Source organism: Salmo trutta, chromosome 38 (genome assembly GCF_901001165.1).
Source record: "Salmo trutta chromosome 38, fSalTru1.1, whole genome shotgun sequence".
NCBI classification, from domain to species: domain Eukaryota; kingdom Metazoa; phylum Chordata; class Actinopteri; order Salmoniformes; family Salmonidae; genus Salmo; species Salmo trutta.
This window is the reverse complement of record NC_042994.1, coordinates 1,083,021-1,155,109: the sequence shown is the minus strand read 5'-3', so window position 1 is coordinate 1,155,109 and position 72,089 is coordinate 1,083,021. Positions and strand designations below refer to the sequence as shown.

The 72,089-nt window shown below is 40.9% G+C and overlaps 2 protein-coding genes and 2 long non-coding RNA genes across 5 annotated transcripts in view; 3 read left to right on the top strand and 1 right to left on the bottom strand.

Annotated features, from left to right (window-relative positions):
- The window catches only part of arhgap19 (Rho GTPase activating protein 19), a 14,824-nt gene extending 10,919 nt beyond the window's left edge, over positions 1-3,905 (bottom strand). Inside the window, exons 1-3 of one of the 2 annotated variants that reach the window (XM_029739185.1) lie at positions 3,751-3,905; positions 1,421-1,707; positions 1,086-1,166 (exon numbers count right to left, since the gene is read on the bottom strand). In XM_029739185.1, the coding sequence (XP_029595045.1) occupies positions 1,086-1,166; positions 1,421-1,707; positions 3,751-3,752 (370 nt within the window). In that variant the 5' untranslated portion in view covers positions 3,753-3,905. Of the gene's footprint in view, positions 1-1,085; positions 1,167-1,420; positions 1,708-2,932; positions 3,195-3,750 lie in introns of those variants that run through there. The other variant, XM_029739184.1, reaches the window with a different exon arrangement.
- Positions 3,906-5,875: 1,970 nt separating this feature from the next.
- LOC115178297 (uncharacterized) lies at positions 5,876-6,522 on the top strand. The gene is made up of 2 exons (XR_003872596.1): positions 5,876-6,265; positions 6,399-6,522. It is a non-coding gene; the product is annotated as an uncharacterized LOC115178297 (long non-coding RNA).
- Positions 6,523-20,821: 14,299 nt separating this feature from the next.
- LOC115178711 (sialoadhesin) lies at positions 20,822-40,092 on the top strand. The gene is made up of 21 exons (XM_029739984.1): positions 20,822-21,104; positions 21,351-21,695; positions 21,824-22,039; positions 22,198-22,518; positions 23,113-23,328; positions 26,869-27,210; positions 27,572-27,823; positions 27,909-28,187; positions 28,341-28,616; positions 32,033-32,296; positions 32,579-32,851; positions 33,027-33,290; positions 33,820-34,092; positions 34,261-34,536; positions 35,179-35,448; positions 35,565-35,828; positions 37,330-37,593; positions 37,778-37,868; positions 37,956-38,019; positions 38,114-38,325; positions 39,995-40,092. The coding sequence occupies exons 1-20, from the start codon at positions 21,050-21,052 to the stop codon at positions 38,294-38,296; spliced, it is 4,788 nt and encodes a 1,595-aa protein (XP_029595844.1). The 5' UTR covers positions 20,822-21,049; the 3' UTR covers positions 38,297-38,325; positions 39,995-40,092.
- A 7,721-nt stretch (positions 40,093-47,813) lies between these two features.
- On the top strand, positions 47,814-48,739 carry LOC115178733 (uncharacterized). The gene is made up of 3 exons (XR_003872685.1): positions 47,814-47,931; positions 48,355-48,419; positions 48,599-48,739. It is a non-coding gene; the product is annotated as an uncharacterized LOC115178733 (long non-coding RNA).
- The last annotated feature ends 23,350 nt before the right edge of the window (positions 48,740-72,089 follow it).

Genomic DNA, 72,089 nt, shown 5'->3' with positions numbered 1-72,089 from the left:
TTATCATGCCGAGGCATGAGGTTGGAGACTGAGGCAGTTTATGGTAGAGAAATTAATATAAAATTCTCTGGCAACAGCACTGGTGGCCATTCCTGCAGTTGGCATGCCAATTGCACGCTCCCTCAAAACTTGAGACATCTGTGGCATTGTGTTGTGTGACAAACCCGCACATTTTAAAGTGGCCTTTTATCGTTCCAAGCACAATGTGCACCTGTGTAATGATCATGCAGATTAATCAGCTTCATGATACGCCACACCTGTCAGGTGGATGGATTATCTTGGCAAAGGATAAATGCTCACTAACGGGATGTAAACAAATTTGTGCACAAAATGAGAGAAATACACTTTTTGTGCATATGGAACATTTCTGGGATCTTTTATTTCAGCTCATGAAATATGGGACCAACACTTTACATGTTACATTTCTGTTCAGTGTAGAAAAGATAACGGAGCTGTATATTTTTAAATAAGATCACCTTTGAGAACTAACAATCAAAATAAAACAGACAGTCCAGGAGAATCTTATTTTTTTTTTTTTTTGGGGGGGGGGGGGGGGGGGGGACTACACCGAGTCCCAAGTCCCTAGTGTTTGAGTCAGAGTCCTTTACATTCGAGTTACGACTCCCTTGGTAGTTGTAAAAGCTAAATTGCTTCATGTAGAAAGCTGGTACTACAGACTTGAGTACTACAACACTGCATGTCAGTACAGCAAGTTTAGCCTACTTTCTGATAAGATTTGACATTACATTTGAGTCATTTAGCAGACACTTATCAATTGCGACATAGTTAGTGCATTTATCTTAAGATAACTAGGTGGGACAACCACATATCACAGGCATATTAAGTACATTTTTCCTCAATAAAGTAGCTATCAGCAAAGTTAGAGCTAGAAAGAGGGGGGGGGGGGGGTTCTGTGGGATTATTTAAGATACTCTTAGAAGAGATAGGGTTTTAGATGTTTCGGAAGATGGGCAGGGACTCTGCTGTCCTAGCTGGTTCTACCATTGGGTGCCAGGACAGAGAAGAGAGAATTACATTCAGGGATCATGCCTCAGATGGGAACTGTAACAACATGATCAACTCACTCTTGCTGAGGTATTCAATGAGCTGGTAAATCTGGGCGATGCCTCCTTCTGTCAAAGGAGTCCCGAACACCACTTCCTTATCTGTGACGATGACAACGGCCAAAGGACGAGAATCTGAGTGCTGTACATTTATATTATTATTCAACATTATTGCAACCCAGGGCCACGTTCAGTAGCCAAACACACTCAAACGTTGCAGATAAAAATTCCATGAGTAAAGCCATCGTGATTCCCTCTTCTACATGTCGGACAGGCATATTTGTTCTACATTGCACCCTGCTGAACACACCCCAGGTGAAGACACCCTTGGTTGATCCTCATGGCAGGTCTCTCACCTTTACGTTTGAGGAAGTTGAAGGAGCGGAAGAATCCCCCTCCGGCCCCTGTGAGTGTCTTGGGCCCCCCCTCGTCCCCTAACAGCAGAGAGAACTCAGCACCAGGAAGGTCGATGAGGCGGCTGATGTTGCTAAGCACCAGCTCTTGAAACACCTCAGGTCTCTCGTGACGTAGCTTCTCCACAAAGAAGTCTGGGTTGAAGATGACGGGCGGGCGGCCACCAGCCCCACCGCCGCCCCAAGATCCCCCTGCATCCTGGCTGATCACCACCTTACACACCGTACCCCTGATGGAAGACACACACACACACACACAGATGCTGAAGATCTAGGCAAATCTTTAAACAACCGCTTTATCTTTACACTGACCTTCTCGCACACACCAAATCTCTCTCCCTCTTACACACACGTATGATGGTGGTGTAGTGGTTGGCTAGCCCAATAATGGACTAAAGGAGCCTAACGTTACTATAGTCCAAGGACCTCATGTTTTGTTAGTTAGAGGCAAATTGGCTCTGGCAGCTGAAACAGCAAAATACTCCATCTAAATGTGAATCGGTTCTCAATTGCGGTACAGTTTTAGAAACATAAAGCCCTCCACTTTCATATCACTTCAACATAATTTCACAAATGCAAAAAATGCACTTACTGTAGAATGCTTTAACAGCCAACAGTATTTTTCAGTGACAACATGTTTGTAGTGTCTGTCTTCCGTGGCCTTGTGTGAACCGTAACGCTATAAAAAGCTGTGTAGTAATTTAACTTTTGCATTTTGAAAATGAAAGCTACGTTCCTTATATTTCTCCTCCGGCCAGAAGATACTGTCGTCCAGAGGCGCTAAAGGTAGTTAGCGTCGATGAATGGGTTAGTGGTTGGAGAAAGTCAACTTGAATGCATGCTAGGGTTTTACTTTGGGTCCATTGCGCTAAAGATCAGTGAACTCATAGCTCTGAAGATCAGTGAGCTGAAGACACCTCTTTCACACAAGTACACACTCACTGGCAACCCAGAGCAGCTTGACTTGGCATAATGGTGGGAAGTTTGTTTTACATGGCCTGGTGCCTCAAGTGAGTGGAGATTTCACTTCAGGACCAATGGAATGGTCTAAAATCAACACACCCCGCTCACCGGACCATTCAAAACGTAGTCGACCAATGACAGCTCACTGCTGTGTCTATATTTGCGACTACTAGCTAGCTAACTATGGAGTCTTGCTGTAATTCAGCGACAGCGCAGAAATAAATGCTATGCACCGTATTGTTGTTGACTCCGTTCAGAGTAGCTGTGTGATGCACTGAACTTGTATTTTGGCACAACACGTCACTTGATTGTCTGAGCTACAGTAGCTAACTAACGTTAGCTAGCTCAATTAGCTTTCACTGTCACTGAAAAACGACAAGCATGTCAGACAAGCTAGCAAGCCAAATTCGAATGCCAGTACCACAACTCCATAGTATATTTACGTGTGTGCATGGTTTATTCTGTCTACATATTGTTTAAATGTTATTTTACCTTCTGTTTTGTGTATTTTCATTTGTATCTTTATCTGCTGCCATCTTCCGTTTGAATCCTCCGCTGGTATCCCTAACTCCGCCCACTCCACCACTGATTGGTCGGTTATAAAATACGGGCGGGGTGAGCGGTAAAGATTTGCATGTCTGGTTCTCTGATTGGGTTGTTTGAATTCACTTTAGTTGTTTCAATCAAAGAAAAACAATAACATTAAGTGCGGTTACATGCACACACAATAATGCGATTATTGTGGATAATCTGATTCATATAATAGTTCGATTAAAAAAGTTTATATGCTTTGTACGAAGAACGATCTCTCAAATAATCCTGTTTACATAGACACATCTGAAATCAGGTTTCTATAGCACTCTGAGAAATACAGAAAATCGCTAATCAAAATAAAAGTTATACCACAGCGACCATGTTATTTTTGGTGAGCATATTTGATTCTGGGTTCGGACATGTAAAGTTTGTATTTGAAAACTATTTCTAAGACGCATACATTCAGTTGTACCGAACTCACTTCACTCGTGCTAAAGAGGGAGGAAGCTCGCTTGGCTCGTGCTAGCACATGCAGATCAAATACACAGCTGGAACGCTGATTATGGTGTTTCATGTCCTAATAATTCGAAAGGTTGCTCAGAAAACCAGTTTTTTAAATCTCATATCCGTATGCTTACTTCGATTTTGACCTTACACCGATTAATAGTCATGCAGGGTGTTTACATGACTATTGCATCTGCCTATTGCCATAATCAGTTTAATATCGAATTGTTACTGTGCATGTACAGGGACTTTACATAAACACGCTGTCTTACATGTTTTCCGGGGCCAGTCCCCGTTTTTGGTGGCCTGTCCCCGGCTGGAGCTGTCCCCGGAAATGTCCCCGTTTTTAACAGTGCATTAAAAACAGACTGCAGAGTGAAATAATATTTAACGTGGCAAGAAAGACCGGTCAGTAGAGCCTACCGGTTGACGTCTCAATCGCGTTGTGCTGTTTTGTCCAGCAGAGGGGGCTGCTCGCTATAGCAGCTTCATTCACTCTTCTTCTTCTACTAACTACTTGCTCGCGCTGGTTTTAGAGAAAACTGCTGTGGAAAACTCGGCCAGAAGCTAGCAAGTGTAAAGTGAATCCACAACATCACCACAAATGTCTTTTCAAGCCAGGTAAGTTACAATCGTTTGAGATACTAGCTAGTGATGTTATAATGTCACCATTTATTATATAGATAGATGACTCGCTCTATAAGATTTTAAATAGGTTATGCTAGCTAACATTAGCTATGTCGACTAAGTTATCTAGCTAGGTTAGCTAGCTACTGTCATGGTAGCTAGGTTAAAAAACATTCACATGTAAACATGCAGTGGACGGGCTGTTTTGAAAATATGATATTAAATGAATGCACAATTAATTATGTGGATATTTATTTGTAGATTACAATTTTAATGGTTTGACATTTATAAGTAGTGTGAAAATATATTTTGAAATTTTCATGGATAACATTAGCATAATGTTTTCTGTTAGAGTGGAGAGGAAGAGTGAGTGAAAGAAAGAGAGGAGGAAAGGTAAAGATATGATTACAGAGCCAGCCAATTTATTCCAAACAATGTTTTTGAGATGCAATAAAAAAATTAGGCAAGCAATGGAAATCTGTTATCCAAAGTATTTTATCTAATAGTGTACTAGTGTACTAGCCAATTCCTCCTTTAGCCGTCTCTCCTTCCAGTTCTCTGCTGCCAATGACTGGAACGAACTACAAAAATCTCTGAAACTGGAAACACTTATCTCCCTCACTAGCTTTGGCAGAGTGGGTGGGGTTATATCCTGCCTGTTTGGCCCTGTCCGGGGGTATCATCGGATGGGGCCACAGTGTCTTCTGATCCCTCCTGTCTCAGCCTCCAGTATTTATGCTGCAGTAGTTTATGTGTCGGGGGGCTAGGGTCAGTCTGTTACATCCGGAGTATTCTCTTGTCTTATCCGGTGTCCTGTGTGAATGTAAATATGCTTTCTCTAATTCTCTCTTTCTCTCTTTCTTTCTTTCTCTCGGAGGACCTGAGCCCTAGGACCATGCCTCAGGACTACCTGGCATGATGACTCCTTGCTGTCCCCAGTCCACCTGGCCGTGCTGCTGCCCCAGTTTCGGCTGTTCTGCCTGCGGCTGCGGAGCCCTGGCCTGTTCACCGGACGTGCTTGTTGCACCCTCGACAATTACTATGATTATTATTATTTGACCATGCTGGTCATTTACGAACATTTTAACATCTTGACCATGTTCTGTTATAATATCCACCCGGCACAGCCAGAAGAGGACTGGCCACCCCTCATAGCCTGGTTCCTCTCTAGGTTTCTTCCTAGGTTTTTGGCCTTTCTCAGGAGTTTTTCCTAGGGAGTTTTTCCCAGCCACCGTGCTTCTTTCACATGCATTGCTTGCTGTTTGGGGTTTTAGGCTGGGTTTCTGTACAGCACTTTGAGATTTCAGCTGATGTACGAAGGGCTATATAAATAAATTTGATTTGATTTGATTTAAGCACCAGCTGTCAGAGCAGCTCACAGATCACTGCACCTGTACATAGCCCATCTATAATTTAGCCCAAACAACTACCTCTTTCCCCTACTGCATTTATTTTGCTCCTTTGCACCCCATTATTTCTATTTCTACTTTGCACCCCATTATTTCTATTTCTACTTTGCACTTTCTTCTACTACAAATCTACCATTCCAGTGTTTTACTTGCTATATTGTATTTACTTTGCCACCATGGCCTTTTTGCCTCCCTTATCTCACCTCATTTGCTCACATTGTGTATAGACTTATTTTTCTACTGTATTATTGACTGTATGTTTGTTTTACTCCATGTGTAACTCAGTGCTGTTGTATGTTGTCGAACTGCTTTGCTTTATCTTGGCCAGGTCGCAATTATAAATGAGAACTTGTTCTATCTAGTTAAATAAAGGTGAAATAAAAATAAATAAAAAATGTAAGATTGGAGAGGAAGGAGAAGGAAAAATTAAGGGAGTAAAAAGAGTGAAGCATAGAGAGTGTAGAAGAGTGAGTGTAGAAGAGAAGGAAGACGAGTGAAGAAAAGAGGAGGAGAAAGATTGGAGCAGAAGAAAAAGTTAAGTGAGTAAGAAGAGAAGACAGAGGAGGTACAATGGCTCTTTCCAAGAAACGGAATGAATGATATATGGACAGCAGCAGGAAATAGGTTCACTGTTCCTATGCTTATTGTGAAGACAAACTTCAACCTCCCCTGCCAGGAGTTCATGGAGAAGCTGGCCAAAGACGGAGCAATCCTGAAGAAGATACATTCTTCTGAGAAATATACAGATTAGGTTGGTATAAGTATATTATGTAGTTACCAATCACATCATCGTCTTATTTCTTTATTATGTTGTTAAGTATTTCACGTATACTATTGCCTGTTTTTTAAATTTAGCTGTTCTCTTCTGCTCTTATTCTACCCAGACTACCAGGACCACTGAATGGCTGTTCAGATCGGACAGTTCTGTCTTGTCTGTAGTGTTTCTGTAATATAGTTGTTTTCTCTATCACAGTGTGCCTGTTAGACTAAATACATGAAACCGGAATTGTCCCCCTTTTTTATTTCATAGATAATAACATTGGATATTTTAATTATGTATTGACCGCCGAACTGGAAATGTCCCCGGTTTTAATTTCAGAAATCTGGTCACCTTAATATAAACGTATTCAATTGATGAAACGCTTTTGTGGGAAATGTGAAACCCTTGCCTGGTTCCCTGGCCAAAATGTTGGCTTCGCTGCTTCCTCTCTGCTCCTGGCTTTTTCTTCTCCTTGAGGTTTTCCAACAGACTAGACACATTGTTGCTATTGCTGCCTTTCACAGTTTGGAAAGTGCATTGCACATTTATTCACAAAAAAAGGGAAATGGGGACAAAAGGAAATTGCATCACCATCTAACCTTATATATCCCACTATCTCCAACACATCCCACCACAACTTTGGACCTAATAGATCCTACACCTAGGAGGCTGGAACCCCTTCTCTCAAAACCACCTGTAGTGCTTCTACACTAAAATCTCTGATACCCCCAACACATCTCTGCTGCTGCTACTTTGAATTCAATCTTCTGGGATTTCCTTTCCATCTTTGCGGTACAATTAATGACCACAGCAATACATGCCAAGAAGTCTACCTTACTAAAGCAAAAACTGTTTGGTCACTCTGTACCGGCCTAGTACTCACATGGATCCTCTCAGGCTCCCTCATCCTTAGCCCACCATCCTCTACCTTCCTCACTGTCTCAGTATATGACACTTTCTGCACTTCAATCTGTCTCACTCACAATGGACATTTCTGATCCCCACCATGATGCCACACCAAATGTGTTTGATGGATCGCGGGAAAAGAGCAGGAATAGGCTTTTCTTGGCTACTGTCCAAGCTATGTCTTCCAATGGTGCGACTACTGTCGGTGTAACGAGTGCGCTGAGAGTCTGGAAACAAGTTCAGGGAGTGAGCGTTTTAATAAATAAAAGAACCAATGCACACAAACAACGCACCGACATGAAAACAGAGTCAATAACACATGAGGAACGAGCCAAGGGGAGTGACAGATATAGGGAAGATAATCATGGAGGTGATGCAGTCCAGGTGAGTGACCTAGAGGCCGGAGAGGGAGTATACGTGACAGTCGGCATCCAAAGATTATCCAACTTGAATAAACGCTTGGAGGTAAGGATGACATCAGTGGTGTAGTCTACGGCGATACGGATATCACTTATTATTGATATCTACATAGCGATTTGATGTGAATCATACTGCTGCTCTTTCATTTAGCTATTTGTGCCTCACGGGTTGTGGATGGCTGTTCATAAATCTAAATGTGTATTTGAACCCAATAATGGTTGAATTCAAGAAGTTTTAGCTGCCTATCAATCATTGTTTTTGCAACCAGTGGACAGCCAGTGAAACATGTGCTCTTGCAACAGCTGCATAGTGCGGATCCCAAACTATGGAATAAAAGTGGGCATTTTATTGCTCAATCTAATTCATGCTGATATTTTTTTTATCCATAGGCCTAGTGGACACATGCTCAAATTCGCACACTTTTGCTAGACTTAAAGGGGCAATCTGTAGTTGCTACATAATTTTTTTTTACACACACACACACACATATATATATATATATTTAATATCCATTGATTCTTAAAGAATATAGTTATAAGCTGGCAGTCTGCACTTTAACCTCAGTCAAATGTATAGAGTCACAAGCTTAATGTAGTCATTGCATGCTATGAATATGGGACCAAATCCTCAACTTTTTACTACTTTAATGCACATAAGTGAATTTGTCGCAGTACTTTTGGTCCCCTAGAATGGGGCACTATGTACAGAAGTGCTGTAATTTCTTATGGGTTGACCCGATATGGATGTAAATACCCTTAAATGAAAGCTGACCGTCTGCACTTTAACCTCACAGTCTGGAGTACAGAGCCAAAATGACAACACTGTCCCAATACTTTTGGAGCCCACTGATGTTACCCGGACATTCTGCATTGACCCTTTTTGCAGTAACTCTTTTGACTCATCATATACGCTGCTGCTTTTGTCTTTTATCTGTCACTTTATTCCTAGATATGTACATATCTACCTCAATTACCTTGTAACCCTGCACATCGACTCGGTACTGGTATCCCGTGTATGTACCCAGGTTATTGTTACTCATTGTGTATTTATTAAGTGTTATTAGTTTTTGATTTCTCTCTCTGCATTGTTGGGAAGGCCCCTTAAGTAAGCATTTTACTGTTAGTCTACACCTGTTTACATTTAATTTGACGTGACGAAGAAAAAATGATTATTTCCCATAAAAGGACATAAATAGCATATATAGGAGGAGAATAATGATTTGTTTCTTTTTACTCCAGATGTTGTGTTGGAGATGGATCCTACATCTGTGTCAGAGAGGGAGAATGTCACACTGACATGTAGAACCAAATGTACACTGGACCCCATCACAGTCTACAGTTGGTATAAGAATGGACAGCCTATACCAAACAGCAACACCTACTCTCCTGTCTATATCCTATTCTCAGTCAGCAGTGAGGATACAGGCCGATACTCCTGTGCTGTAGAAGGCCATGAGGATCTCTGACTTGGCTCGGTTCTTAGGGTCTGTTGGAAGATGAACCTTCGTCCCAGTCTGAGGTCCTGAGCGCTCCGGATCAGGTTTTCACTAACTTTGCTCCGTTCATCTTTCCCTTGATCCTGACTAGTCTCCCAGTCCCTGCCGCTGAAATACATCCCCTCCAGGCGTGACACTTGGCATTCAGGCCAAAGAGTTAAATCTTGGTTTCATCAGACCAGAGAATCTTGTTTCTCATGGTCTGAGTGTCCTTTTGGTGCCTTTTGGCAAACTCCAGGCGGGCTGTCATGTGCCTTTTACTGAGGAGTGGCTTCCGTCTGGCCACTACCATAAAGTCCTGATTGGTGGAGTGCTGCATAAATGGTTGTCCTTCTGGAAGGTTCTCCCATCTCCACAGAGGAACTCTGGAGCTCTTTCAGTGTGACCATCGGGCTCTTGGTCACCGTCCTGACCAAGGCTCTTCTCCCCCGATTGCTCAGTTTGGCCGTGCAGCCAGCTCTATGAAGAGTCTTCATGTTTCCAAACGTCTTCCTATTACAAATGATGGAGGCCACTGTGTTTTTGAGGACCTTCAATGCTACAGACATGTTTTGGTAACCTTCCCCAGATCTGTGCCTCGACACAGTCCTGTCTTGGAGCTCTACGGACAATTCCTTTGACCTCATGGCTTGGTTTTTGCTCTGACATGTACTTTCAACTGTGGGACCTTATATAGACAGGTGTATGCCTTTCCAAATCATATCCAATAATTGCATTTACCACAGGTGGACTCCAATAAAGTTGTAGAAACATCTCAAGCATGATCAATGGGAACAGGATGCACCTGAGCTCAATTTCGAGTCCCATAGCAAAGGGTCCGAATTCTGTTTTTTATAATATTAGCAAAAATGTCTAAACCTATTTTATCTTTCATTATGGGGTACTGTATGGAGATTGTTTAGTAAAAAAAATCTAGAATTCGTTTTAGAATAAGGCTGTTACACAATGTGGAAAAAGTAATGGGGTCTGAATACTTCCCGAATTACACTTAGGCTGATATATATAAGTATTGCTGTGTATTCATTTGCGGTTAATAATAATATGTACTCGTATCATCCATATTTTACTATAGGGAAATAAACCTCAGTTATGACTGATCCAAATAACTTCACAGATCTTCATTGTAAAGGGTTTAAACACTGTTTCCCATGCTTGTTCAATGAACCATAAACAATTAATGAACATTCACCTGTGGAACGGTCGTTAAGAAACTAACAGCTAGTTACAGTTATGAAAACGTAAGACACTAAAGAGGCCTTTCTATTGACTCTGAAAAACACCAAAAGAAAGATGCCCAGGGTCCCTGCTCATCTGCGTGAATGTGCCTTAGTCATGCTGCAAGGAGGCATGAGGACTGCAGATGTGGCCAGGGAAATAAATTGCAATGTCCGTACTGTGAGACGCCTAAGACAGCGCTACAGGGAGACAGGACGGACAGCTGATCGTCCTCGCAGTGGCAGACCACGTGTAGCAACACCTGCACAGGATCGGTACATCCGAACATCACACCTGCGGGACAGGTACAGGACGGCAACAACAACTGCCTGTGTTACACCAGGAACGCACAATCCCTCCATCAGTGCTCAGACTGTCCGCAATAGGCTGAGAGAGGCTGGACTGAAGGCTTGTAGGCCTGTTGTAAGGCAGGTCCTCACCAGACATCACCGGCAACAACGTCGCCTGTGGGCACAAACCCACCGTCGCTGGACCAGACAGGACAGGCAAAAAGTGCTCTTCATTGACGAGTTACAGTTTTGTCTCACCGAGAGTGATGGTCGGATTCGCGTTTATCGTCGAAGGAATGAGCGTTACACCGAGACCTGTACTCTGGAGCGAGATTGATTTGGAGGTGGATGGTCCGTCATGATCTGGGGCGGTGTGTCACAGCATCATCGGACTGAGCTTGTTGTTATTGCAGTCAATCTCAACGCTGTGCGTTACAGGGAAGACATCCTCCTCCCTCATGTGGTACCCTTCCTGCAGGCTCATCCTGACATGACCCTCCAGCATGACAATGCCACCAGCCATACTGCTCGTTCTGTGCGTGATTTCCTGCAAGACAGGAATGTCAGTGTTCTGCCATGGCCAGCGAAGAGCCCGAATCTCAATCCCATTGAGCACGTCTGGGACCTGTTGGATCAGAGGGTGAGGGCTAGGGCCATTCCCCCAGAAATGTCTGGGAACTTGCAGGGCCTTCGTGGAAGAGTGGGGTAACATCTCACAGCAAGAACTGGCAAATCTGGTGCAGTTTATGCGGAGGAGATGCACTGCAGTACTAAACATGAGACACAGTGAAGGTGGGTTGTGTTTAGGAGTAGTATTAACATGAGACACAGTGAAGGTGGGTTGTGTTTAGGAGTAGTATTAACATGAGACACAGTGATGGTGGGTTGTGTTTAGGAGTAGTATTAACATGAGACACAGTGAAGGTGGGTTGTGTTTAGGAGTAGTATTAACATGAGACACAGTGATGGTGGGTTGTGTTTAGGAGTAGTATTAACATGAGACACAGTGATGGTGGGTTGTGTTTAGGAGTTGTATTAACATGAGACACAGTGATGGTGGGTTGTGTTTAGGAGTAGTATTAACATGAGACACAGTGATGGTGGGTTGCACATTGTATTAACAGGCTACATTAGACTATATATGGATAACAGGCTACATTAGACTATATATGGATAACAGGCTACATTATACTATACAGTGTATATGGACAGCAGCGGTCAATACAGCGGTGATAATGATACTGATTCCCATACTAGCTAATAGTTTTACCAGTCCAGTACTTAAGGGTCAACAGTGTAATATGACTTTGTTGTAGCCAGTGTTGTTTTTCACCATTCTATCTGATGTATTGTCAGTTTGTTATGTTGTTATTTGCCCAACGTTATTGAGGACATTATTGTTATTAGAATGGTGCAGTAATATTGAGATGCCAGTAGAGAGAGCTCTAGTCTAGAACACTGGAACCTTCAGTAAGTACCACTTTGATCCCATTTTCCTCTTTTAAAGAATGTAGGCCCACTCCTCAAATGAAGAAATGGCTATGCAGTCTGCTGCACATTTTCTATTGAAATAATGTACAGTACAGTACCCTTTTTGCAGTTCATGCATGTTAATATCTTAGGCTATAGTAAACACATATTTGCCACTCCTCAAATGAAGAAAGGCAACTATATATGTAGTTTGTTGTACATTTTCCATTGAAATGCATTAACCTCCCTTTTCTGATGTGCTGGTCTGGTCCTCATGCATGTTCATGTCTTAAAAGAGACAAGGGCCTTGGTCAGGGAGGTGACCAACATCCCGATGGTCACTCTGACAGAGCTCCCGAGTTCCTCTGAGGAGATGGGAGAACCTTCCAGAAGGACAACCATCTCTGCAGCATTCCACCAATCAGGCCTTTATGGTGGAGTCGCCAGATGGAAGTTACTCCTCAGTAAAAGGCACTTGACAGCCTGCTTGGAGTTTGCCTAAAGACATCTAATGACCCAGACCATAAGCAACAAGATTATCTGGTCTGATGAAACCAAGATTGAACTCTTTGGCCTGAATGCCAAGCATCACGTCTGGAGGAAACTTGCCACCATCCCTACGGTGAAGCATGGTGGTGGCAGCATTATGCTTTTGGGATGTTTTTCAGTGGCAGGGGCCACTGGATTTTTCTGGATTTTTTGTTGTTGTTATTCTGTCTCTCACTGTTCAAATAAACCTACCATTTAAAATTATAGACTGATCATTTCTTTGTCAGTGGGCAAACGTACAAAATCAGCAGGGGATCAAATACTTTTTTCCCCTCACTGTGTGCTCCTGATGTGTTTAATAATTAGCTTTGTATTGCTGTCAGACATTATTACTGGCCTATTATTAATGGCCTGTTACTAAGATTTTATATTACGTAATACTCTATGGTTCAGTGTCATGATATCACTTGTTTTATCATCAAATTATTCATTATTACCTATTTTAGATAAATTAATTACATGTTTACCTTTGCAGTTTTTACAGTGTGGTTTAGTGTCAATACATTATAAGCATCATGTTGTAAATAAGCTCAGAGTTTAAGACAATAAATACACATTTAATTGTGTTTGAAAATATTACAGCTCAGCCTGCCATTCTTCACTGTCTGTTAACTTGAAAAATGAAAAAAGCTTTAACCTTTGAAGTCTTAACATTCTGTATACTCCCCTTGTCCTATGGGTAAAAAATTATCCACCTTCACTAAACCCTTAAAATAAAGCAGCTTAATTGAATTTTAAACCCCAAATCTATTTTGCATGAAGAAACAACCTGTCATTCATCAAACTTTGTGAATATGTGGGTTTTCTCTTCACAATGCAGAAAGACTGCATTTAAACAGGTGACACCACTTGTTTTTATGACAACACCTGTAATAATTGTTTTCTTTACTAAAGTAGAGGTTTATTATTATTGCTAAAGATACTGCATAGGTGTAAACATTTTTTTGCCAGAGATAGCACTTGTATAGCCTAAGAAAGTAGCAGAAATATCCAGAAAGTAGTTTTGAATGCATTTTATTGTACAATGAGGAATTCAACTACAAAATGCTGGTCTTCTCCCTTTTTTTAACCATTGCCCCCACCCACAAGGTGTATAAACAACAACAATAAATAAGAATAAGATAATAGATACAAAACGTGAAGAACATAAATCAATCAACTCTAATTAGTACATGTAGGACAGTATACAAGTGTGTGTGCATGGACTTTGCAGATGTATTTCTCACATGTGCAGCACATAGTATTTGTTTTACAGTCCTTCTTTGGGGGGCAGAATTGGCATCTCCTCCTCTTGCCTGCTGCAGCCTTAGGTGGATCAGGACAAGATTCAGCCCCCTCAACAGCTTTCACTAGCGCTGCAGGGGCTGCTGTGTGGAGGAGGCGCTCCCTTGAATGTGTGGGGTTACAAGTGCCTTTCCCAGCTGCTCCAGGAACACCCTCCTATTGTTCTGCTTATCAGGCATTCAGGTAGGGTTGATCTTGTTCCATATCACAAAGGCATTGTATGAGGACACATCAATGATGTTATGGAAGATGACCAGGGGCCAGCGGGCAGTCATCCTCCTGCAGCTGTAAGTCCCAATCACCTTGTCCAGGTTGTCCATGACTCCTTTGTTGTGGTTGTAGTCCAGGATGATGGCTGGCTTCCTGTCCTCACGATCGCTGAGCTCAGCCGTTTTGTGCAGTGTGCTCAGGAAAACCACATTCTTGTTCAACTTTGGGAGGTAAGAAACTAGAGTGGGGGTGAAGGCAAACTTTGATGAGAAGGCCTCTCTCCCCCTTGTTGCGAGGAGTGCCGGGGGGAGCTCAGGCTTGTTCTTTCTAACTGTGCCAACCATGGTGATCTTCCTCTTCAGGAGCTGCTGGCTGAGTTCAATCAGTAGCACACATAATCTCATTGTGTGTGTGTGTGTATTTGTGGTGTGTAAATTATTTTATAACTGCCGGGTCAAAAAGGACCCTAAAACAATCTTTGTACCCTGGTGGTGTACAGCTTTCATGGAGATATGAACAAAGGCGATGTTTCACTTTGTCTAAAGTTGGGGTCACTCTTGGAAAAGTCATCAAATTTTAAGTTGAACAATATAATTTAGGGGGTTTTCTCTGCTGTTAAACATAGTGGCAGGTCATTTTTTACCCATAAAACCACACACGGGTTAAACATGTATTCCACGGTACAGTAGACAGATATTATAATATTGTATTACATTGTTGGTTGTCAAGCATGTAAATGTGTTGTTGAGGAAGAACGCAATCTGCGTCAGCTTCTTTGTCCCTGACATAGAGTTGGATAGAGGGCGCATCTTTGCCATGATTATGTTTTCAGGTTCATGTAATAAATATAATACCAGAATCAATGTTTTATGTGCCATTATGTACCCAGCATGAGACACATGGCTCTGCCTTCTTGAGTCTGAAGGAAGATCCAGTTTTTAACTGACAATTAACATTTGATCATTAGTTGATCAAAATGTATCTATTTTCATACATTCTGAATACGCCTGCAGTGACAGCAGTTCTGACAGTTTGATGAATGCACAGGCGGCAAAGAAAAGATTGCAACACAGGAAACCTCTCTTCCTGTGTTTGTTCTTGCTGACTTCTTCAAAACCAACACTGTTGAGTAACTCGTTGAGAGGTCAAACTGTCAAACACGTGTTGCATTTTCCTTATTCAGTTTTTCAGTCTGAAATGTCTAAAATAGGTATATTTTATGTATTAGTGGTGATTGACATGAATGATATGTCTAAATAGCATGCAGCAATCAAACATTCATAATAATGGTTCTCATCAATTGTTCTCATGGGGCAGCAGGTAGGCTAGTGGTTAGAGAGTTGGAATTGTGGTTGCAAGATCAAATCCCCGAGCTGACAAGGTGAAAATCTGTCCTGCTCCTGAACAAGCCAGTTAACCCACTGTTCCTCATTGAAAATAAGAATTTGTTCTTATTAACTGACTTGCCTAGTTAATTTAAGGTTAAACAAAATCAACAGGCCCTTGGTCAGCCTTGATGATAATGTGATAAAAACATGTTACCTCAGAACCACATTATATGAAGGGGGTATACATTACACCTTTATGAAACCAGTCATAACACCATCAGTGTTCCAGAATCATTCATTACAACTGTCATAACACATTTATTTGACATCATTTGTAAGGCATTTTCAAAATAAAAGTCCCTTTTGAATAGCTCTTTATTTATCAGCACAACGGAAATGCTAATTATTACTGTCATAGTACCCAACCCAGCTGACCCGCTATTTGTGCAACAGTCTGGGACCACTGGGTAATCCTCAGAGCATTACCCAGGTAGCATTAGCAATTAAGGCGTTTATTTGCCTTGTACAAGGCTACAATGGCAGTAGGGGTTGGAACCACACCTGTGTGTAAATAGTGTATTTCATATACTTTAATGAGCTGTACTTGATGATTGAGCTTGTTTGGTGCAATGGAACAAACAGAATATTTCAAAGGTGCAAAAAACATTCAGCTGGCACTCCAGGCGGGCTCAAGCAAACAATCAAAATATTTTAACGATTTAAAATACTATTTGAACCCAGATCTGGATAACACCAGTGTAATTGGTGTCATTTTAGCATCGTAACCTTGCCTGAAAACGGAATACTTGCATTAGCTCCACAAGCTAACACATTGGCTTGTGCTCAGCAGAGTCTAAACCAGTCAGTAACACCAGCCACCATCTGGCTCAATCCCACCATGTTCCTCTACTAAAGAAACGTGTAATACTGTAATGAAAACAGGACTTTTATTTAGAAGTTTACATAGGAATGATGTATAAATATGTTGTCAAGGTTATTATGAATGATACTGCAACATTCATGAAGGGGTTATGAATGATGTCCTAAAGGTGTAATGAATGCATTATGTATCCCCGCTTCTTATGAAGTGTCCCTTAAACACACAATGGTACAGTGCATACCCCTACATACAGTCTCAACATGTATTACAAACACACATAATGGTACAGTACATACCCCTACATACAGTCTCAACATGTATTACAAACACACACACATGCACACACCCACAGGCACACAGTCATGTGACAAAATAAAACACACATACTCCGGCAACATTTGTATTTTTTTTATATAAAAGTCTATTGTACATTGGGAAAGTGTATTTCTGCTGTCACAGTACCCAACCCTATGACACATCAAACACAGAACAGAATAGGAGCACAACAGAGTCAGTCTCGTCCTTGGAGTGTCTTCGTCATGGCCACCATGGCATTAGGGGATGGAACCTGAAAAGGGATGTAGGTGTTGAGAAAACTTGTCTGAGACCTGAAGACTTGTATAAGCTCCCTTAGCTAATGCCTATGCTTACTAAGTGTAGCAGGGTAACACAGTCTTGTGGCCTGCAGGAGACCTAGGTTAGAAACCAGTTTGTCACATTGGTGCCTGGATAGGTACAGTCAGGTCCCAAGTGAATGGCACCCTTGATAAAGATGAGCATAAAGACTGTCGGAACTAAATAATACAAATACTGAGTTATATTGTATGGTCATTTTGGTTTTTGAAAATATTTAATACTAACACAAAGCTCAAAGAAAGAGATTAATTCATCTTTCACAACAATGTAATCAAACTTTGAAAAAGCAGTCGCAAAAACCATCAAGTGCTGTGATGAAACTGTCTCTAATGAGGACGGCCACAGGAAAGGAAGACCCAGAGTTACCTCTGCTGCAGAGGATAAGTTCATTAGAGTTAACTGCACCTCAGATTGTAGCCCAAATAAATGCTTCACAGAGTTCAAGTAAGACACATCTCAACATCAACTGTTCAGAGGAGACTGCGTGAATCAGGCCTTCATGGTCGAATTGCTGTCAAGAAACCACTATTAAAGGACACCAATAAGAAGAAGAGACTTGCTTGGGCCAAGAAACACGAGCAATGGACATTAGACCGGTGGGAATCTGTCCTTTGTTCTTATGAGTCCAAATTTGAGATTTTTGGTTCCAACCGCTGTGCCTTTGTGAGATGCAGTGGAGGTGAACGGTTGATCTCTGCATGTGTGGTTCCCACTGGGAAGCATGGAGGAGGAGGTGTGATGGTGTGGGGGTGCTTTGCTGGTGACACTTTCAGTGATGTATTTAGAATTCAAGGCACACTTAACCAGCATGGCTACCACAGCATTCTGCAGCGATACGCCATCCCATCTGTTTTGCGTATTTTGTTTTTCAGTAGGACAATGACACAACACACCTCCGGTCTGTGTAAGGGCTATTTGACCAAGGAGAGTTATGGAGTGCTGCATCAGATGACCTGGCCTCCACAATCACCCGACCTCAGGCCAATTGAGACGGTTTGGGATAACTCCTTTAAGACTGTTGGAAAAGCATTCCTCATGAAGCTGGTTGAGAGAATGTCAAGAGTGTGCAAATCTGTCATAAAGGCAAAGGGTGGCTACTTTGAAAAATATAAAATATTTGTTTAACACTTTTTAGGTTACTACATGATTCCATATGTGTTGTTTCATAGTTTGATGTCTTCACTATTATTTTACAATGTAGAAAAAAAGAAAAAAATAAATAAATAAAGAGAAACCCTTGAATGATTAGGTGTGTCCAAACTTTTGACTGGTACTGTATATATACACTGTATAAAGCTGATGTGCTGTGCCCTGAAATCCACAAGCAAGGGAAAAAGTGGGAGGAGGAAAGTGTGTAGATAGATGTGAGAAGGAAGTATATACAGGATATATGCTGAACAAAAATATAAATGCAACATGCAATCATTTCTAAAATTTTACTGAGTTCACATAAGGAAATAAGGAAATTTCACATGACTGGGAATACAGATATGCATCTGTTGGTCACAGATACAGTACCTTTAAAAACAAAACGAGGGCCGTGGATCAGAAAACCTGTCGTTATCTGGTGTGACCACCATGTGCGACACATCTCCTTTGCATACAGTTGATCAGGTTGTTGATTGTGGTCTGTGGAATGCTGTCCCACTCCTCTTCAATGGCTATAAGAAGTTGCTGGATATTGGTGGGACCTGGAGAACAGTGTCATCACCTGTCGATCCAGAGCATCCCAAACATGCTCAATAGGTGACATGTCTGGTGAGTATGCAGGCCATGGAAAAACTGGGACATTTTCAGCTTCCAGGAATTGTGTAGAGATCCTTGTGACATGAGGCCGTGCATTATCATGCTGAAACAGGAGGTGATGGCAGCGGATGAATGGCACAACAATGGGCCTCATGATCTCATCACGGTATCTCTGTGCATTCAAATAGCCATTGATAAAATGCAATTGTGTTTGTTGTCCGTAGCTTATGCCTGCCCATACCATAACCCCACCACCACCATGGGGCACTCTGTTCACAACGTTGACATCAGCAAAACGCTCTCCCTCAAAACGCCATACACCTGGTCTGTGCTTGTGAGGCCAGTTGAATGTATTGCCTAATTCTCTAAAACAACGTTGGATGCAGTTTAAGTTAGAGAAATTAACATTAAATTCTCTGGCAACAGCTCTGGTGGACATTCGTGCAGTCAGCATGCCAATTGCATACTCCCTCAAAACTTGAGACGTGGCATTGTGTTGTGTGAGAAAACGGCACATTTTATAATGGCCTTTTATTGTCCCCAGCACAAGGTGCAACTGTGTAATGATCATGCTCTTTAATCAGCTTCTTGATATGCCTCACCCGTCAGATGGATGACTTATCTTGGCAAAGGAGAAATGCTCACTAATGGGGATGTAAACAAATTTGTGCACAACATTTGAGAAAAATAAGCTTATTCGTGCTTATGGAACATTTCTGGGATCTTTTATTTCAGCTCATGAGACATGGAACCAACACTTTACATGTTGCGTTTATATTTTTGTTCAGTTTCATCACACCGAATATCCCCTATAGTGTATGCCAAAATGTACATGCCGATTGACCCACACAACACTTGGGTTAGGAAACAGCATGTGAACAGTCCCTCAGCACAACAATTTCTTCTTCTTGCACTTTATTCTTCTTGCATCTTTGTATCTGTGCCATTATAGTATCTGTGACAGAATGGGCAGCGCTACTGAGGCTATCTCCATTTTGAAGGTGTCCATTTTTTTTTCACGATTGGCTGGTTGAACATGACTCCAACTGGGTCACCAGGAGGGATCAGCCAATAAAGTTGAAAGTCACATCCAGTTGACTACATTAAAATAACACTGCCCATGCTGACACTGCCCATGCTAACACGGCCTTTTGGCCACTTGAGGCCTCTATCCTTCTCTATGGACAGCATTTTAAACAAGCTCTAATTTGAGTTGTCGGGGGCGGATCCCTGGAATACGTCCAAAAGCCCTGATTGGTTGGCATGTGAGGGTGATTGACAGGCCTGAATGCCAAACAGATTGAAAGGGCCAGCCATTTGTACACATATGATAAGTGGTTTACAGAAAACTAAGATCTGAGGAGAGTACATGGGGAGCTATATCTCTGCAGATGATCTGTCAGTGATCAAAATCCCTGATACAGGTCCACTCAAATTAATATGGGCGGAATAGGTGTTTTTGCTCGGGGTCAAACTTTTCAAAATTCCATATTGATACAGAAACCCTAAACAATGATTAAGATGTATTAAGAACAAGTTAATGTGAAAATGTGAAGAATTGAATAAACGGGCTATGATAAAAAATATGCCTCTGGGGTCAAAATGACCCCAGTCGGTAGTATGAGGGTTCAGAAACCATGTACATTCCAGTCAACACGTTGTATTGGATCTGTATAAAGACCACATTGAAAATGGGCTGCATTTTGCCTCTTGACATTTTTTTTAGGCACAAATGAAGAAATGCAACTAGCTATGTGGTCACATTTTATATTTAGATACATAAAATACAGTACATCTTTTTTCTGACATGCTGTTGATGCATGTTGTCGTCTTAAATTCCTGACTAGGCTACTTTAAAAACGTGTCAATCAACCACAGAACTCACACTTCTTGTTTCTATGACCTGCTACGCCAGTAAGTTGTCCCACTGTACAAGACCTCTCCCCTTCACTCTGTAAGTACGCTACAGTATATTATATAGTTGAGTGTTTTATGTTATTATTATTATCATTGTTATTATTTTATGTTTAGCTATAAATCACGTGGTACGACATACTGAATCATTTAACTTTTTGTTTAGTTTTGAGCTGTGTTTAGGTTGTTACATCAGGGCCTGTATTCATGAAGTGTCTCAGAGTACGAGTGCTGATGTAGGATCAGGTCCTACCAGTCCATATAATAATGATCTAAAAGGCTAAACTGATCCTAGATCAGCTCTCCTAGTCTACTCTGAGACTGTGTGAATATGGACCCTGGACTGTTTTAATGTATCAGGTGTAGTTATTCACCAGCTATAGAGTGAGTTGTTGTTTATGTTTCTAAGACTGCAGGGTGGGAGATGCAACAATGGCCTTGAGAACAGCAGGAAGTGTGTTGGTGGTCTTTCTCTGGTCTGTAGCAGGTATGGTCTCATTCATAACTGTTTTAGTAATGTTATCTTAATGTTATTCTGTTGTGTTCAGTGACATCGTCTGTTAGGCATTTATCTTTCACACCTCACTGAGTGATGCTTATGTGTGGTTTCCATTCACACTCAACTCAGCAACTACAGTACGGCAACAAAGTGTGGACAAACCCTACTGTCAGTGTAAGCCAATAGACCTTTGCTTAATGTAATATCCTTGTGTTGTGTGACTGTGTGTTTCAGTTGTACTGGGTCAGGATGGCTGGAGTGTGACATACACCCCTCAGAGTATCTGTACCTTGAAGGGGTCAACAGTGGAGCTGACCTGCTCTTACACATATCCCAGAGGTACAGTCACATCAACCTTCTGGTTCACTAAAAATGATGCTGAGGGGAATCCTGTGAGTCTGAGTGATGACCCAGACTACAAAGCTCGTGTGACGTATCATAAAGATAACAAGAATGACTGCACTCTGAGAATCACAGACCTGAGAGAGAGTGACGCAGCTACGTACAAGTTCAGATTTATAACAGATCAGACTGGAGGGAGATTTACTGGCAACCCTGGAGTCACTCTGTCTGTCACAGGTACAGTGATATTCTTCTGTCAATTTAGTTCTGGAAATTGTAGTGTTTTGTCTTCAAAAAAGAAATGTCATGTGACTAGAATAGATGTCAGATGACTAATGGTTGTGATGTGTTGTGATCTCATCCAGATCTGCAGGTGCAGGTGACTCCGTATTCAGTTGTATCAGCGTGGAAGACACTGACTTGCGCCACCTGTGTTCTGACTGGTGACCCCACCTACATCTGGTACAAGAACGGACAGATAGTAACTGACAACACTTCTCCCTATTCAGTCTACCCTGATGCTGCAGACAGCTACTCCTGTGCTTTAAAAGCCAATGAGGATCTCCACTCTCCTGCAGTGTGTGAGTGTGGATTCAACTCAGTATTCTAGTATAACTTTTCAAGTATATCTATTCTGTCTGCTAAACAGTCCTCACAGTTATCTAACATAACTGTAACACAATTATTGCAGCTCATGATTGTATTGTATAAGTAATGCCCTCTTGTCATTATGTTTCAGGTGTTCAGGATCAGAGCTGCAATAGAGTGACTTACATCGACAAGAGTATCTGTGCATTGAAGGGGTCATCAGTGGACATATCCTGTACTTACTCCAGTTATCATCCGATCAAAACAACATTCTGGTTTAGAAGTGATAAGTCGGCCCCTGAGGACCTAACCAGAGACCCAGAGTATGCAGGTCGGGCCCTGGATAGCCTTCCCTCCACCCTGAGAATCACAGATCTGAGAGAGAGCGACTCAGCTGAGTATAAATTCAGATTCAACTCACAGATCTCAGGATGGGGGTACAGCTTCCCTGGAACAACTCTGTCTGTCACAGGTAAAACTACACTTACAGAACATTATGATATACTGGTAATACTACACTTACAGAACATTATGATATACTGGTAATACTACACTTACAGAACATGATGATATACTGGTAATACTACACTTACAGAACATGATGATATACTGGTAATACTACACTTACAGAACATTATGATATACTGGTAATACTACACTTACAGAACATTATGACATACTGGTAATACTACACTTACAGAATTTTATAATATACTGGTAGTATTACAGAACATTAAGATATACTGTTAGTACTATATTTACATAACATTATTCTATATTGTAACTACTTTATCTCTAGTAGTATTGGGGCGGCAGGTAGCCTAGTGGTTAGAGCATTAGGCCAGTAACTGAAATGTTGCTGGATCGAATCCCTGAGCTGACAAGGTAAAGAAATCTGTCCTGCTACCCTGAACAATGCAGTTAACCTCTGTTCCCTGGTAGGCTGTCATTGTAAATAAGAATTTGTTCTCAACTGACTTGCCTAGTAAAATAAGGTTGCATAAATACAAATTTGGTGGAAATATTGAGTATTGTTCTTTTATGTTGTTGTTCTCTCTTCATTCAGACCTGCAGGTGAAGGTGACTCCTGCTGCAGAGGGACAGAAGACACTGACCTGTAGCACCACCTGTACTCTGACTGACAACCCCACCTACATCTGGTACAAGAATGGACAACGTCTAGATGAGTCTACTTCCCAGCAGTACTCTGTCAATAATTCTTATTCAGACAGTTACTCCTGTGCTGTAAAAGGCCATGAGGATCTCCAAGCTCCTGCAGTGTGTGAGTGTGAATGCAATTAGTTCTCTACTTAACAACTATCAATCATTTAAGGCCAATGAGAAGGGACAAATTACATAGAAATGATAACGTCATACACTCTTAGAAAATAAGGATACAGTATTTTTCCCTAGGGTACAAAAATATAAAAATACACATAATGTACCTTCAAAGGTATACATAATGATCTCACATGATACTGTTAGGCACCTTTTAGGGTACATGTGAGGATAAAGAGTTTAATGATTAATTTTTGTACCCCATATTTTAAACATAAAGGTACAATAAATCGGTAATACTTTACTTTATCAAAAAATAAATATTGACCATATTAAATGATCATTGTAATTGCGCACATACTGATGTCAGACATGCACCTACCCCAATGCTCTGTTGCTGATGACTGGGATGAATGCAGGAAAAGATTTCAGGAGCAGGACAAGGCACCCTCTTTTTGACTGATGACTGATATAAGGGCATATATGTGGCAGGCCTATCTGGCTTATGTGATTATGATGGCCATAACGCTTCTTGACAGTGTCATAAAGTGTATTTTCTTCATCCAAGTAAAGTGACACAGGATGGTCATAATGCAAGTTATGGAAAATATGATGGAAAAAAACATGACTGTAAATAATTCATTACAACAACAAAGGATTTAAGAGACAAACTTGAAATTAAACTTGAAATGAAAGGAAACTTCTTGGCAGGGAATATTTTTAACTGAATAAATGTTACTGTAGGTGTCATATCCAGCCATAAAGTAACGCAATATATGTCATAAAAGGTGTCAATATATGCGTCATGACAGTGTTCTCCATATTATGACAGGTTATGACAAGTTATGTCAGCTGTTATGACATATTATGACATGGTTATCACTGTGTCATAAAGTGTTAGGACACTGGGTGTCAAGTAAAGTGTTACCCAATCATCACACTCTCACTCTCAAATAAAGGTCTACAATGTGAAGGTGCATTTCTGTTTCCCAGGGTACAAACATACTTTGTGTACCCTAAATACCCTTAAAGTACAATTATGAATCTTTGCCAACTAAAATGAGGTAGATGTTTGTTACTGGGGTGGCACTCTAAAAAGGCAAATTTGTACCATCATTATTATCATCATTATATTTCCCAGCATGCTCTACTGCAGGTTGATCAAAAAAAAGATATATATATACATGTATGTGTGTTTTTGCATGTACATTGATGGATTGATTAATTATATGCTACACAGATTAATCTTATGCTGTGCTAAAACAAATAACGTACATTTTTCTAAACTAATCCATTCAGCTTTGTTAGATTTTTTTCACTCGCCACTAAAATGGTTATTCCAGTTTAAATGGCTTAGGTAGTCTCCTCACCATGTTCCTAAACCTGACAGTCGTTATGAATGCAAATGGCGTGTGAATAATAATCAAACTGTTGGATATCCTAACTCTGGCTGGATTCCAATAGGAATGACAAATCACAATGCAAGCCAGCTTTTTCAGAAATCCCGGTTGGAAGATTTCTGAAACGAGAGTAAATTTGTTAAAATCTGGGAATTTGGGGAAAGTTACTTGATTTTTTCAAGCCTACTACTTGCATGCCTGATGTGGCCTGTAAACCACAAATTTCAAGCCACTGTATTAGAGTAAAACTAATCCTCAAAATAAGGCCCCATGAGATATGTAATGTATTGTCATAAAGAGTTTCATTTTAATAATATACGCCTAGGAACTCAGAACTGAAAATGTATGAATTCAACAACCATGTCTCCGTCACTAACAAGTAACTCTACAATTCACTCAAAAACTGGATAATTATATTGGAGGCGTGGCTTAGTGGGTGCGTGGTGTTCAGATAGTTATTTTTGGCCACCCATGAGTGGAAGTGTTGTACCAGTTTAATATTGAGTGATCTATGGTAGAGGTACAGTTTTGCCACAGACAAGGAACAAATGGCTTTGCAATGCTTTTGTACCTGTGGCGAAAGGTACTATCTGTGTTATGAACTGGGGTACAATCATGTACAGTACCAGTCAAAAAGTTGGACACACCTTCTCATTCAAGGATTTTTCTTTATCTGTACTATTTTCTACATTGTAGAATAATGTGTGCAAAGCTGTTATCAAGGCAAAGGGTGGCTGCTTTGAAGAATCTCAAATATAAAATATATTTTCATTTGTTTAACACTGTTTTCTTTACTACATGATTCCACGTGATATTTCATAGTTTTGATGTCTTCACTATTATCATACAATGTAGAAAATAGTAAAAATAAAGAAAAACCCTTGAATGAGTAAGTGTGTCCAAACGTTTGACTGGTACTGTACCTATAACCAGTGGTGGTTCGAGCTTGTATGGCTTCATGGGTGGACACCCGCCCCCCCCCAAAAAAAACACCACCCTGGGCTTACTGTAATTTGTATTCAGACATTTGGAATTACACAAATATACAATCATAACATTTAAAACTATATAAATATAAAAAATACATACAAAAATAAGTAACAAAGACAAATAGAAACAAATTGTAGTATTTAAATACAAATAAAAAAGAGAATCAAATTATTACACTATTACCCTATTGCTAACAAAAAAACACACAAATAAAACTAAATTGCACAAATCCTACATCACACAAATACACAAATAGAATAACACACTTTTATAAAGAAGATAACCTGATTATTACACTATTGTACTTCAAACAAGAAACACAAACTAAATTACACAACTAAGTGTGTTACTAATTGCATTAGTACTGTACAAAGTTAGAGGTGCGCAACTCAGACTAGGTTAATTGACCCACAGTCCCACACGGTGACATGATATCATTGACCTGACGTGCAAATGAGCGATAGAAAACCGATCGCGCAAATGTCACCATTCCAATTATTCTTTTTGTTTTTTTGTTTTGTGCGGGTTCCCCGTGCCGCCCCGGCAAGCTGCCGCCCCGTCGCCTATACCTAAATCCGCCCCTGAATATAACTAGTCTTGGGGAAACAAAGGTTCCTGAAGTATTGAGGTTTTTCAGCCAATTGTGTCGAAAATAGTTTCATAAATCAAGGCTTTGATTAACAGAGGGTACACTAGTGGCACCTGCTGGTCCAAATGATTTAAAGCAGCTAAATGATTGTTGTTGATGCCCCACACCCCATATAGCGTATGCAGTGCAGCCTTTATGTCTTCTACCAATCCAATACCAAACTAACCAGGTGGTTGTTCGACGAAACGAAGATTCGGACGTCATTGATCATGTGCTTCTGATAAAGTGATACAGGCATCGGCACACTGTTTCGAAATACACCGCTTAGCTATTTCTACACATGCCTTGGAGCTATGGTATCACCACCTATAACTAAAAGTACAAAGGAGAACCTTACAGGGTACCACCCCAGAGACAAGTGGTTGTACCCTTTTAGCAACAAATCTAAATCTTTATTTCTGAGTGGAGATATATGTCTATATTTAATTTTAATTTTAACTGAATCTGTCCAAAACATTTAGTCTCATTACCATTTCAGGAATTGATCAACTACATTTTGTTTCAGGTGTTCGGGGTGAGAGCTGTATGAATGTGACTTACACCCATCAGAGTATCTGTGCTTTGAAAGGGTCAACAGTGGACATATCCTGCTTTTACACACATCCCAGTTGGCATAACGTCACAGAAGTATCCTGGTTCAACAAATGGGAGTCTGGTGTAACTAAAGACCTGAGCCAGGACTCAGAGTATACAAGTCGTGTGAAGTACCATCGGCAAACAGACAAGGACTCCACTCTAAAAATCACAGACCTTAGGGAAAGAGACTCAACTGAGTACAAGTTCAGATTTAAAACAGTTAATGCAGAATGGGGATATACCTTCTCTGGAACAACTCTGTCTGTCACAGGTAGTACTGCACTTTGCGTGTACTGTATATTCTACACTCTTAGAAAAAAAGGTGCTATGTAGAACCTAAAAAGGTTATTTGGCTGTCCTCATAGCATAACCCTTTGAAGAACAGTTTTGGGATCCATGTGGAACCCTTTCCACAATAGGGTTCTACATGGAACTCAAAATGGTTTTACCTGAAACAGAAAGGGGTTCTATCTGGAACCAAAGTAGGGTTATCTTATGGGGACAGTCGAAGAACCCTGTTTTTCTAATACTGTATACATTAACTGATTTATGTTGTATTTATCTGGCCTAATAACAGGAGAAAATAGCCAGAGAAAATAAATATAATTTACTCTTTATTCACAATCTTTCAGGTCTGCAGGTGGAGGTGACTCCTGCCACAGTGACAGAGGGACAGAGAGTGACACTGGCCTGTAGGACCATCTGTACTCTGACTGATAACCCCAACCCCTCCTACATCTGGTACAAGAAAGGCCAGCGTCTCACCAACCAAAATAACAGCCTGATCATCAACCCAGTCAGCAGTGAGGATGCAGGCAGATACTCCTGTGCTGTAGAAGGCTTTGAGGATCTCCCCTCTCCTGAAGAGACTCTCACTGTCAAATGTGAGGATTTTTATTGTATTCTTTACTAAATAACATCATCACTTAGGTCCTTCCTGCATGTGCTTACACTCTTTCTGTCATTCAGATGGCGCAAAGAACACACTGGCATCAATCCATCTCTCTGGTGAAATAGTGGAGGGCAGTTCAGTGACTCTGACCTGCAGCAGTGATGCCAACCCACCTGTGGACAAATACACCTGGTACAAGAAGAATGGAGCCCACTATCAGTCTTTATCCTATGGGAACACAGAACTACAGCATGTCTTCAGTCACATCCAGTCATCTGATACTGGGGAGTACTACTGCGAGGCCCGGAATGAGATGGGGACAGACAGGTCTGAGTCTATCAACATCGATGTGAAATGTGAGTAAAGTACAGCTCAGTGTTGGAATCAGTTTAAATGTAAATTAATCCATAAACCATAGCATAGCCCAAATCGGTTCCTTTGAATGTTTTGTGTAAGTGAATAATCTTTTGTATAGTTATTTGACTGAACTCATGTTTCTTCTACACCAGATGGCCCAAAGAACACCTCAGTGTCAGTCAGTCCCTCTGGTGAAATAATGGAGGGCAGTTCAGTGACTCTGACCTGCAGCAGTGATGCCAACCCACCAGTGCAGAGTTATGCCTGGTACAAGAATGGAAGTGTCTATCAGAGTATCTTCTATGGGAAAACAGAATCACAGCAGGTTTTCAGCCAAATCAAGTCATCTGACACTAGACAGTACTACTGTTGGGTCTCGAATGGAATTAGTACAGACAGGTCTCCATCTTTAGACATCGATGTTAAATGTGAGTAAAACATGTGAGTAGCTCAGTGTTTGAATGTTAGCCTCGGATAAGAAAAGGGGGAGGGGTGGGTGTCTTTGTTAACAACAGCTGGTACGTGTTCTCTAATGTTAAGGAAGTCTTTCTCGCCTGAGTTAGAATACACCAAGCTGCAGACCATACTATTTACCAAGAGAGTTTTCATCTATATTTTTCGTAGCTGTCTATTTACCACCACAACCCGATGCTGGTTCTAAAACCCCACTCAACAAGCTGTATAGGGCCATAAGCAAACAAGAAAAAGAACATCCAGAGGTAATGGTTCTCATGGCTGGTGATGTCCAACTAGAGGCGACAAAACTATAGATTACCATTACTTCACACACAGAAATGCATACAAGGCTCTTCCTCACCCTCCTTTAGGCAAACCTGACCATAACTCTTATACCTCTGATTCCTGCTTATATAAATAAAAAACTCAAACAGGAAGTTCCAATGATGCGCTCAATATGAAAGTGGTCTGATGAAGCGGAAGCTAAGCTACAGGACTGTTTTGCTAGCACAGACTGGAATATGTTTCAGGATTCATCTGATAACATTGAGGAGTTTACCACATCAGTCACTGTTTTCATTAATAAGTGCACCAGCGACTTCATCCCCACAGTGACTGTACGTACATATCCCTACCAGAAGCCATTGATTGCAAGCAGCATCCATCCTGGGCTAAAGGCTAGAGCAACCACTTTCTAGGAGCGGGACACTAATCCAGATGCTTATAAGAAATCCTGCTACGACCTCCAACGAGCCATCAAACTGGCAAAGCGGCAGTCCAGGACGAAGATCGAATCGTACTATGTCGGCTCTGACACTCGTCGGATATGGCAGGGTTTGAAAACTATCACAGATTACAAAGGGAAACTCAGACGCGAGCTGCCTAGTGACGTGAACCTACCAGACGAGCTAAATACCTTCTAATCGCGCTTTGAGGAAAGCAATACTGAACCATACATGAGAGAACCAGCGGTTCTGGATGACTGTGTAATCTCGCTCACCGTAGCTGATGTGAGTAAGACTTTTAAACAGGTTAACATTCACAAGGCCACCGGGCCGGACGGCTGTGGGGCTCAGAGCATGCAAGGACCAGCTGGCAAGTGTCTTCACTGACATTTTCAACCTCCCTCTGACCCAGTTTGTAATACCTACTTGTTTCAAGCAGACCACTATAGTCCCTGTGCCCAAGAACCCCAAAATAACCAGTCTAAATTGTTGTTGCCCTGTAGCACTTACATCTGTAGCCATGAAATGCTTTGAAAGGCTCACATCACATCCCAGACACAATGGACGCACTCCAATTCGCATACCGCTGCAACAGATCCACAGCTGATGCAATCTCTATTGCACTCCACACAACCCTCTCCCACATGGACAAGAGGAACACCTATGTTAGAATGCTGTTCATTGACTACAGCTCAGCGTTCAACACCATAGTGCCCTCCAAGCTCATCACTAAACACAGGACCCTGTGACTGAACACCTCCCTCTGCAACTGGATTGTAGACTTCCTGACGGGCCGCCCCCAGGTGGTGAGGGTAGGTAGCAACACAGCCGCCATCCGCCTCAACACAGGGGCCCATCATGGGTGAGTGCTTAGTCCCCTACTGTACTCCCTGTTCACGCATGACTACATGGCCTCACACGACTCCAACGCCATCATTAAGTTTGCTGATGACACAACAGTGGTAGGCCTGATCACCAATGACGATGAGACAGCCTATAGTGAGTAGATTAGTGACTTGGCAGTGTGGTGCCAGGATAATATCCTCTCCCTCAATGTGAGCAAGACAAATAAGCTGAAGGTGGACTACAGGAAATGGATTGCTGAGCAAGCCCCTTCCACATCGACGGGGCTGTACTGTAGTTGAGCGGGTCAAGAGCTTCAAATTTCTAGGTGTCCACATCACTGTAAGTAATTAACATGGTCCACACACACCAACACAGTCTTGAAGAAGGCACGACAAATGAAAAGATTTGTCATGGACCCTCAGGTCTTCCAAAAGTTCTACAGCTTCAGCATTGAGAGCATCTTGACTGGCAGCATCACTGCTTGGTATGGTAAGTGTTTGGCATCTAACCGCAAGGTCCCTGCCATTCAGGACCTCTATACTGGGCATTGACAAAGAAAGGCCCTAAAAATTATCAAAGACTCTGGTCACCCAAGTGATAGAATGTTCTCATCGCAATCGCATGGCAAGCTGAACCGATGCACCAAGACTGAAACCAACAGGACCCTGATTAGTTTCTACCCACATGCCATGAGACTCCTAAATACTGTAGTTAACCAAATAGCTTCCCGGACTATCAGCATTGATCGTTTTTGCAGTCTTTTGACTCATCACATACGCTGCTGCTACTGTGTATTTTCTATCCCGTTTCTTATTCAATTTAACCCTACATACACTATATATGCTAAAGTATGTGGACACCCCTTCAAATTGCTGAATTTGGCTATTTCAGCCACATCCATTGCTGAAAGGTTTATAAAACAAACATTGGCATTAGAATGGCGTTACTGAAGAGCTCAGTGACTTTCAATGTGGCACCGTCATAGGATGCCACCTTTCCAACAAGTCAGTTTGTCAACTTTCTGACCTGCTAGAGCTGCCACGGCCAACTGTATGTGCTGTTATTGTAAAGAGGAAATGTCTAGGAGCAACAACAGCTCAGCCACTAAGTGGTAGGCCACACAAGCTCACAGAATGGGAAATTCTTACGCTACAGCATACAATGACATTCAAAACGATTCTGTGCTTCCAACTTTGTGGCAACAGTTTGGGAAGGCCCTTTCCTGTTTCAGCATGACAATGCCCATGTGCACAAAGTTAAGTCCATACAGAAATGGTTTGTCGAGATCGGTGTAGAAGAACTTGACCGGCCTGCACAGAGCCCTGACTTCAACCTCATCGAACACCTTTGGGATGAATTGAAACGCCGACTGTGAGCCAGGCCTAATCACCCAACATCAGTGCCCAACTTCACCTATGCTCTCGTGGCTGAATGGAAGCAAAACCCTGCAGCAATGTTCCAACATCTAGTGGAAAGCCTTCCCAGAAGAGTGGAGGCCTAGGGAATATAAAGTGGAGGTGGTTCAGTGAACTACGCTTGCTTAATGAGAAGCCTAACCCTTACCTGAAGCTTACAACCACTCGCTAATACCTAGCTTTTAGCGCAATGGGCTAACACAGTCTTGAGACGTGTAGACAACCAGTGTTTAGCATCTGGTTGGTCACGTAAAGCATCTTTCCAAATGTGTTTCTTTTAATGTTTTGACTAGTTAATGTTCTCTGACCTGTCAATGTCATGTTTCCTTTGATTCGTCTGTTAACTGATACAAGGTCTTGATTGTTACATGATAACCCCTTCCACACATTATTCTACACCAGATGCCCCCAAAAGCACCTCAGTGTCAGTCAGTCCCTCTGGTGAAATAGTGGAGGGCAGTTCAGTGACTCTGACCTGCAGCAGTGATGCCAACCCACCTGTGGACAAATACACCTGGTACAAGAAGAATGTAACCTCACCAAAAGCATCAGGACAGAGTTACAGCATCACTAACATCATCTCTGAGGACAGAGGAGAATATTACTGTGAGGCTGAAAATAAATATGGATGTCTCAACTCTTCCCCTGTATTTGTGGACGTTCAGTGTAAGTAAATCTTTAACATTTTCCTCATACTTCTAAACTGCTAAAATTATGATAAATCAAGAAACATTTTACTATACAACATCCACATCTCTCAATATGTATTTTCACATTGGGAATGTAATTATTTCTAACTGACCTGTAAAATCTACTAGTTTACCTTATTCACTAAATCTAATCTCTTCAGAAAGCCAAGATATTCGGTGCATGTGACAAATGAAGTTTGATTTGATTTGATAATGCTATAACCAAGATGTTAATGACTTTATATTGGTCCTTTATCAGATGACCCAAAGAACACCTCAGTGTTAGTCAGTCCCTCTGGTGAAATAGTGGAGGGCAGTTCAGTGACTCTGACCTGCAGCAGTGATGCCAACCCACCTGTGAATCGTTATACCTGGTACAAGAAGATTGGCTATCAGTCTATCTCCTATGGGAACACAGGACCACAGCACGTCTTCAATCATATCAAGTCCTCTGACACTGGAGAGTACTACTGTGAGGCCTGGAATGGGATTCAAATGGGGACGTCTGAGTCAATCAACATCGATGTGAAATGTGAGTAAAGTACAGCTCAGTGTTGGAATGCTGGAATCAGTTTAATGAAATCAATAAGTTTAACTGAATTATACTAAACGATATCATAGCCCAAATCTCTTTATTTTAATGTTTTTTGTAAGTGAATCATCTTTTGGATAGTTCTCTGACTTAACTAATGTTTATTTTCCACCAGATGGCCCAAAGAACATCTCAGTGTCAACCAGTCTCTCTGGTGAAATAGTGGAGGGCAACTCTGTGACTCTGACCTGCAGCAGTGATGCCAACCCACCTGTGGACAAATACACCTGGTACAAGAAGAACGTAGCCTCACCAAAAGCATCAGGACAGAGTTACAGCATCACTAACATCAGCTCTGAGGACAGAGGAGAATATTACTGTGAGGCTGAGAATAAATATGGATGTCTCAACTCTTCCCCTGTATTTGTGGACGTTCAGTGTAAGTACATCTTTAACGTTTTGGTCATACTTAAACTGCTTAAATTATGATGAATCAAGAAACATTTTAATATACACATCTCTGAATATGTATTTTCACAATGTGAATGTAATTATTTCAAACTGACCTGTAAAATCTACAGGTTTACTTTATTTGCTAAATCTAATGTTTTCAGAAAGGCAAGATAATATACAGTACAAGTCAATCGTTTGGACACACCTACTCATTGCAGGGTTTTTCTTTATTTTTACTATTTTCTACATTGTAGAATAACAGTGAAGACATCAAAACTGTGAAATAACACATATGGAATATTTTAGTAACCTAAATAAAATTTAAAAAAATAAAAATGTATTTTATATTTGAGATTCTTCAAAGTAGCAACCCTTTGCCTTGATGACAGCTTTGCACACTCTTGACATTCTCTCAACCAGCTTCATGAGGTAGTCCCCTGGAATGCATTTAAATTAATTAATAGGTGTGCCTTGTTAAAAGTTAATTTGTGGAATTTATAATGGTCTTTTATCAGATGCTCCAAAGAACACCTCAGTGTCAGTCAGTCCCTCTGGTGAAATAGTGGAGGGCAGTTCAGTGACTCTGACCTGCAGCAGTGATGCCAACCCACCTGTGAAGCGTTATACCTGGTACAAGAAGATTGGCTATCAGTCTATCTCCTATGGGCACACAGGACCACAGCACGTCTTCAATCATATCAAGTCATCTGACACTGGAGAGTACTACTGTGAGGCCTGGAATGGGATTAAAACAGGGAGGTCTGATTCAATAAAAATTGATGTGAAATGTGAGTAAAGTACAGCTCAATGTTGGAATCAGTTTAATGAAGTCAATCATTTGAACTGCATTAATCCTAAACCATATCATAGCGCAAATCTCTTTATTTTACTGTTTTGTGTAAGTGAATAATCTTTTGGATAGTTCTCTGACTGAACTCATGTTTCTTCTACACCAGATGGCCCAAAGAACACCTCAGTGTCAGTCAGTCCCTCTGGTGAAATAATGGAGGGCAGTTCAGTGAATCTGACCTGCAGCAGTGATGCCAACCCACCTGTGAAGCGTTATACCTGGTACAAGAAGAATGGAGGTCACAATCAGTTCTCCTATGTGAACACAGGACCACAGCACGTCTTCAACCAAATCAAATCATCTGACACTGGAGAGTACTACTGTGAGGCCTGGAACGGGATGAAGACAGGGAGGTCTGAGTCAATCAACACTGATGTGAAATGTGAGTAAAGTACAGATCAGTGTTGGAATATTAGAGAAACTAACATCTAAAATGTATCAACCATTTGAACGGCATTGGTCCCAAAGCATAGCATAAGGCACATGTTAGGCCTAGATTCAATCAGTGTTAATCGGTGACAGCCGACGCTCACATAGCTGATGTTTTGGCGGTGTTGGAGGTGTAACTGTGTTTTAGCTGTCTAATTGGTGAGCATTATCATGAAGCCATACCCATCCCAGCTGGTCTTGATCATTATCACAAAGCCATACCCTTCCCAGCTGGTCTTGATCATTATCATGAAGACATACCCATCCCACTCCCATTAGAAGTCCACAACAAGAAGGGCAATATAGAATTAATGACGCTCAAATTTAAAATCATGAATTAAAATAAGCCTAATACATCTCACATTCCAGTGTTCCAACTTGTAAACAAAGCTGCATGGGAATTCCCTTAATACGACTCTGTGCAGCCAATGGCAATGTGCTCTTTAGCTATAGTGGCGGGATTTACTTGTGGATTTGACAGCTCTAATGCAGTTCCATCTACCACACCGCCAAAACAACCTCAACGCGTGTGTCGGCTATCGCAGATCTCATAGAATCTAGCCCTAAATATATATTTTTTGAAATCCTTTACTAGATGGTCCAAAGAACACCTCCGTTTCAGTCAGTCCCTCTGTTGAAATAGAGGAGGGCAGTTCAGTGACTCTGACCTGCAGCAGTGATGCCAACCCTCCTGTGCAGATTTACATCTGGTACAAGACGAATGGAGCTGAAACATCAATGAGACATTATGGATGGAGTTACAGCATCACTAACATCAGCCCTGAGGACAGAGGAGAATACTACTGTGTGGCAGTGAATGAAGTTGGATGCAAAAGATCAAAGCTTGTTCCTCTAATGGTTTTGTGTAAGTATTGCAGATCCTCTCCATTTTGTACTCGTGTGGTTTCACAGATATATTTTAAAAACTCAAAATGAAAGTATTGTGACAGTACCACTTTGGGACGTTCATTTCTCTATCAGGTAAACCAAAGACCACCTCAGTGTCAGTCAGTCCCTTTGGTGAAATAGTGGAGGGCAGTTCAGTGACTCTGACCTGCAGCAGTGATGCCAACCCACCTGTGGACAAATACACCTGGTACAAGAAGAATGGAGCTTCACTGAAAGGATGTGAAAACACCTTCCTCATCACCAACATCAGCTCTGAGGAAAGTGGAGAATACTACTGTGAGGCTGAGAATGAATATGGAGGTCTCAACTCTTCTACAATTTCTGTAGACGTTCAGTGTAAGTACACCTAACCATCTCATCTTTTGATGAGAGAATCACATATATTTATATTTCACTCATACAATCATAAACATTCAGGACCCTGTCTTTCAAAGATAATTTGGAAAAATCAAAATAACTTCACAGATCTTCATTGTAAAGGGTTTAAACACTATTTCCCATGCTTGTTCAATGAACCATAAACAATTCATGAACATGCACCTGTGGAATGGTCGTTAAGACACTAACAGCTTACAGACGGTAGGCAATTAAGGTCACAGTTATGAAAACTTAGGACACTAAAGAGGCCTTTCTACTGACTAAAAAACGTGCCTTAGGCATGCTGCAAGGAGGCATGAGGACTGCAGATGTGGCCAGGGCAATAAATTGTAATGTCCATACTATGAGACGCCCAAGACAGCGCTACAGGGGGACAGGACGGACAGCTGATCGTCCTCGCAGTGGCAGACCACGTGTAACAACACCTGCACAGGATCGGTACATCCGAACATCACACCTGCGGAAAGGTACAGAATGGCAACAACAACTGCCTGAGTTACACCAGGAACGCACAATCCCTCCATCAGTGCTCAGACTGTCCTCAATAGGCTGAGAGTGGCTGGACTGAGGGCTTGTAGGCCTGTTGTAAGGCAGGTCCTCACTAGACATCACTGGCAACAATGTCGCCTGTGGGCACAAACCCACTGTCGCTGGACCAGACAGGACTGGCAAAAAGTGCTCTTCACTGACGAGTCGCGGTTTTGTCTCACCAGGGGTGATGGTCAGATTCGCTTTTATCCTCAAAGGAATGAGCGTTTTCACCGAGGCCTGTACTCTGGAGAGGGATCGATTTGAAGGTGGAGGGTCCGTCATGACCTGGGGCGGTGTGTCACAGCATCATCGGACTGAGCTTGTTGTCAGTGCAGGCAATCTCAACACTGTGCATTACAGGGAAGACATCCTCCTCCTTCATGCGGTAACCTTCCTGCAGGCTCATCCTGACATGACCCTCCAGCATGACAATGCCACCAGCCATACTGCTCATTCTGTGCGTGATTTCCTGCAAGACAGGAATGTCAGTGTTCTGCCATGGCCAGCGAAGAGCCCGGATCTCAATCCCATTGAGCATTTGCAGGTGGTGGAAGAGTGGGATATCATCTCACAGCAAGAACTGGCAAATCTGGTACAGTCCATGAGGAGGAGATGCATTGCAGTACTTAATACAGCTGGTGTCCACACCAGATACTGACTGTTACTTTTGAGTTTGACCCCCCTTTTGTTCAGGGACACATTATTAAATTTCTGTTAGTCACATGTCTGTGGAACTTGTTCAGTTTATGTCTCAGTTGTTGAATCTTATGTTCATACAAATATTTACACATGTTAAGTTTGCTGAAAATAAACGCAGTTGACAGTGAGAGGACGTTTCTTTTTTTGCTGAGTTTACCTCCAAGTTGCATAATTCTCCTCATGTAAAACACTGTTTTAAAACACTGTATTGGTTCATACTGTCCACCAGACGGCCCAAAGAACACCTCAGTGTCAGTCAGTCCCTCTGGTGAAATAGTGGAGGGCAGTTCAGTGACTCTGACCTGCAGCAGTGATGCCAACCCACCTGTGCAGAATTACACCTGGTACAAGAAGAATGTAACCTCACCAATATTGTCAGGACAGAATTACAACATCACCACCATCAGCTCTGAGGACAGTGGACATTACTATTGTGAGGCCAGGAATAAAATAGCATCTGAGAACTCCACAGCTCTGAAGATCATTGTAGCAGGTAAAGGTTCATCTTCAATATTCAAAATACACAATAACATGTTTCAAGCTAATCTAAATTATAACACTTTGGCTTATTACACTTTACTTTTGTGTTGGCTTCTAAGATTCCCAAGCCTTTAATATGATTTTCATTTTCAGTTTATAAAATACCATGTACTCATTTAATCCATATTTTATTATAGGGAAACATACCTCAATTAAGACTGCAGCTGTAGGAATCATAGTGGTTGTTCTGGTTCTCATCCTCTGTCTCTCTGGATTCATGTGGTTCAGGTGAGTGAACATTTTGCTTTTTAACACTCCGATTTGTTACTAACTTCATTCATTAATAATTAATTAATTAATTATTGTCCAAAACAGGAAGAAGGCCTCCAAATCCATCTCTGGCACAATAGAAACAAGAGACACAGCAGACGAGGGACAGGTGAGTCTGTTGGAATCAGAAGATGACTGTGATGACTGTGTAAGCCTTGTGAACATTTCCACTCCTCATGTTGTCTGTCCTCTTTCTCCATCAGGGAGACTCTAGTCCAGTGTATGACAATGTCTTAGGCATGGCCATGCAGCAGAGACAGTGGTCACCGTCGAGTCAGGATGACATTCACTTCTCTCCCTCCAAAAACCAGGAAGAGCTTTGTACTCCACCGTCCAACTGTCTCAACCCCAGGAGCAGGACGGGGATGTCCAGTACGCTGCTGTGAAATTCAAGCCCCCCCAGTGCTACCACCCGGTGAACATATTCTGCATTAAGGTCATTCATATGCTGCTGCTTATTGTAGGACATGCCATCAATAACCAAAACAGTTGACCCCTAGTGATGTAATTTCCAACTTCTTAAGGATCGGCGTTCCGTCAACGGGACAGTTGTAAATCATGCAGCGCATTATATCAAGATCGCAGATTTTAGAGTAACAACAAATGTTGGTACATAGAAGTGTCTTATATCGACTGAAAGCTTAAATTATTGTTAATATAACTGCACTGTCCAATGTACAGTAGCTATTACTGTGAAAAAATGCCATGCTATTGTTTGAGGAGAGCTCCTAACAACAAAACACTTTTTTCAACGCAATAGGTTTTATAAATTCACCTCTGAAGGTGAAATGTGTACTTACATTCTGAAATCTTGCTCTAATTTATCATCCAAAGGGTCCAAGAGATAACATGAAGTGTCGTTTTGTTAGATAAAATCCTTTTTCATATCCTAAAAAGGTCCATATAGCACACACTATCGTTTTTTTTATTTCCACTCGTTCAATTTGCAAAAAAAAGAATCTGTGAAAATCTCACCCTAAACGTTGTTTGAACGAGTCAAATCACATTAGTAAATATTCCTCAGAGATCCTAGAAGGTAACAAGATTTTACTATTTCATTAGGGGTCTAGTATATCCTATAGGACACAATATTTGGTCACGTGGACGGCCATCACTTGAACAACTGTACCTTTGTCAAATAAGCACCAAATAGGGTCAAATAAAGCTAGCTAGATAGCCAATGAGCTGGGCTTTACAGGAGTATCTGGAAACCATATATATGTCGTAAAATGTAGCTTCTAACCTTGTACGACAGCATGCCTTTTCATTTTGGACATAAATTATAAGGATATTCAGAGTTATGAAGTTTTGAAAACTGGGTGTTTTGCAGATGTTGAACTTATAATATGGCTAGTAATACTTGGAAAGCTAAATCAAAGTCCAAGCATACAGATTTGACGATATTCTTGCAGAAAAATGGAATATGAATGTGAATGTCTCCTTCACGATTTGCCCAAATGTACCTGGGGACTTCACACTAAAAGTCTTGAGGATCAGTCATACTCCAAGTTATCCATCTGAAACTTTGCACATACTCTGCTGCCATGTTGTGGAATCTATCGTAATTCCAACCAGAGTGATGGATTTAACAGTGACCTTTCTCTTGCATTTGAAAGATGGTGGTAAAAAAACACTGTTTGGTTTTTTTCTTTGTATTTTCTTCTACCAGATCTATTGTGTTATATTCTCCTACATTCAATTCACATTTCCACAAACTTCAAAGTGTTTCCTTTCAAATGGTACCAAGAATATGCATATCCCTGCTTCAGGGCCTGAGCTACAGGCTGTTAGATTTGGGTATGTCATTTAGCCGAAAATTGAAAAAAAGGGGGCTATCCCTAAGATTTATTTTAAACTACCAACCCAATAATGGACATCTCATGACAAGGTCATTGCTATGACCTGCCTATATTGACAGAGTGATGTGATGATGATTTTGAGGAACTGTTCTCTGTGCGTTCCAAATGGTACCCTATTCCTTCTTTAGTGCACTACTGAGCCCTATAGGCTCTGGTCACTATAAAGGGTATAGGTGCTGTCATTTGGGACAGAGATTTGCATCATTTCTGTTTCTCTCTCCTCAGACCCGGCACAAGCAGCTGAGAAGGACACCTCTGAGATCTACAGAACAGTCAACAAACCCAGAACCAAAACCACCTGAACACAACAAACCCCAAACCAAGAACACCTGAACACAACAAACCCAGAACCAAAACCACCTGAACACAACAAACCCCAAACCAAGAACACCTGAACACAACAAACTCAGAACCAAGACCACCTGAACACAACAAACCCAGAACCAAAACCACCTGAACACAACAAACCCCAAACCAAGAACACCTGAACACAACAAACCCAGAACCAAGACCACCTGAACACAACAAACCCCAAACCAAGAACACCTGAACACAACAAACCCAGAACCAAGACCACCTGAACACAACAAACCCCAAACCAAGAACACCTGAACACAACAAACTCAGAACCAAGACCACCTGAACACAACAAAACCAGAACTAAGAAGACCTGAACACAACAAACCCAGAACCAAGAAGACCTGAACACAACAAAACCAGAACCAAGAAGACCTGAACACAACAAACCCAGAACCAAGAAGACCTGAACACAACAAAACCAGAACCAAGAAGACCTGAACACAACAAGTTCATCAAAAACCTTGTATATCTGGACCAGTATATTAAAACTTAGTGTTTTAATGAAGCAATAAGGTCAAAGGGGGTATGGTATATTGGCCAATATGCTGTATCACGGATAAGGGCTGTTCTTAAGCACAACACAATGTGGATTGCCTGGATACAGCCCTTAGTCGTGGTATATTGACCATACTCCACAAACCCCTGAGGTGCCTTCTTGCTATTATAAGCTGGTTACCAACATCAATAGAAATGTAAACAAGTATTTTTGCGTCATACTCGTGGTATATTGTCTGATATACAGTACATACAGCAAAATTCTGTTTCAACCAATCAGCATCCAGGACCCAAACTACATGGTTTATAATAATATATAATAATATATGCCATCTAGCAGGCACTTTTATCCAATGTCATTTACTTTGAGTAGGATTGCTGATCTAGGGTCAGTTTAGCCTTTTAAACAATGATGAATAAGAGAAGGACCCAGTAAATATTTTGAAATATTTGTTTTGTTAAATAGTTCAATATTTTTTAAGTAAAATCTTTTTAAACTTACATTTGTAAAGTAAAATTGTAAATATTTTTTACGTTACAGAAAACTGAATCTGATTACAAGAACTTTGACAAAAACGTTATATTTCCGAAAATAGTCAGCCTCGTGGTCCAGTTTCATTTTATATAACTATAGTTTTTATATGTTATGTTTCTGAAACAATCATCAAACTTATGAGACTATATATGGCTAAGAACAATAGAATCATTCTTGATTTAGTTCTTCTATTCTGGTCTATTCCATTCTATTATACTATTACTTCATAGGACCACTTTGGCAACAAGTGTTTTAATTAGTACTTTAAGTGCTATCCTCTGGGTCAACACTGTACATGTTGTTGTATAGAGAGCATTCGGAAAGTATTCAGATCCCTTACATTTTCCACATTTGTTTTGTTACATACTTATTCTAAAATTGATTTAAAAAAATACCTCATCAACCTACACACACAATAGCGCATAATGACAAAGCAAAAACAGTTTAAGACATTTTTGCAAAAAAACTAAACAACTGAAATTCACATTTACATAAGTATTCAGACCTTGGTTGATGCGCCATTGGCAGTGATTACAGCCTCGAGTGTTCTTGGGTATGATGCTACAAGGTTATACATTTTTTACAGCAAGTACATTTTGTTGCATATGTCTGTTACGCAAATAAATTCAATTCATTTATATACACTTAATATAAGTTTGCTAGATTTTTTAAAATATATTTGTTTCATTGTTTTTACCACAAAGTTATAGCACAATTTTGACTCAAATTTAAGGAAATGCTTGATTCAACGTTTCTTATTACTTTTATACTTTTGTTTTTTTACTAATGTGTGAAGTGTAAACAAACTCTATCATAAACATTTAAGAATAAACTTCATTGTCATTGTTTTTACCTTGTTATGACAGTATTTTCAGTGGAGAGAATTTAAAGCTTATAAAATCACAATCTTGTACTGTACATACAATAACTACAAATAATACATTTACATTAGTTTGTATAGCAATAGTGGTTTATTCACCTTCATAATCATTATCATTATTTCCATACAAAATGTACACACACACTTTCAGAAGAAGCAATGTCCAGCACCTAGACACACAACCAGTTACATAAAATATTATTTATTGTCATTTTTTGAAATGCAGACACAATATGACTCACTAAACCGAGACATACAGACTTGTATGCATGGCAGGTTTTAAAAAAAAATGTTGGTCAAATACTCTGAAGATCAGTCAGCTGAAGACACCTCTTTCAGACAAACACAAAATGGCCATTCAGACTTTCGGTATCACTGAACAATGTCTGCTTTATGTAGCTAACAAGCTGGCTGAGCTAGCTAGTTCACTAAATTCATAAGCCACTCCCATGTCAACTCTTAATAAAACAGTATTTTTACATGGATGGTTTACTATTTATTTTTAAATATTATTTTACCTTCAATTTTGTGTAAATTCATTGGTATCTTTATCTACTGCCATCTTCTGTTTGAATCCTGTTTGGGGCGGCAGGTAGCCTAGTGGTTAGAGTGTTGGGCCAATAACTGAAAGGTTGCTGGATCAAATCCCCAAGCTGACAAGGTAAACATCTGTTGTTCTGCCCCTGAACATTGTAAAGAAGAATTTGTTCTTAACTGACTTGTGGAGTTAAATAAAGAATAAATTAAAATCCTCTGCTGGTTTCCCCTGACTCTGCCCACTTCTTTCTTGATTGGCCATTATCAAAAAAACACCTTGTGAGCATCGTAGATTTACATGTTTCGATCTTAGATTGGATTGTCTGAATTTGGTAGTCGAGTGTCAATCCTGGAAAAAAACAACATTGATGAAAGACATTTTGAGAAAATGTGACCCTTTTCAGGTCACTACTTCACAGGAGAGCGTAAACTTTTTTTAATCAAAATGCGTTTTTTGGCAAAAATGCCTTCTCGAACATGTGAAATTTCATGTGCCTTAGTACAAACTTGTATTCCGTCTGTTAATACAAATACAATTGTTAAATTATGAGCCTAGTTGGTTTAACCACAGAAAAATTCAGCAACCTTCCCGCAAGGCATGATTGGTGAAGATAATGAGTGGGATGTAAATGCCGAAAGATGAGTTCGGATTGGTCTGCCACAAGCAGACTTCTGTCTATTTGAGCTGGTCAGTAAATCTAGGTAATCCTGTCTAACGCGGCTTTTATTTTTTTATTGCGTACTAAAACTACGTAAACCTAATGTCAAGTTAAAGTGTACTATTAGCTAGCTAACACTAGCTGGCTGGCTCGCTAGCTAATGTTTTGTGTATGCTTTCCACTTTCTGGAGGACTGAGTTTTGAAATCAGTGGAATTCGAGTATGATAGCTAAGGAGATGGAGAAAACACATGTCTCCGGATTACATCTTCAAACTAAGGGCAACCAAATCATCAGGAGACCCGTCCAACGATGATGTATAAGGGTAAGAGATTCTAGCTAGCTACATTTTCAGATATTTTGACATAAAGTCTTTTCACTTCAAGTTAAAGTGTACTGTTAGCTAGCTAGCTAATGTTAGCTGGCTGGCTCGCTAACTAACGTTATGTGTATGATCTTAATTCATATCTCAGAGCCACTAGTTTTAGCCTAATGTTAGCTAGCTAACATTGGACCTGGTTGGTTAGCGACCTGCAGATTCATGCAGGGTAGTAACGTCATGAATTGGGATTATGGTTAATTGTTTACCTAGGTAGCTAGGTACATGTCATAACAAAAGAGTCTCTTCTTAGTGTGCCAGAGCGCAGAATAACTGATGGATTTCCGAACGCTCAACACCCTTTGAATACGGCCGGTGTCAGTAAATGTCGGCAAAAAGCGCAATTAAATTGTTGCAAGCAGCACAGTTACCAACACTCTGCATAACATGAAAATAACCTAACCAGCTCTGCTAGGGTGAGTAAAATGGTCAGAGTGAGGGGTTCTCTCATTATGTGTCTGGAAGTAGCTAACAAGCTAGCTAATGTTAGCCAGTTAGCTTGGGTGCTTGCCTGCCATTGTGAGGTCAGAACCTTCGGATCAACCGTACTCATCGGCCAGAGCCTCCAGTGTGCGCTCTAAACGTGAAACGCTTGGAAATTTATGAACGGACAATAGGACAGCACAGTTGCAGTCAACAACGGATAACATAACAGCCTAACCAGCTCTGCTAGGGCGAGTAATGTTCAGTGAGCTGTTCTCTCTCACTTAGATGTCTGAAAGTAGCTAGCAAGTTAGTACAGAACGCTTGGAACAACCCTTAAAGGGATGGGTGGGGCTAAAGCTTAAGAGGGTGTGAACGATGCTGAAGGGGTGTAGACAAAGGGCTCTCCAATAGTAGTGACGAAACATTGAAAGACCAAAGTTGATCAACTTTCAAAGCAAAATTACTTTCCCATTGTTCCTTAACTGTACTGTATGATATACCATTTTGTAGCTCTGAGTCTCTACTTTTATCCAACGTAAAGAACACAATTTCAAATTATGCTACATAAGTCCGATTTGAGCCGGTCGGTCACAAATGTGAATCCCTCACCCATTTCCATGACCCCTGGCAAAAACATAGACTGTGTATATGGCAAAGATTTCACCGTTGCCTGTTCCACTGATATGGATTCAGCAAACAAATATGGAAACTCCAATGTTCACACCAGTCTCATACTTTTAAATCCATGACGGGAAGAGTGAACTTGCACTCTTGGGAAAGGGTTGGGAATCGGGATCTCAGCCTTAGGCACCTTATTACCAGTTTGTTATTCTGTTATTGATCCAAATTGATGAGGACATGATTGTGACATGTGAAGAGAGACAGGAGGCTGCAGTAATGTTGAGATGCCAGTAGGAGGAGCACTACTCTAGAACACTGGAACCTTCAGTACCACTTTGATGGAGATGATGAGGAGTGATGGGTCGCATTATGTGAGGCAACACATTAAAAAACCCTATAGAACACAACACTTTGTTCTGGATCTGTATTTAAAGAAAATACTACATTGAAAATGGGCTGCATTTAGGCAAAATGTAGGCCCACTCCTCAAATGAAGAAATGTAAATAGCTATACAGTCTTTAGCAGTACATACAGTACATCCCTTTCTGACATGCTGTTGATGCATGTGACTGTCTTAAATCCCTGACTAGGCTACTTTCAAAATGTGTCAATCACTAAAATCACACTTCTTCTTTCTATGCACTGCTACGACGGTAAGTTGACTCACTGTACAAGACCTCTCCCCTTCACTATGTAAGTACGGTTGACGAGATCATTAAATATATATACAGTGGGGAGAAAAGGTATTTGATACACTGCCGATTTTGCAGGTTTTCCTACTTACAAAGCATGTAGAGGTCTGTAATTTTTATCATAAGTACACTTCAACTGTGAGAGACGGAATCTTAAACAAAAATCCTGAAAATCACATTGTATGATTTTTAAGTAATTAAAACAGGATGAAAGAAACCGCACACTGCTCTTGATAGTATCACTGGTGTGATTTTTAAGTAATTAATTTGCATTTTATTGCATGACATAAGTATTTGATACATCAGAAAAGCAGAACTTAATATTTGGTACAGAAACCTTTGGGCAATACGGACTTTCAGCTCCCTCCAAAGATTTTATTTTGGGTTCAGGTCTGGAGACTGGCTAGGCCACTCCAGGACCTTGAGGTGCTTCTTACGGAGCCACTCCTTAGTTGCCCTGGCTGTGTGTTTCGGGTCGTTGTCATGCTGGAAGACCCAGCCACGACCCATCTTCAATGCTCTTACTGAGGGAAGGAGGTTGTTGGCCAAGATCTCGCGATACATGGCCCCATCCATCCTCCCCTCAATACGGTGCAGTCGTCCTGTCCCCTTTGCAGAAAAGCATCCCCAAAGAACTATGTTTCCACCTCCATGCTTCACGGTTGGGATGGTGTTCTTGGGGTTGTACTCATCCTTCTTCTTCCTCCAAACACAGCGAGTGGAGTTTAGACCAAAAAGCTCTATTTTTGTCTCATCAGACCACATGACCTTCTCCCATTCCTCCTCTTGATCATCCAGATGGTCATTGGCAAACTTCAGACGGGCCTGGACATGCGCTGGCTTGAGCAGGGGGACCTTGCGTGTGCTGCAGGATTTTAATCCATGACGGCGTAGTGTGTTACTAATGGTTTTCTTTGAGACTGTGGTTCCAGCTCTCTTCAGGTCATTGACCAGGTCCTGCCGTGTAGTTCTGGGCTGATCCCTCACCTTCCTCATGATCATTGATGCCCCACAAGGTGAGATCTTGCATGGAGCCCCAGACCGAGGGTGATTGTCCGTCATCTTGAACTTCTTCCATTTTCTAATAATTGTGCCAACAGTTGTTGCCTTCTCACCAAGCTGCTTGCCTGTTGTCCTGTAGCCCATCCCAGCCTTGTGCAGGTCTACAATTTTATCCCTGATGTCCTTACACAGCTCTCTGGTCTTGGCCATTGTGGAGAGGTTGGAGTCTGTTTGATTGAGTGTGTGGACAGGTGTCTTTTATACAGGTAACAAGTTCAAACAGGTGGAGTTAATACAGGTAATGAGTGGAGAACAGGAGGGCTTCTTAAAGTAAAACTAACAAGTCTGTGAGAGACGGAATTCTTACTGGTTGGTAGGTGATCAAATACTTATGTCATGCAATACAATGCAAATGAATTACTTAAAAATCATACAATGTGATTTTCTGGATTTTTTAGATTCCGTCTCTCACAGTTGAAGTGTACCTATGATAAAAATTACAGACCTCTACATGCTTTGTAAGTAGGAAAACCTGCAAAATTGACAGTGTATCAAATACTTGTTCTCCCCACTGTATATATATATATATATATATGTATTTTTTTGGTGGGGGGTCATAAATCATATACTTGTGGTTATGTACTGTATCATTTTACTTTTACTTACATTTTTTACCTGTGTTTTGGTTGTTACATCAGGGCCAGTATTCATTCATTGTCCCAGAGTAGGAGTGCTGATGTAGGGTCAAGTCCTACCGGTCCATATAATAATCATCTAAAAGGCAAAAGTGATCCTAGATCAGCTCTCCTAGTCTACTCTGAGACACTGTGTGAATATGGACCCTGGACTGTTTTAATGTATCAGGTGGAGTTATTCACCAGCTATAGAGTGAGTTGTTGTTTATGTTTCTAAGACTGCAGGGTGGGAGATGCAACAATGGACTTGAGAACAGTAGGAAGTGTGTTGGTGATCTTTCTCTGGTCTGTAGCAGGTATGGTCTCATTCATAACTGTTTTAGTAATGTTATCTTAATGTTATTCTGGTGTGTTAAGTGACATCGTCTGTTAGGGGCTTCTTCTTTTCTGGAATAGTTGTCTTTCACACCTCACTGAGTGATGCTTAGGCCCTTTCTGTGGTTTCCATTCACACTCAGCAAGTAGAGTACGGCAACAAAGTGTGGACAAACGCTATTAGTGTGAGCAAATGAGTCTGTAATGTATAATCACTATAATGTGTGATTGTGTTTCAGTGTTACTGGGTCAGTATGGCTGAAGTATGATGTACACCATCTGTACCTTGAAGGGGTCAACAGTGGAGCTGTCCTGCTCTTACACATATCCCAGAGGTTATACAGTCACAACAACCTTCTGGTTTACCAAACTTTATACCGTGACAATGAGTGATCACCCAGACTACAAAGGTCGTGTGACGTACCCTAGCGACATGAAAAATGGCCACACTCTGACAATCAGAGACCTGAGAGACAGTGACTCAGCTACATACAAGTTCAGATTTATAACAGATCAGACCGTGGGGAAATATGCTGGCGATCCTGGAGTCACTCTGTCTGTCACAGGTACAGTAACATTCTATATACTGGTGATCCTGGAGTCACTCTGTCTGTCACAGGGACAGTAACATTCTATATACTGGTGACCCTGGAGTCACTCTGTCTGTCACAGGTACAGTTACATTCAATAAAGCTAAACTGTTGAATTCCATTTAGTTATGGGCATTTGTCTTGGTTTGTGTTTACATCTGTATAACATAGGATTTCTTCCATCAGTGTATTAGAGTGAAAACTCAGTGATAAAGGGATTTACAGTGATATTGTTTTTTAGTCACACTTTATTTGGATAATCTGGATAGATGCTCTACAGATGGTCATGATATCAACAAACTACCTGTTGATAAGTAACAGCTTTTTCTTTTTTACTGTGTTACAATAGTCTCTTTCTACTATTTTCAGTGTTACCTTGACACAGCTCTCTCTCCACAGAGTGTCCATCCTGACCCTAACTGTGACACACACACCACTGAAAATGAGGACCAGACAGTCTGGCAGTAAGTATGTTATAACTTATTCATTTATGTGTTTATTTTGTATACAGTTTTTGTGTTTGTTTGTGTGAGTGGGTAATTGGGTGAGTGAGAGAGAGACACAGAAAGTAGAAGTGAGAGAGAATGCTACAGAGCAGTGTGTAAAGTGCTCATACTGTGTTTCCTGTGTCGCTGTCTCTCAGAGTGTGAGGGACTCGCCCAGTGACACATTCACAGCTCTTCTGAGAGATGCTCAGCCCTCCGTGTATCAGGCCATCCAGGGGAGAAAACCACCACAGAACCTGGACTGATAGAACCACCACAGAACCTGGACTGATAGAACCACCACAGAACCTGGACTGAAGAGAACCACCACAGAACCTGGACTGAAGAGAACCACCACAGAACCTGCACTGAAGAGAACCACCACAGAACCTGGACTGAAGACAACCACCACAGAACCTGTACTGATAGAACCACCACAGAACCTGGACTGAAGAGAACCACCACAGAACCTGTACTGAAGAGAACCACCACAGAACCTGGACTGAAGAGAACCACCACAGAACCTGGACTGATAGAACCACCACAGAACCTGGACTGATAGAACCGCCACAGAACCTGGACTGAAGACAACCACCACAGAACCTGGACTGATAGAACCACCACAGAACCTGGACTGAAGAGAACCACCACAGAACCTGGACTGATAGAACCACCACAGAACCTGGACTGAAGAGAACCACCACAGAACCTGGACTGAAGAGAACCACCACAGAACCTGGACTGAAGACAACCACCACAGAACCTGGACTGATAGAACCACCACAGAACCTGGACTGAAGAGAACCACCACAGAACCTGTACTGAAGAGAACCACCACAGAACCTGGACTGAAGAGAACCACCACAGAACCTGGACTGAAGAGAACCACCACAGAACCTGGACTGATGAGAACCATCACAGAACCTGGACTGATAGAACCACCACAGAACCTGGACTGAAGAGAACCACCACAGAACCTGGACTGAAGAGAACCACCACAGAACATGGAATGAAGAAAACTACCACAGAACATGGACTGAAGAGAACCATCACAGAACATGGACTGAAGAGAACCACCACAGAACCTGGACTAAAGAGAACCACCACAGAACATGGATTGAAGAGAACCACCACAGAACATGGGCTAAAGAGAACCATCACAGAACATGAACTGAAGAGAACCACCACAGAACATGGACTGAAGAGCTATGGCTCCAAACCAAAGCTAGTCCTTACACCTCTATTCTCTTGCTAATATATTGTTATAATATCTTGAAGGTTCACCCAAATTACAAAATGACACATTGGTTTCCTTACCCTTTTACCAGTCTATGAACATGGTGTGACAGCAGTCCATGCTTTGGTTTAGTTTCCCCTGGCACTGTTTCAACTTGCTAACTTTTTAGCATTCGTGGCACAAATCCCATTCAAGTAGAGAGCATTTCTCGCAAATAATGTCGAAATCATTCAAAAGTAAAAAATGCATTGTGAAGCTCAACAAAGTCACTTATAGATGATTTGAACATGATGCGAGAATGTTAATATGTGAAATATTATTATCGGTCCCATGACTTGAATGGGATTTTTGTTACAAATGCTATAATGTTATGTAAATGTGGGAGTGTTCGAAATTGCAGCCGTCTTTATAGGCGAGTCGAGATCTACAAATCACCTTGCATGATGAATACCTACTCAATATTATTTATAAATCATTCAGTCAGTAGCAATTTACCCATGATACATCACAGTTTTGATGCTCTTGAACACTGTCTGTGTGACTGTGGAATGAAGCCTTCTCTGCATAAATGTCTTGGTGACTGACATAGAGTTGGATAGAGGGTACATCTTGGCATCTTTGTCAAGATGTCTTCTGTGACAGAATGAGCAGCGCCATTGAGGGCTATTTCCATTTTAAAGTAGTTAATGTATTCTTCTTCAACTTCCATAAGTTTAATAACAGTCGGTATACCAATTGAAATGGTGTATTCAATGGCTTAGCCATGCTAAAACAGTCTTTTTAGCATGTGCGCCCTCTATTCAACTCTATTGTCCCTGACTGCTTCAAAGTTGTCAACCACACACTTCAAACCTCACACTCAGTGTCTATTTACATAGACTTCCAGTAAGTTAACTTACAACACATCTCCCCTTCACTCTGTAAGTACGCTTGACGATATCTTAAAATATGTATCTTTTATCATTTGTTTGTATCCATGAACTTCTGTATCCTGTTTTGTGCATGGCAATGCTATTAGAATTTACATTGTTTTGTTTTTCTGTTAAGTACAGTATACTTTGTAGATGTATTTTTGCATATTAATCTGATACAGTATTGTACGTGGTTTCACATATAACACTTTTGCATGCTATTTTAAGTGCTCTGAGAGTAATAGATTCTTGTGGAGACTTGTTTGAAAATGGCCTAAAATAAGAGTAGAAGTGATTGGGTGGATGCTTCATAAGAGCTTTCGGAGAAGTATTAACATGAAACACAGTGATGGTGGGTTGTGTTTAGGAGTAGTTTTAACATGAGACACAGTGATGGTGGGTTGTGTTTATGAGTAGTATTAACATGAGACACAGTGATGGTGGGTTGTGTGTAGGAGTAGTATTAACATGAGACACAGTGAAGGTGGGTTGTGTTTAGGAGTAGTATTAACATGAGACACAGTGATGGTGGGTTGTGTTTAGGAGTAGTATTAACATGAGACACAGTGATGGTGGGTTGTGTTTAGGAGTAGTATTAACATGAGACACAGTGATGGTGGGTTGTGTTTAGGAGTAGTATTAACATGAGACACAGTGATGGTGGGTTGTCTTTAGGAGTAGCATTAACATGAGACATAGTGAAAGTGGGTTGTGTTTAGCAGTAGTATAACATGATTCATAGTGATGGTGGGTTGTGTTTAGGAGTAGTATTAAGATGAGACACAGTGAAGGTGGGTTGTGTTTAGGAGTAGTATAAACATGAGACACTGATGGTGGGTTGTGTTTAGGAGTAGTATTAACATGAGACACAGAGATGGTGGGTTGTGTTTAGGAGTAGAATTAACATGAGACACAGTGATGGTGGGTTGTGTTTAGGAGTAGTATTAACATGAGACACAGTGATGGTGGGTTGTGTTTAGCAGTAGTATAACATGATTCATAGTGATGGTGGGTTGTGTTTAGGAGTAGTATTAACATGAGACACAGTGAAGGTGGGTTGTGTTTAGGAGTAGTATTAACATGACACAGTGATGGTGGGTTGTGTTTAGGAGTAGTATTAACATGAGACACAGTGATGGTGGGTTGTGTTTAGGAGTAGTATTAACATGAGACACAGTGATGGTGGGTTGTGTTTAGGAGTAGTATTAACATGAGACACAGTGATGGTGGGTTGTGTTTAGGAGCAGTATTAACATGAGACACAGTGATGGTGGGTTGTGTTTAGGAGTAGTATTAACATTAGACAGTGATGGTGGGTTGTCTTTAGGAGTAGCATTAACATGAGACACAGTGAAGGTGGGATGTGTTTAGGAGTAGTATTAACATGAGACACAGTGATGGTGGGTTGTGTTTAGCAGTAGTATAACATGATTCATAGTGATGGTGGGTTGTGTTTAGGAGTAGTATTAAGATGAGACACAGTGAAGGTGGGTTGTGTTTAGGAGTAGTATTAAGATGAGACACAGTGAAGGTGGGTTGTGTTTAGGAGTAGTATAAACATGAGACACTGATGGTGGGTTGTGTTTAGGAGTAGAATTAACATGAGACACAGTGATGGTGGGTTGTGTTTAGGAGTAGTATTAACATGAGACACAGTGATGGTGGGTTGTGTTTAGGAGTAGTATTAACATGAGACACAGTAACGGTGGGTTGTGATTAGGAGTAGTATTAACATGAGACACACTGAAGGTGGGTTGTGTTTAGCAGTAGTATAACATGAGACATAGTGATGGTGGTTTGTTTTTAGGAGTAGAATTAACATGAGACACACTGAAGGTGGGTTGTGTTTAGGAGCAGTGTTAACATGAGACACAGTGATGGTGGGTTGTGTTTAGGAGCAGTATTAACATGAGACATAGTCATGGTGGGTTGTCTTTAGCAGTAGTATAACATGAGACATAGTCATGGTGGGTTGTCTTTAGCAGTAGTATAACATGAGACATAGTCATGGTGGGTTGTCTTTAGCAGTAGTATAACATGAGACATAGTCATGGTGGGTTGTCTTTAGCAGTAGTATAACATGAGACATAGTCATGGTGGGTTGTGTTTAGGAGTAGTATAAACATGAGACACAGTGACGGTGGGTTGTGTTTAGGAGTAGTATTAACATGAGACACAGTGATGGTGGGTTGTGTTTAGCAGTAGTATTAACATGAGACACTGATGGTGGGTTGTGGTTAGGAGCAGTATTAACATGAGACAGTAATGGTGAGTTGTGTTTAGGAGTAGTATTAACATGAGACACAGTGAAGGTGGGTTGTGTTTAGCAGTAGTATAACATGAGACATGGTGATGGTGGGTTGAGTTTAGGAGTAGTATTAACATGAGACACAGTGATGGTGGGGTGTGTTTAGCAGTAGTATAACATGAGACACAGTGATGGTGGGTTGTGTTTAGGAGTAGTATAAACATGAGACACAGTGATGGTGGGTTGTGTTTAGGAGTAGTATTAACATGAGACACAGTGAAGGTGGGTTGTGTTTAGCAGTAGTATAACATGATTCATAGTGATGGTAGGTTGTGTTTAGGAGTAGTATTAACATGAGAAACAGTGAAGGTGGGTTGTGTTTAGGAGTAGTATTAACATGAGACACAGTGATGGTGGGTTGTGTTTAGCAGTAGTATTAACATGAGACACAGTGATGATGGGTTGTGTTTAGGAGTAGTATTAACATGAGACACAGTGATGGTGGGTTGTGTTTAGGAGTAGTATTAACATGAGACACAGTGAAGGTGGGTTGTGTTTAGTAGTAGTATAACATGAGACATAGTGATGGTGGGTTGTATTAAGGAGTAGTATTAACATGAGACACAGTGATGGTGGGTTGTGTTTAGGAGTAGTATAACATGAGACACAGCGAAGGTGGGTTGTGTTTAGTAGTAGTATTAATATGAGACACAGTGATGGTGGGTTGTGTTTAGGAGTAGTATTAACATGAGACACAGTGATGGTGTGTTGTGTTTAGGAGTAGTATTAACATGAGACACAGTGATGGTGGGTTTTGTTTAGGTGTAGTATTAACATGAGACATAGTGATGGTGGGTTGTGTTTAGGAGTAGTATTAACATGAGACTTAGTGAAGGTGGGTTGTGTTTAGGAGTAGTATTAACATGAGACACTGATGGTGGGTTGTGTTTAGGAGTAATATAAACATGAGACACAGTGATGATGGTTTGTGTTTAGGAGTAGTATTAACATGAGACACAGTGATGGTGGGTTGTGTTTAGGAGTAGTATTAACATGAGACACAGTGATGGTGGGTTGTGTTTAGGAGTAGTATTAACATGAGACACAGTGATGGTGGGTTGTGTTTAGGAGTAGTATTAACATGAGACACAGTGAAGTTGGGTTGTGTTTAGTAGTAGTATTAACATGAGACACAGTGATGGTGGATTGTGTTTAGGAGTAGTATTAACATGAGACACAGTGATGGTGGGTTGTGTTTAGGAGTAGTATTAACATCAGACACAGTGATGGTGGGTTGTGTTTAGGAGTAGTATAACATGAGACACAGCGAAGGTGGGTTGTGTTTAGCAGTAGTATAACATGAGACATAGTGATGGTGGGTTGTGTTTAGGAGTAGTATTATCTTGAGACACAGTGATGGTGGGTTGTGTTTAGGAGTAGTATAACATGAGACATAGTGATGGTGGGTTGTGTTTAGGAGTAGTATTAACATGAGACACAGTGATGGTGTGTTGTGTTTAGAAGTAGTATTAAAATGAGACACAGTGACGGTGGGTTGTGTTTAGGAGTAGTATTAACATGAGACACAGTGATGGTGGGTTGTGATTAGGAGTAGTATTAACATGAGACACAGTGAAGGTGGGTTGTGTTTAGGAGTAGTATTAACATGAGACACTGATGGTGGGTTGTTTTTAGGAGTAGTATTAACATGAGACACAGTGATGGTGGGTTGTGTTTAGGGGTAGTATTAACATGAGACACAGTGACGGTGGGTTGTGTTTAGCAGTAGTATAACATGAGACACAGTGATGGTGGGTTGTGTTTAGTAGTAGTATAACATGAGACATAGTGATGGTGGGTTGAGTGTAGGAGCAGCATTAACATGAGACACAGTGACGGTGGGTTGTGTTTAGGAGTAGTATTAACATGAGACACAGTGAAGGTGGGTTGTGTTTAGCAGTAGTATAACATGAGACACAGTGAAGGTGGGTTGTGTTTAGCAGTAGTATAACATGAGACACAGTGATGGTGGGTTGTGTTTAGTAGTAGTATAACATGAGACATAGTGATGGTGGGTTGAGTGTAGGAGCAGTATTAACATGAGACACAGTGACAGTGGGTTGTGTTTAGGAGTAGTATTAGCATGAGACAGAGTGAAGGTGGGTTGTGTTTAGCAGTAGTATAACATGAGACATAGTCATGGTGGGTTGTGTTTAGGAGTAGTATTAACATGAGACCCAGTGAAGGTGGGTTGTGTTTAGCAGTAGTATAACATGAGACATAGTGATGGTGGGTTGAGTTTAGGAGTAGTATTAACATGAGACACAGTGAAGTTGGGGTGTGTTTAGCAGTAGTATAACATGAGACATAGTGATGGTGGGTTGAGTGTAGGAGCAGTATTGACATGAGACACAGTGACGGTGGGTTGTGTTTAGGAGTAGTATTAACATGAGACACAGTGAAGGTGGGTTGTGTTTAGGAGTAGTATAACATGAGACACAGCGAAGGTGGGTTGTGTTTAGCAGTAGTATAACATGAGACATAGTGATGGTGGGTTGTGTTTAGGAGTAGTATTATCTTGAGACACAGTGATGGTGGGTTGTGTTTAGGAGTAGTATAACATGAGACATAGTGATGGTGGGTTGTGTTTAGGAGTAGTATTAACATGAGACACAGTGATGGTGTGTTGTGTTTAGAAGTAGTATTAAAATGAGACACAGTGACGGTGGGTTGTGTTTAGGAGTAGTATTAACATGAGACCCAGTGAAGGTGGGTTGTGTTTAGCAGTAGTATAACATGAGACATAGTGATGGTGGGTTGAGTTTAGGAGTAGTATTAACATGAGACACAGTGAAGTTGGGGTGTGTTTAGCAGTAGTATAACATGAGACATAGTGATGGTGGGTTGTGTTTAGGAGTAGTATAAACATGAGAGACAGTGACGGTGGGTTGTGTTTAGGAGTAGTATTAACATGAGACACAGTGAAGGTGGGTTGTGTTTAGCAGTAGTATAACATGATTCATAGTGATGATGGGTTGTGTTTAGGAGTAGTATTAACATGAGACACAGTGATGGTGTGTTGTGTTTAGAAGTAGTATTAAAATGAGACACAGTGACGGTGGGTTGTGTTTAGGAGTAGTATTAACATGAGACACAGTGATGGTGGGTTGTGTTTAGGAGTAGTATTAACATGAGACACAGTGAAGGTGGGTTGTGTTTAGGAGTAGTATTAACATGAGACACTGATGGTGGGTTGTGTTTAGGAGTAGTATTAACATGAGACACAGTGGAGGTGGGTGTGTTTAGGAGTAGTATTAACATGAGACACAGTGAAGGTGGGGTGTGTTTAGCAGTAGTATAACATGAGACATAGTGATGGTGGGTTGTGTTTAGGAGTAGTATAAACATGAGACACAGTGACGGTGGGTTGTGTTTAGGAGTAGTATTAACATGAGACACAGTGAAGGTGGGATGTGTTTAGCAGTAGTAAACATGAGACACAGTGATGGTGGGTTGTGTTTAGTAGTAGTATAACATGATTCATAGTGATGGTGGGTTGTGTTTAGGAGTAGTATTAACATGAGACACAGTGAAGGTGGGTTGTGTTTAGGAGTAGTATTAACATGAGACACAGTGATGGTGGGTTGTGTTTAGCAGTAGTATTAACATGAGACACTGATGGTGGGTTGTGGTTAGGAGCAGTATTAACATGAGACAGTAATGGTGAGTTGTGTTTAGGAGTAGTATTAACATGAGACACAGTGAAGGTAGGTTGTGTTTAGTAGTAGTATAACATGAGACATAGTGATGGTGGGTTGAGTTTAGGAGTAGTATTAACATGAGACACAGTGATGGTGGGGTGTGTTTAGCAGTAGTATAACATGAGACACAGTGATGGTGGGTTGTGTTTAGGAGTAGTATAAACATGAGACACAGTGACGGTGGGTTGTGTTTAGGAGTAGTATTAACATGAGACACAGTGAATGTGGGTTGTGTTTAGCAGTAGTATAACATGATTCATAGTGATGGTGGGTTGTGTTTAGGAGTAGTATTAACATGAGACACAGTGAAGGTGGGTTGTGTTTAGCAGTAGTATAACATGATTCATAGTGATGGTAGGTTGTGTTTAGGAGTAGTATTAACATGAGACACAGTGAAGGTGGGTTGTGTTTAGGAGTAGTATTAACATGAGACACAGTGATGGTGGGTTGTGTTTAGCAATAGTATTAACATGAGACACAGTGATGATGGGTTGTGTTTAGGAGTAGTATTAACATGAGACACAGTGATGGTGGGTTGTGTTTAGGAGTAGTATTAACATGAGACACAGTGAAGGTGGGTTGTGTTTAGTAGTAGTATAACATGAGACATAGTGATGGTGGGTTGTGTTTAGGAGTAGTATTAACATGAGACACAGTGATGGTGGGTTGTGTTTAGGAGTAGTATTAACATGAGACACAGTGAAGGTGGGTTGTGTTTAGGAGTAGTATTAACATGAGACACTGATGGTGGGTTGTGTTTAGGAGTAGTATTAACATGAGACACAGTGAAGGTGGGTTGTGTTTAGCAGTAGTATAACATGAGACATAGTGATGGTGGGTTGAGTTTAGGAGTAGTATTAACATGAGACACAGTGGAGGTGGGTGTGTTTAGGAGTAGTATTAACATGAGACACAGTGAAGGTGGGGTGTGTTTAGCAGTAGTATAACATGAGACATAGTGATGGTGGGTTGTGTTTAGGAGTAGTATAAACATGAGACACAGTGACGGTGGGTTGTGTTTAGGAGTAGTATTAACATGAGACACAGTGAAGGTGGGATGTGTTTAGCAGTAGTAAACATGAGACACAGTGGTGGTGGGTTGTGTTTAGTAGTAGTATAACATGATTCATAGTGATGGTGGGTTGTGTTTAGGAGTAGTATTAACATGAGACACAGTGAAGGTGGGTTGTGTTTAGGAGTAGTATTAACATGAGACACAGTGATGGTGGGTTGTGTTTAGCAGTAGTATTAACATGAGACACTGATGGTGGGTTGTGGTTAGGAGCAGTACTAACATGAGACAGTAATGGTGAGTTGTGTTTAGGAGTAGTATTAACATGAGACACAGTGAAGGTAGGTTGTGTTTAGTAGTAGTATAACATGAGACATAGTGATGGTGGGTTGAGTTTAGGAGTAGTATTAACATGAGACACAGTGATGGTGGGGTGTGTTTAGCAGTAGTATAACATGAGACACAGTGATGGTGGGTTGTGTTTAGGAGTAGTATAAACATGAGACACAGTGACGGTGGGTTGTGTTTAGGAGTAGTATTAACATGAGACACAGTGAATGTGGGTTGTGTTTAGCAGTAGTATAACATGATTCATAGTGATGGTAGGTTGTGTTTAGCAGTAGTATTAACATGAGACACAGTGAAGGTGGGTTGTGTTTAGGAGTAGTATTAACATGAGACACAGTGATGGTGGGTTGTGTTTAGCAATAGTATTAACATGAGACACAGTGATGATGGGTTGTGTTTAGGAGTAGTATTAACATGAGACACAGTGATGGTGGGTTGTGTTTAGGAGTAGTATTAACATGAGACAAAATGAAGGTGGGTTGTGTTTAGTAGTAGTATAACATGAGACATAGTGATGGTGGGTTGTGTTAAGGAGTAGTATTAACATGAGACACAGTGATGGTGGGTTGTGTTTAGGAGTAGTATAACATGAGACACAGCGAAGGTGGGTTGTGTTTAGTAGTAGTATTAATATGAGACAAAGTGATGGTGGGTTGTGTTTAGGAATAGTATTAACATGAGACACAGTGATGGTGGGTTGTGTTTAGGAGTAGTATTAACATGAGACACAGTGATGGTGGGTTTTGTTTAGGAGTAGTATAACATGAGACACAGCGAAGGTGGGTTGTGTTTAGCAGTAGTATAACATGAGACATAGTGATGGTGGGTTGTGTTTAGGAGTAGTATTATCTTGAGACACAGTGATGGTGGGTTGTGTTTAGGTGTAGTATAACATGAGACATAGTGATGGTGGGTTGTGTTTAGGAGTAGTATTAACATGAGACACAGTGATGGTGTGTTGTGTTTAGAAGTAGTATTAAAATGAGACACAGTGACGGTGGGTTGTGTTTAGGAGTAGTATTAACATGAGACACAGTGATGGTGGGTTGTGTTTAGGAGTAGTATTAACATGAGACACAGTGAAGGTGGGTTGTGTTTAGGAGTAGTATTAACATGAGACACTGATGGTGGATTGTGTTTAGGAGTAGTATTAACATGAGACACAGTGATGGTGGGTTGTGTTTAGCAGTAGTACAACATGATTCATAGTGATGGTGGGTTGTGTTTAGGAGTAGTATTAACATGAGACACAGTGAAGGTGGGTTGTGTTTAGGAGTAGTATTAACATGAGACACTGATGGTGGGTTGTGTTTAGGAGTAGTATTAACATGAGACACAGTGATGGTGGGTTGTGTTTAGGAGTAGTATAACATGAGACACAGCGAAGGTGGGTTGTGTTTAGCAGTAGTATAACATGAGACATAGTGATGGTGTGTTGTGTTTAGGAGTAGTATTAACATGAGACACAGTGAAGATGGGTTGTGTTTAGGGGTAGTATTAACATGAGACACAGTGATGGTGGGTTGTGTTTAGGAGTAGTATTAACATGAGACACAGTGAAGGTGGGTTGTGTTTAGCAGTAGTATAACATGAGACACAGTGATGGTGGGTTGTGTTTAGTAGTAGTATAACATGAGACATAGTGATGGTGGGTTGAGTGTAGGAGCAGTATTAACATGAGACACAGTGACGGTGGGTTGTGTTTAGGAGTAGTATTAACATGAGACACAGTGAAGGTGGGTTGTGTTTAGCAGTAGTATAACATGAGACATAGTCATGGTGGGTTGTGTTTAGGAATAGTATTAACATGACACACAGTGACGGTGGGTTGTGTTTAGGAGTAGTATTAACATGAGACACAGTGAAGGTGGGTTGTGTTTAGGAGTAGTATTAACATGAGACACTGATGGTGGATTGTGTTTAGGAGTAGTATTAACATGAGACACAGTGATGGTGGGTTGTGTTTAGCAGTAGTATAACATGATTCATAGTGATGGTGGGTTGTGTTTAGGAGTAGTATTAACATGAGACACAGTGAAGGTGGGTTGTGTTTAGGAGTAGTATTAACATGAGACACTGATGGTGGGTTGTGTTTAGGAGTAGTATTAACATGAGACACAGTGATGGTGGGTTGTGTTCAGGAGTAGTATAACATGAGACACAGTGATGGTGGGTTGTGTTTAGGAGTAGTATTAACATGAGACACTGATGGTGGGTTGTGTTTAGGAGTAGTATTAACATGAGACACAGTGGAGGTGGGTGTGTTTAGGAGTAGTATTAACATGAGACACAGTGAAGGTGGGGTGTGTTTAGCAGTAGTATAACATGAGACATAGTGATGGTGGGTTGTGTTTAGGAGTAGTATAAACATGAGACACAGTGACGGTGGGTTGTGTTTAGGAGTAGTATTAACATGAGACACAGTGAAGGTGGGATGTGTTTAGCAGTAGTAAACATGAGACACAGTGATGGTGGGTTGTGTTTAGTAGTAGTATAACATGATTCATAGTGATGGTGGGTTGTGTTTAGGAGTAGTATTAACATGAGACACAGTGAAGGTGGGTTGTGTTTAGGAGTAGTATTAACATGAGACACAGTGATGGTGGGTTGTGTTTAGCAGTAGTATTAACATGAGACACTGATGGTGGGTTGTGGTTAGGAGCAGTATTAACATGAGACAGTAATGGTGAGTTGTGTTTAGGAGTAGTATTAACATGAGACACAGTGAAGGTAGGTTGTGTTTAGTAGTAGTATAACCTGTCTGGGGTATGTGGGACGATTTCGTCCCACCTACGTAACAGCTACTGATATTCCAGTGGCGCGATTTTTGAATCGTTAGAAATACTATTACTTCAATTTCTCAAACATATGACTATTTTACAGCTATTTAAAGACAAGAATCTCGTTAATCTAACCCCACTGTCCGATTTCAAAAAGGCTTTACAACGAAAGCAAAACATTAGATTATGTCAGCAGAGTGCCCAGCCAGAAAAAATCAGACAGCCATTTTTCAAGCTAGCATATCATGTCACATAAACCCAAACCACAGCTAAATGCAGCACTAACCTTTGATGATCTTCATCAGATGACACACCTAGGACATTGTGTTATACAATACATGCATGTCTGTTCAATCAAGTTCATATTTATATCAAAAAACAGCTTTTTGCATTAGCATGTGACGTTCAGAAAACGCATAACCCCCGGCAAACTTCCGTTGAATTTACTAACAGTTTGCTAAATTACTCACGATAAACGTTCACAAAAAGCATAACAATTATTTTAAGAATTATAGATACATTACTCCTCTATGCACTCGATATGTCCGATTTTAAAATAGCTTTTCGGATGAAGCACATTTTGCAATAATCTAAGTACATAGCCCGGCATTACAGGGCTAGCTATTTAGATACCCACCCAGGTCAGCATCCACCAAAATCACATTTCCTATAAGAAAAATGTTCTTACCTTGCTTGTTCTTCATCAGAATACACTGCCAGGACTTCTACTTCAATAACAAATGTTGGTTTGGTCCCAAATAATCCATCGTTATATCCAAACAGCGACGTTTTGTTCGTGAGTTCTAGAATGCTTCTTCCCGGTTTCGCGCATGGCGCATTGGCGTGTCAAAAATGTCTAAATATTCCATTACCGTACTTCGAAGCATGTCAACCGCTGTTTAAAACCAATTTTTATGCCATTTATGTCGTAGAGAAGTGATAATATTCCGACCGGGAGTATGCATTGAGCCTAAACAGCCGAATAAAATTTCTCCTCAGAAGCGACTCATGCACGCGCATCATTCAAAGGTCCTCGGAGCATCCACTTACAAAAGGCGATAATATGTTTCAACCTGAGGCTCCCTCGTAAACCTTCAGTTATTTCGCGGGCTCTGAGAGCCTATTGGAGCCCTGGGAATTGTCACGTTACAGCTAAGATCCTTACTTTTCAATAAAAAGATGCAAGACGCACGACTCCTTGTCAGACAGGGTACTTCCTGCTTGAAACCTTGTCAGGTTTTTGCCTGCCATAGGAGTTCTGTTATACTCACAGACACCATTCAAACAGTTTTAGAAAATTCAGAGTGTTTTCTATCCAAACCTGAACAATAATATGCATATTCTAGCTTCTGAGTTGGTGTAGGAGGCAGTTAAAAATGGGAACATATTTTTCCAAAATTCTCAATACTGCCCCCTAGCCCAGACAGGATAACATGAGACATAGTGATGGTGGGTTGAGTTTAGGAGTAGTATTAACATGAGACACAGTGATGGTGGGGTGTGTTTAGCAGTAGTATAACATGAGACACAGTGATGGTGGGTTGTGTTTAGGAGTAGTATAAACATGAGACACAGTGACGGTGGGTTGTGTTTAGGAGTAGTATTAACATGAGACACAGTGAATGTGGGTTGTGTTTAGCAGTAGTATAACATGATTCATAGTGATGGTGGGTTGTGTTTAGGAGTAGTATTAACATGAGACACAGTGAAGGTGGGTTGTGTTTAGCAGTAGTATAACATGATTCATAGTGATGGTAGGTTGTGTTTAGGAGTAGTATTAACATGAGACACAGTGAAGGTGGGTTGTGTTTAGGAGTAGTATTAACATGAGACACAGTGATGGTGGGTTGTGTTTAGCAATAGTATTAACATGAGACACAGTGATGATGGGTTGTGTTTAGGAGTAGTATTAACATGAGACACAGTGATGGTGGGTTGTGTTTAGGAGTAGTATTAACATGAGACACAGTGAAGGTGGGTTGTGTTTAGTAGTAGTATAACATGAGACATAGTGATGGTGGGTTGTGTTTAGGAGTAGTATTAACATGAGACACAGTGATGGTGGGTTGTGTTTAGGAGTAGTATTAACATGAGACACAGTGAAGGTGGGTTGTGTTTAGGAGTAGTATTAACATGAGACACTGATGGTGGGTTGTGTTTAGGAGTAGTATTAACATGAGACACAGTGAAGGTGGGTTGTGTTTAGCAGTAGTATAACATGAGACATAGTGATGGTGGGTTGAGTTTAGGAGTAGTATTAACATGAGACACAGTGGAGGTGGGTGTGTTTAGGAGTAGTATTAACATGAGACACAGTGAAGGTGGGGTGTGTTTAGCAGTAGTATAACATGAGACATAGTGATGGTGGGTTGTGTTTAGGAGTAGTATAAACATGAGACACAGTGACGGTGGGTTGTGTTTAGGAGTAGTATTAACATGAGACACAGTGAAGGTGGGATGTGTTTAGCAGTAGTAAACATGAGACACAGTGATGGTGGGTTGTGTTTAGTAGTAGTATAACATGATTCATAGTGATGGTGGGTTGTGTTTAGGAGTAGTATTAACATGAGACACAGTGACGGTGGGTTGTGTTTAGGAGTAGTATTAACATGAGACACAGTGATGGTGGGTTGTGTTTAGGAGTAGTATTAACATGAGACACAGTGAAGGTGGGTTGTGTTTAGGAGTAGTATTAACATGAGACACTGATGGTGGATTGTGTTTAGGAGTAGTATTAACATGAGACACAGTGATGGTGGGTTGTGTTTAGCAGTAGTACAACATGATTCATAGTGATGGTGGGTTGTGTTTAGGAGTAGTATTAACATGAGACACAGTGAAGGTGGGTTGTGTTTAGGAGTAATATTAACATGAGACACTGATGGTGGGTTGTGTTTAGGAGTAGTATTAACATGAGACACAGTGATGGTGGGTTGTGTTTAGGAGTAGTATAAAATGAGACACAGCGAAGGTGGGTTGTGTTTAGCAGTAGTATAACATGAGACATAGTGATGGTGTGTTGTGTTTAGGAGTAGTATTAACATGAGACACAGTGAAGATGGGTTGTGTTTAGGGGTAGTATTAACATGAGACACAGTGATGGTGGGTTGTGTTTAGGAGTAGTATTAACATGAGACACAGTGAAGGTGGGTTGTGTTTAGCAGTAGTATAACATGAGACACAGTGATGGTGGGTTGTGTTTAGTAGTAGTATAACATGAGACATAGTGATGGTGGGTTGAGTGTAGGAGCAGTATTAACATGAGACACAGTGACGGTGGGTTGTGTTTAGGAGTAGTATTAACATGAGACACAGTGAAGGTGGGTTGTGTTTAGCAGTAGTATAACATGAGACATAGTCATGGTGGGTTGTGTTTAGGAGTAGTATTAACATGAGACACAGTTGACGGTGGGTTGTGTTTAGGAGTAGTATTAACATGAGACACAGTGAAGGTGGGTTGTGTTTAGGAGTAGTATTAACATGAGAACACTGATGGTGATTGTGTTTAGGAGTAGTATTACATGAGACAACAGTGTATGGTGGGTATGTGTTAGCAATAGTATAACATGATTCATAGTGATGGTGGGTTGTGTTTAGGAGTAGTATTAACATGAGACACAGTGAAGGTGGGTTGTGTTTAGGAGTAGTATATAACATGAAGACACGTGATGGTGGGTTGTGTTAGGAGCAGTATTAATATGAGACACAGTGAAGGTAGGTTGTGTTTAGGAGTAGTATAACATGAGACACAGTGATGGTGGGTTGTGTTTAGGAGTAGTATTAACATGAGACACAGTGATGGTGTGTTGTGTTTAGGAGTAGTATTAACATGTGACACAGTGACGGTGAGTTGTGTTTAGGAGTAATTTTTACATGAGACACAGTGATGGTGGTTTGTGTTTAGGAGTAGTATAAACATGAGACACAGTGATGATGGGTTGTGTTTAGGAGTAGTATTAACATGAGACACAGTGATGGTGGGTTGTGTTTTAGGAGTAGTATAAATGAGACATAGTGATGGTGGGTTGTGTTTAGGAGTAGTATTAACATGAGACACAGTGATGGTGGGTTGTGTTTAGGAGTAATTTTTACATGAGACACAGTGATGGTGGGTTGTGTTTAGGAGTAGTATTAACATGAGACACAGTGAAAGTGAGTTGTGTTTTGCAGTAGTTTAACATGAGACAGTGATGGTGGGTTGAGTTTAGGAGCAGTATTAACATGAGACACAGTGATGGTGGGTTGTGTTTAGGAGTAGTATTAACATGAGGCACAGTGAAGGTAGGTTGTGTTTAGGAGTAGTATTAACATGAGACACACTGATGGTGGGTTGTGTTAAGGAGTAATATAAACATGAGACACAGTGATGGTGGGTTGTGTTTAGCAGTAGTATAACATGAGACATAGTGATGGTGGGTTGTGTTTAGGAGTAGTATCAACATGAGACACTGTGATGGTGGGTTGTGTTTAGCAGTAGTATAACATGAGACACAGTGAATGTGTTTTGTGTTTAGCAGTAGTATAACATGAGACACAGTAATGGTGGGTTGTGTTTAGGAGTAGTATTAACATAAGACACAGTGATGGTGGGTTGAGTGTAGGAGTAGTATTAACATGAGACACAGTGATGGTGGGTTGTGTTTAGTAGTAGTATAACATGAGACATAGTGATGGTTTGTTGAGTGTAGGAGCAGTATTAACATGAGACACAGTGACGGTAGGTTGTGTTTAGGAGTAGTATTAACATGAGACACAGTGAAGGTGGGTTGTGTTAGCAGTAGTATAACATGAGACATAGTTATGGTGGGTTGTGTTTAGGAGTAGTATTAACATGAGACACAGTGAAGGTGGCTTGTGTTTAGCAGTAGTATAACATGAGACATAGTGATGGTGGGTTGAGTTTAGGAGTAGTATTAACATGAGACACAGTCAAGGTGGGGTGTGTTTAGCAGTAGTATAACATGAGACATAGTGATGGTAGGTTGTGTTTAAGAGTAGTATAAACATGAGAGACAGTGACGGTGGGTTATGTTTAGGAGTAGTATTAACATGAGACACAGTGAAGGTGGGTTGTGTTTAGCAGTAGTATAACATGATTCATAGTGATGATGGGTTGTGTTTAGGAGTAGTATTAACATGAGACACAGTGATGGTGGGTTGTGTTTAGGAGTAGTATTAACATGAGACACAGTGATGGTGGGTTGTGTTTAGGAGTAGTATTAATATGTGACACAGTGAAGGTGTGTTTTGTTTAGCAGTAGTATAACATGAGACATAGTGATGGTGGGTTGTGTTTAGGAGTAGTATCAACATGAGACACTGTGATGGTGGGTTGTGTTTAGCAGTAGTATAACATGAGACACAGTGAATGTGTGTTGTGTTTAGCAGTAGTATAACATGAGACACAGTAATGGTGGGTTGTGTTTAGGAGTAGTATTAACATAAGACACAGTGATGGTGGGTTGAGTGTAGGAGTAGTATTAACATGAGACACAGTGATGGTGGGTTGTGTTTAGTAGTAGTATAACATGAGACATAGTGATGGTTTGTTGAGTGTAGGAGCAGTATTAACATGAGACACAGTGACGGTAGGTTGTGTTAGGAGTAGTATTAACATGAGACACAGTGATGGTGGGTTGTGTTTAGGAGTAGTATAAACATGAGACACAGTGATGATGGGTTGTGTTTAGGAGTAGTATTAACATGAGACACAGAGATGGTGGGTTGTGTTTAGGAGTAGTATTAACATGAGACACAGTGATGGTGGGTTGTGTTTAGGAGTAGTATTAACATGAGACACTTTGATGGTGGGTTGTGGTTAGGAGCAGTATTAACATGAGACATTGATGGTGGGTTGTGTTTAGGAGCAGTATTAACATGAGACACAGTGATGGTGGGTTGTGTTTAGCAGTAGTATAACATGAGAAATGGTGATGGTGGGTTGTGTTTCGGAGTCGTATTAACATGAGACACAGTGATGGTGGGTTGTGTTTAGGAGTAGTATACCATGAGACATAGTGATGGTGGGTTGTGTTTAGGAGTAGTATTAACATGAGACACAGTGATGGTGTGTTGTGTTTAGGAGTAGTATTAACATGAGACACTTTGATGGTGGGTTGTGGTTAGGAGCAGTATTAACATGAGACATTGATGGTGGGTTGTGTTTAGGAGCAGTATTAACATGAGACACAGTGATGGTGGGTTGTGTTTAGGAGTAGGATTAACATGAGACACAGTGATGGTGGGTTGTGTTTAGGAGTAGTATAAACATGAGACACAGTGATGGTGGGTTGTGTTTAGGAGTAGTATTAACATGAGACACTTTGATGGTGGGTTGTGGTTAGGAGCAGTATTAACATGAGACACAGTGATGATGGGTTGTGTTTAGGAGTAGTATTAACATGAGACACAGAGATGGTGGGTTGTGTTTAGGAGTAGTATTAACATGAGACACAGTGATGGTGGGTTGTGTTTAGAAGTAGTATTAACATGAGACACTTTGATGGTGGGTTGTGGTTAGGAGCAGTATTAACATGAGACATTGATGGTGGGTTGTGTTTAGGAGCAGTATTAACATGAGACACAGTGATGGTGGGTTGTGTTTAGGAGTAGGATTAACATGAGACACAGTGATGGTGGGTTGTGTTTAGGAGTAGTATAAACATGAGACATAGTGATGGTGGGTTGTGTTTAGGAGTAGTATTAACATGAGACACAGTGATGGTGGGTTGTGTTTAGGAGCAGTATTAATATGAGACACAGTGAAGGTAGGTTGTGTTTAGGAGTAGTATTAACATGAGACACAGTGATGGTGGGTTGTGTTTAGGAGTAGTATTAACATGAGACACAGTGATGGTGTGTTGTGTTTAGGAGTAGTATTAACATGTGACACAGTGACGGTGGGTTGTGTTTAGGAGTAATTTTTACATGAGACACAGTGATGGTGGTTTGTGTTTAGGAGTAGTATAAACATGAGACACAGTGATGATGGGTTGTGTTTAGGAGTAGTATTAACATGAGACACAGTGATGGTGGGTTGTGTTTAGGAGTAGTATAACATGAGACATAGTGATGGTGGGTTGTGTTTAGGAGTAGTATTAACATGAGACACAGTGATGGTGGGTTGTGTTTAGGAGTAATTTTTACATGAGACACAGTGATGGTGGGTTGTGTTTAGGAGTAGTATTAACATGAGACACAGTGAAAGTGAGTTGTGTTTTGCAGTAGTTTAACATGAGACAGTGATGGTGGGTTGAGTTTAGGAGCAGTATTAACATGAGACACAGTGATGGTGGGTTGTGTTTAGGAGTAGTATTAACATGAGGCACAGTGAAGGTAGGTTGTGTTTAGGAGTAGTATTAACATGAGACACACTGATGGTGGGTTGTGTTAAGGAGTAATATAAACATGAGACACAGTGATGGTGGGTTGTGTTTAGCAGTAGTATAACATGAGACATAGTGATGGTGGGTTGTGTTTAGGAGTAGTATCAACATGAGACACTGTGATGGTGGGTTGTGTTTAGCAGTAGTATAACATGAGACACAGTGAATGTGTTTTGTGTTTAGCAGTAGTATAACATGAGACACAGTAATGGTGGGTTGTGTTTAGGAGTAGTATTAACATAAGACACAGTGATGGTGGGTTGAGTGTAGGAGTAGTATTAACATGAGACACAGTGATGGTGGGTTGTGTTTAGTAGTAGTATAACATGAGACATAGTGATGGTTTGTTGAGTGTAGGAGCAGTATTAACATGAGACACAGTGACGGTAGGTTGTGTTTAGGAGTAGTATTAACATGAGACACAGTGAAGGTGGGTTGTGTTTAGCAGTAGTATAACATGAGACATAGTTATGGTGGGTTGTGTTTAGGAGTAGTATTAACATGAGACACAGTGAAGGTGGCTTGTGTTTAGCAGTTGTATAACATGAGACATAGTGATGGTGGGTTGAGTTTAGGAGTAGTATTAACATGAGACACAGTCAAGGTGGGGTGTGTTTAGCAGTAGTATAACATGAGACATAGTGATGGTAGGTTGTGTTTAAGAGTAGTATAAACATGAGAGACAGTGACGGTGGGTTATGTTTAGGAGTAGTATTAACATGAGACACAGTGAAGGTGGGTTGTGTTTAGCAGTAGTATAACATGATTCATAGTGATGATGGGTTGTGTTTAGGAGTAGTATTAACATGAGACACAGTGAAGGTGGGTTGTGTTTAGGAGTAGTATTAACATGAGACACAGTGATGGTGGGTTGTGTTTAGGAGTAGTATTAATATGTGACACAGTGAAGGTGGGTTGTGTTTAGCAGTAGTATAACATGAGACATAGTGATGGTGGGTTGTGTTTAGGAGTAGTATCAACATGAGACACTGTGATGGTGGGTTGTGTTTAGCAGTAGTATAACATGAGACACAGTGAATGTGTGTTGTGTTTAGCAGTAGTATAACATGAGACACAGTAATGGTGGGTTGTGTTTAGGAGTAGTATTAACATAAGACACAGTGATGGTGGGTTGAGTGTAGGAGTAGTATTAACATGAGACACAGTGATGGTGGGTTGTGTTTAGTAGTAGTATAACATGAGACATAGTGATGGTTTGTTGAGTGTAGGAGCAGTATTAACATGAGACACAGTGACGGTAGGTTGTGTTTAGGAGTAGTATTAACATGAGACACAGTGAAGGTGGGTTGTGTTTAGCAGTAGTATAACATGAGACATAGTGATGGTGGGTTGAGTTTAGGAGTAGTATTAACATGAGACACAGTGAAGGTGGGGTGTGTTTAGCAGTAGTATAACATGAGACATAGTGATGGTAGGTTGTGTTTAAGAGTAGTATAAACATGCGAGACAGTGACGGTGGGTTGTGTTTAGGAGTAGTATTAACATGAGACACAGTGAAGGTGGGTTGTGTTTAGCAGTAGTATAACATGATTCATAGTGATGATGGGTTGTGTTTAGGAGTAGTATTAACATGAGACACAGTGAAGGTGGGTTGTGTTTAGGAGTAGTATTAACATGAGACACTGATGGTGGGTTGTGTTTAGGAGTAATATAAACATGAGACATAGTGATGGTGGGTTGAGTGTAGGAGCAGTATTAACATGAGACACAGTGACGGTGGGTTGTGTTTAGGAGTAGTATTAACATGAGACACAGTGAAGGTGGGTTGTGTTTATGAGTAGTATAACATGAGACATAGTCATGGTGGGTTGTGTTTAGGAATAGTATTAACATGAGACACAGTGAAGATGGGTTGTGTTTAGCAGTAGTATAACATGAGACATAGTGATGGTGGGTTGATTTTAGGAGTAGTATTAACATGAGACACAGTGAAGGTGGGTTGTGTTTAGGAGTAGTATTAACATGAGACACAGTGAAGGTAGGTTGTGTTTAGCAGTAGTATAACATGAGACATAGGGATGGTGGGTTGTGTTTAGGAGTAGTATAAACATGAGACACAGTGACGGTGGGTTGTGTTTAGGAGTAGTATTAACATGAGACACAGTGAAGGTAGGTTGTGTTTAGCAGTAGTTTAACATGAGACAGTGATGGTGGGTTGAGTTTAGGAGTAGTATCAACATGAGACATTGTGATGGTGGGTTGTGCTTAGGAGTAGTATTAACATGTGACACAGTGATGATGGGTTGTATTTAGGACTAGTTTGAACATGAGACACAGTGATGGTGGGTTGTGTTTAGGAGTAGTATAACATGAGACACTGTGATGGTGGGTTGTGCTTAGGAGTAGTATTAACATGTGACACAGTGACGGTGGGTTGTGTTTAGGAGTAGTTTTAACATGAGACACAGTGATGGTGGGTTGTGTTTAGGAGTAGTATAAACATGAGACACAGTGATGATGGGTTGTCTTTAGGAGTAGTATTAACATGAGACATAGTGATGGTGGGTTGTGTTTAGGAGTAGTATTAACATGAGACACAGTGATGGTGGGTTGTGTTTAGGAGTAGTATTAACATGAGACACAGTGGAGGTGGGTTGTGTTTAGGAGTAGTATTAACATGAGACACAGTGGAGGTGGGTTGTGTTTAGGAGTAGTATTAACATGAGACACTGATGGTGGGTTCTGTTTAGGAGTAGTATTAACATGAGACACAGTGATGGTGGGTTGGGTTTAGGAGCAGTATTAACATGAGACACTGATGGTGGGTTGAGTGAAGGAGTAGTATTAACATGAGACAGTGATGGTGGGTTGTGTATAGGAGTAGTATTAACATGAGACACAGTGATGGTGGGTTGTGTTTAGGAGCAGTAATAACATGAGACACAGTGATGGTGGGTTGTGTTTAGGAGTAGTATTAACATGAAACACAGTGATGGTAGTTTGTGTTTAGGAATAGTAGTAACATGAGACACAGTGAAGGTGGGTTGTGTTTAGCAGTAGTATAACATGAGACATAGTGATGGTGGGTTGTGTTTAGCAGTAGTATAACATGAGAAATGTTGATGGTGGGTTGTGTTTCGGAGTCGTATTAACATGAGACACAGTGAAGGTGGGTTGTGTTTAGCAGTAGTATAACATGAGACAGTGATGGTGGGTTGAGTTTAGGAGTAGTATCAACATGAGACACTGTGATGGTGGGTTGTGCTTAGGAGTAGTATTAACATGTGACACAGTGACGGTGGGTTGTATTTAGGACTAGTTTTAACATGAGACACAGTGATGGTGGGTTGTGTTTAGGAGTAGTATCAACATGAGACACTGTGATGGTGGGTTGTGCTTAGGAGTAGTATTAACATGTGACACAGTGACGGTGGGTTGTGTTTAGGAGTAGTTTTAACATGAGACACAGTGATGGTGGGTTGTGTTTAGGAGTAGTGTAAACATGAGACACAGTGATGATGGGTTGTCTTTAGGAGTAGTATTAACATGAGACATAGTGATGGTGGGTTGTGTTTAGGAGTAGTATTAACATGAGACACAGTGATGGTGGGTTGTGTTTAGGAGTAGTATTAACATGAGACACAGTGGAGGTGGGTTGTGTTTAGGAGTAGTATTAACATGAGACACTGATGGTGGGTTCTGTTTAGGAGTAGTATTAACATGAGAAAGTGATGGTGGGTTGTGTATAGGAGTAGTATTAACATGAGACACAGTGATGGTGGGTTGTGTTTAGGAGTAGTATTAACATGAGACACAGTGAAGGTGGGTTGTGTTTAGCAGTAGTATAACATGAGACATAGTGATGGTGGGTTGTGTTTAGGAGTAGTATTAACATGAGACACAGTGATGGTGGGTTGTGTTTAGGAGTAGTATTAACATGAGACACTTTGATGGTGGGTTGTGTTTAGGAGTAGTATTAACATGAGACACTTTGATGGTGGGTTGT

Coding starts and splice junctions, on each gene's coding strand:
- LOC115178711 (XM_029739984.1), top strand. CDS start 21,050: ATGGCCTTGAGAACAGCAGGAAGTGTGTTGGTGGTCTTTCTCTGGTCT. Junction 27,211..27,571: donor AACAACTCTGTCTGTCACAG/GTAGTACTGCAC, acceptor ACAATCTTTCAG/GTCTGCAGGTGGAGGTGACT. Junction 32,852..33,026: donor AATCAACATCGATGTGAAAT/GTGAGTAAAGTA, acceptor ATTTTCCACCAG/ATGGCCCAAAGAACATCTCA.